This window comes from Heteronotia binoei, chromosome 15 (genome assembly GCF_032191835.1).
Source record: "Heteronotia binoei isolate CCM8104 ecotype False Entrance Well chromosome 15, APGP_CSIRO_Hbin_v1, whole genome shotgun sequence".
Taxonomy (NCBI): domain Eukaryota; kingdom Metazoa; phylum Chordata; class Lepidosauria; order Squamata; family Gekkonidae; genus Heteronotia; species Heteronotia binoei.
Genome location: NC_083237.1, coordinates 58,597,079 through 58,668,873, shown reverse-complemented (window position 1 = coordinate 58,668,873; position 71,795 = coordinate 58,597,079). Strand labels below are relative to the sequence as shown.

The 71,795-nt window shown below is 47.6% G+C and overlaps 1 protein-coding gene across 1 annotated transcript; it reads left to right on the top strand.

Moving 5' to 3' along the window:
- The first annotated feature begins 46,046 nt into the window (after positions 1-46,046).
- Positions 46,047-60,212, top strand: LOC132583849 (myelomonocytic growth factor-like). The gene is made up of 5 exons (XM_060255552.1): positions 46,047-46,216; positions 48,587-48,747; positions 53,680-53,787; positions 56,748-56,894; positions 58,460-60,212. The coding sequence occupies exons 1-5, from the start codon at positions 46,201-46,203 to the stop codon at positions 58,622-58,624; spliced, it is 597 nt and encodes a 198-aa protein (XP_060111535.1). The 5' UTR covers positions 46,047-46,200; the 3' UTR covers positions 58,625-60,212.
- The last annotated feature ends 11,583 nt before the right edge of the window (positions 60,213-71,795 follow it).

Below are 71,795 nucleotides of genomic sequence, written 5' to 3'. Positions count from 1 at the left end.
GTCACATAAGAACATAAGAGAAGCCATGTTGGATCAGGCATGGCCCATCCAGTCCAACACTCTGTGTCACATAAGAACATAAGAGAAGCCCTGTTGGATCAGGCCAGCGGCCCATCCAGTCCAACACTTTGTGTCACATAAGAACATAAGAGAAGCCATGTTGGATCAGGCCAGTGGCCCATCCAGTCCAACGCTCTGAGTCACATAAGAGAAGCCATGTTGGATCAGGCCAATGGCACATCCAGTCCAACACTCTGTGTCACATAAGAACATAAGAGAAGCCATGTTGGATCAGGCCAGTGGCCCATCCAGTCCAACACTCTGTGTCACTTAAAGAACATAAGAGAAGCCATGTTGGATCAGGCCAGTGGCCCATCCAGTCCAACATTCTGTGTCACTTAAGAACATAAGAGAAGCCCTGTTGGATCAGGCCAGTGGCCCCTCCAGTCCAACACTCTGTGTCACAGAAGAACATAAGAGAAGCCATGTTGGATCAGGCCAGTGGCCCATCCAGTCCAACACTCTGTGCCACATAAGAACATAAGAGAAGCCCTGTTGGATCAGGCCAGTGGCCCCTCCAGTCCAACACTCTGTGTCACAGAAGAACATAAGAGAAGCCATGTTGGATTAGGCCAATGGCCCATCCAGTCCAACACTCTGTGCCACATAAGAACATAAGAGAAGCCCTGTTGGATCAGGCCAGTGGCCCCTCCAGTCCAACACTCTGTGTCACAGAAGAACATAAGAGAAGCCATGTTGGATTAGGCCAATGGCCCATCCAGTCCAACACTCTGTGTCACATAAGAACATAAGAGAAGCCATGTTGGATCAGGCCAGTGGCCCCTCCAGTCCAACACTCTGTGTCACAGAAGAACATAAGAGAAGCCATGTTGGATTAGGCCAATGGCCCATCCAGTCCAACACTCTGTGCCACATAAGAACATAAGAGAAGCCCTGTTGGATCAGGCCAGTGGCCCCTCCAGTCCAACACTCTGTGTCACAGAAGAACATAAGAGAAGCCATGTTGGATTAGGCCAATGGCCCATCCAGTCCAACACTCTGTGTCACATAAGAACATAAGAGAAGCCATGTTGGATTAGGCCAATGGCCCATCCAGTCCAACACTCTGTGTCACAAAAGAACATAAGAGAAGCCATGTTGGATCAGGCCAATGGCCCATCCAGTCCAACACTCTGTGTCACAGAAGAACATAAGAGAAGCCATGTTGGATTAGGCCAATGGCCCATCCAGTCCAACACTCTGTGTCACTTAAGAACATAAGAGAAGCCATGTTGGATCAGGCCAATGGCCCATCCAGTCCAACACTCTGTGTCACAGAAGAACATAAGAGAAGCCATGTTGGATTAGGCCAATGGCCCATCCAGTCCAACACTCTGTGTCACATAAGAACATAAGAGAAGCCATGTTGGATTAGGCCAATGGCCCATCCAGTCCAACACTCTGTGTCACTTAAGAACATAAGAGAAGCCATGTTGGATCAGGCCAGTGGCCCATCCAGTCCAACACTCTGTGTCACATAAGAACATAAGAGAAGCCATGTTGGATCAGGCCAGTGGCCCATCCAGTCCAACACTCTGTGTCACTTAAGAACATAAGAGAAGCCCTGTTGGATCAGGCCAGTGGCCCATCCAGTCCAACACTCTGTGTCACTTAAGAACATAAGAGAAGCCATGTTGGATCAGGCCAGTGGCCCATCCAGTCCAACACTCTGTGTCACAGAAGAACATAAGAGAAGCCATGTTGGATTAGGCCAATGGCCCATCCAGTCCAACACTCTGTGTCACTTAAGAACATAAGAGAAGCCCTGTTGGATCAGGCCAGTGGCCCATCCAGTCCAACACTCTGTGTCACTTAAGAACATAAGAGAAGCCCTGTTGGATCAGGCCAGTGGCCCATCCAGTCCAACACTCTGTGTCACATAAGAACATAAGAGAAGCCATGTTGGATCAGGCCAGTGGCCCATCCAGTCCAACACTCTGTGTCACTTAAGAACATAAGAGAAGCCCTGTTGGATCAGGCCAGTGGCCCATCCAGTCCAACACTCTGTGTCACAGAAGAACATAAGAGAAGCCATGTTGGATCAGGCCAGTGGCCCATCCAGTCCAACACTCTGTGTCACATAAGAACATAAGAGAAGCCATGTTGGATCAGGCCAGTGGCCCATCCAGTCCAACACTCTGTGTCACATAAGAACATAAGAGAAGCCATGTTGGATCAGGCCAGTGGCCCCTCCAGTCCAACACTCTGAGTCACATAAGAACATAAGAGAAGCCATGTTGGATCAGGCCAGTGGCCCATCCAGTCCAACACTCTGTGTCACATAAGAACATAAGAGAAGCCCTGTTGGATCAGGCCAATGGCCCATCCAGTCCAACACTCTGTGTCACTTAAGAACATAAGAGAAGCCATGTTGGATCAGGCCAGTGGCCCATCCAGTCCAACACTCTGTGTCACTTAAGAACATAAGAGAAGCCATGTTGGATCAGGCCAGTGGCCCATCCAGTCCAACACTCTGTGTCACTTAAGAACATAAGAGAAGCCATGTTGGATCAGGCCAGTGGCCCATCCAGTCCAACACTCTGTGTCACTTAAGAACATAAGAGAAGCCATGTTGGATCAGGCCAGTGGCCCATCCAGTCCAACACTCTGTGTCACTTAAGAACATAAGAGAAGCCATGTTGGATCAGGCCAGTGGCCCCTCCAGTCCAACACTCTGTGTCACTTAAGAACATAAGAGAAGCCATGTTGGATCAGGCCAGTGGCCCATCCAGTCCAACACTCTGTGTCACTTAAGAACATAAGAGAAGCCATGTTGGATCAGGCCAGTGGCCCCTCCAGTCCAACACTCTGTGTCACTTAAGAACATAAGAGAAGCCATGTTGGATCAGGCCAGTGGCCCCTCCAGTCCAACACTCTGTGTCACTTAAGAACATAAGAGAAGCCATGTTGGATCAGGCCAGTGGCCCATCCAGTCCAACACTCTGTGTCACATAAGAACATAAGAGAAGCCATGTTGGATCAGGCCAATGGCCCATCCAGTCCAACATTCTGTGTCACATAAGAACATAAGAGAAGCCATGTTGGATCAGGCCAGTGGCCCATCCAGTCCAACACTCTGTGTCACATAAGAACATAAGAGAAGCCATGTTGGATCAGGCCAATGGCCCATCCAGTCCAACACTCTGTGTCACAAAAGAACATAAGAGAAGCCATGTTGGATCAGGCCAGTGGCCCATCCAGTCCAACACTCTGTGTCACATAAGAACATAAGAGAAGCCATGTTGGATCAGGCCAATGGCCCATCCAGTCCAACACTCTGTGTCACTTAAGAACATAAGAGAAGCCATGTTGGATTAGGCCAATGGCCCATCCAGTCCAACATTCTGTGTCACATAAGAACACAAGAGAAGCCATGTTGGATCAGGCCAGTGGCCCATCCAGTCCAACACTCTGTGTCACATAAGAACATAAGAGAAGCCATGTTGGATTAGGCCAATGGCCCATCCAGTCCAACATTCTGTGTCACATAAGAACATAAGAGAAGCCATGTTGGATCAGGCCAATGGCCCATCCAGTCCAACACTCTGTGTCACATAAGAACATAAGAGAAGCCATGTTGGATCAGGCCAATGGCCCCTCCAGTCCAACACTCTGTGTCACATAAGAACATAAGAGAAGCCATGTTGGATAAGGCCAATGGCCCCTCCAGTCCAACACTCTGTGTCACATAAGAACATAAGAGAAGCCATGTTGGATCAAGCCAATGGCCCATCCATTCCAACACTCTGTGTCACATAAGAACATAAGAGAAGCCATGTTGGATCAGGCCAGTGGCCCATCCAGTCCAACACTCTGTGTCACTTAAGAACATAAGAGAAGCCATGTTGGATTAGGCCAATGGCCCATCCAGTCCAACACTCTATGTCACACAGTGACCAAAAAAACCCCAAGTGCCATCAGGAGGTCCTCCAGTGGGACCAAGACACTAGAAGCCCTCCCACTGTGCTCCCCCAGCACCAAGAATACAGCTGCCCAGAGCCTGCTTCGGCCCTGAGCCGCCTGCTTCGCCCTGAGCCTGCTTCGGCGAGGAGAGCGGGATATAAATAAAATGATGATGATGATGAGAGCATCACTGCCCCAGACAGAGAGTTCCATCTATACCCTGTGGCTAATTGACACTGATGAACCTCTGTTCCAGATGTTGATCCAGTCCCAGAAATTGCCTCGGATCCACTTGAGGAATCGCAGATGTACTTTTCCTACAATGTAGCCCAGGGCTTTTTTCCCCTTGGGGAATGTGACAGAACAGACTTCCAGAACTTATCTGTGAAAACAAAATTCTCCCCCCCAAAATTATTTTTTTCTTCAAAAGGGGCACCAGGGGAGCATGACATCACTTGTGACCAGTGCTCCCTCTTAGTGTGAGCTGGCTCACAGTTTTTTAGCCTCCCGCTCACACCTTTTTGTCTTCGCTCAGCAAGGATGACCCCAGAGCACACTAATTCGTGCAGCAGCTCGCCACTTCCATGCCAGGAGCTCACAAAGCAGAATTTTTGCTCACAAGACTCTGCAGCTTAGAGGGAACATTGCTTGGGACATCCCAAAAATATTAAAATAAAACTTTAAAAATAATATTTAGATGTGGGGATGCCTGGTAGCAGCTGTGGGTGTGCAGAAAGCAGCCAGACACCAAAAGGGGATTTGTTGCTTTCGCCAATACAATAACTGTTTCCTCCAGGGAGCGTGAAAGAGGATTTTTTCCAGATTAACCTGATTGTCACGCCGGAAAGGTCCTCTTTGTCAGTCAAAACCAGGGGTCCTCAACCTACGGCCCGTGGGCCAGATGCGGCCTGCTGAGGGCGTTTATGCGGCCCGCCGGGTTATGACAAAATCAGACCGGAAGTGACGTTCGACCTAAACTCGCGTTAGCAATGCACACTTCCAGCACTGGGCTGAGGCGGCAGAGACAGAGTGTGAGGCGATACCGAGGTGAGGTGAGTTCCCAGGCTGGGGTGTGTGGTGTGGGGAAGGGAGAGAGATGCAGAAGATGGAGAACTGATGGCCCGCGGCCTTGTACAGTAATGGCAGCCACCACAACAGTCCGGCCCTCCAACAGTCTGAGGGACAGTGAACTGGCCCCCTATTTAAAAAGGTTGAGGACCCCTGGTCAAAACTGTAACATCTTTATTGTTTATAAACATTGTTGGACCTCCACTAACAAGCTGGAGCCCAGTAGCACCTTTAAGATCAACCAAGTTTTAGTCAGAATGGAATCTTTCATGTGCATGCACACTTCATCAGACGATGAAATGGGGTACATTGAGCAGCGCTACGTATAGCTGGTCGGCAGTAGTTAAGCACGCAAAGTTGGAATTCAACAGGAATAACGTTGAAATTAACACACTGAAAGAGCACTGTTTGCCTGGGACAACAACCAAGGCAGAAAACGAGTCAGAATTGGAGAACGATGGTGAGAGTGTCACAAGGCAATAAATGCAGAGTCTGTTCATTGCTCTATGGCTCCTCAAGCCTGGGTTAAACTGAGAACATGGTAGCTTCATGGTCGTCATTCAGTGTTAAGCACCAAAAGGAAGACCTGGAAAAGAACTGAGGAAGTTGGTGACCTGTCTAAAGTTTGGAAACTGCTTTAAAGTAAAGGTAAATCTGTAGTGCATCCGATTAATACTGTTTCAAAGAATCCTGTGTCTTTCTCCTTCATTTCCTCCTGAGAGTTTCAGCACTTCTTTGCCCAGAAAAAATGCAGCCTTTCTGTGTTGTGACTGCATGAGGAGGGGACCTGGCTTAGTGGTAGAGCATCTGCTTTGTACGCAGAAGGGTCCAAGTTCAATTCCCAGCATCTCCAGTAGAGAAGATGAGAGAGTAGGCAACATGAAAAAACCTCCGCCTGGCACCCGGACAGGTGACACTGCTCTCGAGTGGGCAACATTGACCTGGATGGGCCTGATTCAGGATAAGGCAGTTTCGTGTTTTTCACAGCTCTTCCTTTCTTAAATAAAAAGTGTAGGTTTCCAAGTGGGGAATCCTAGGGATTTCTTCGGAGCCCTACTGAATTCCCTCCAGTGGTTGCTTTCTCAGCTGGGCCAACGCACTGGATACCGTCAATCAGAGCGGAGCAGAAAAGGGGGATTCCACTAAGATCAAGAAGAAGAGAGTGGTATTTGCATCAAAACGGAAAGCGGAAACATGCTCAGAATTGATTGACTGGAAAACAATAAAACGAAGCAGGAGACCAGTAGGACCTTTAAGACCAACACAGTTTTATTTAGAATGTAAGCTTTCGTATGCAGGCACACTTCATCAGACAGTGGAATAATAATAAGACGATGACATTGGATTTATATTCTGCCCTCCACTCAGAGTCTCAGAGCAGCTCACAATCTCACAAGGAGAGCCAGTTTGGTGTAGTGGTTAAGTGCGTGGACTCTTATCTGGGAGAACCGGGTTTGATTCCCCACTCCTCCACTTGCAGCTGCTGGAATGGCCTTGGGTCAGCCATAGCTCTGGCAGAGGTTGTCCTTGAAAGGGCAGCTGTTGTGAGAGCCCTCTCCAGCCCCACCCACCTCACAGGGTGTTTGTTGTGGGGGAGGAAGGTAAAGGAGATTGTAAGCCACTTTGAGACTCTTCGGAGTGGAGGGCGGGATATAAATCCAATATCTTCTTCTTCATCTTCTTATCTGGGAGAACCGGGTTTGATTCCCCACTCCTCCACTTGCAGCTGCTGGAATGGCCTTGGGTCAGCCATAGGAGGGACAGTGGCTCAGTAGTAGAGCATCTGCTTGGTAAGCAGAAGGTTCCAGGTTCAATCCCTGGCATCTCCAACTAAAAAAAAAAAAGGTCCAGGCAAATAGGCATGAAAAACCTCAGCTTGAGACACTGGAGAGCTGCTGCCAGTCTGAGTAGACAATACTGACTTTGATGGACCAAGGGTCTGATTCAGTATAAGGTAGCTTCATATGTTCATATATATGTTCATAGCTCTGGCAGAGGTTGTCCTTGAAAGGGCAGCTGTTGTGAGAGCCCTCCCCAGCCCCACCCACCTCACAGGGTGTTTGTTGTGGGGGAGGAAGGTAAAGGAGATTGTGAGCCGCTCTGAGACTTTTCGGAGTGGAGGGCGGGATATAAATCCAATATCTTCTTATTCTTATTCTTCTTTATCTTCCTCCCCCACAACAGATACCCTGTGGGGTGACTGGGACTGAGAGGGCTCTCCCAGCAGCTGCCCTTTCAAGGACACCCTCTGCCAGAGTTAAGGCTGACCCAAGGCCATTCCAGCAGGTGCAAGTGGAGGAGGGGGGAATCAAACCCGGTTCTCCCAGATAAGAGTCCACACACTTCACCACTACACCAAACTGGCTCTGTAATGGGGGTACAGTGAGCAGAGCTACATATAGCTGGTGGGCAGTGGTTAAGAATTCAAAGTGGTACAAAGTTAGAACAGCTTTGTACCACTTTACATTCTTAACCACTGTCCTCCGGCTATATGTAGCTCTGCTCACTGTACGTCATTTCATTGTCTGGTAAAGTGTGCTTCTAGCATATGAAAGCTTACATTCTCAATAAAACTTTGTTGGTCTTAAAGGTATTACTGGACTTCGACTTTTTTCTGTTGCTTCAGACCAACACAGCTGCCCATCTGGATCTATCTACATGGAAAAAATAAACTGATAAGAAGAAGGAGGAGGAGGAGGAGAAGGAGAAGAAGAAGGAGAAGAAGACTGCAGATTTATACCCCGCCCTTCTCTCTGAATCAGAGACTCAGAGCGGCTTACAATCTCCTATATCTTCTCCCCCCACAACAGACACCCTGTGAGGTGGGTGGGGCTGGAGAGGGCTCTCACAGCAGCTGCCCTTTCAAGGACAACCTCTGCCAGAGCTATGGCTGACCCAAGGCCATTCCAGCAGGTGGAAGTGGAGGAGTGGGGAATCAAACCCGGTTCTCCCAGTCCACACACTTAACCACTACACCAAACTGGCACTACACCAAACTTGACCGTGGCAAAGCTAACATCCTACCTGCATAACGGGCCAGAATCTGAGTTTCAAGAAAAACTGAATGTCTTTTTTTGCATATATTGGGATTGCAAAGCTTTAAAGACTAAAATAAGAATAAAATTATAAGGATTGTGGAACTATGTTGTTCCCTGCTTCATGGGCAGTTTGAGGAGAATTACCTACGCAACAGGTTGCTCAAGAATGGGCACTTTCAACCACAAAGCATGAATTCATCGCAAAAATATGAACAGAAACAGGTCACTCACTCAGCGTGCAGGGTGATCAGGGGCAAACAGGGATGTCAAAACAGCCCAGGAAGAATTTGACCCAAGGGTCCTCTGTGTTGGCCACCTTGAGGAATCTGCCTGTCTTGGCCCCAGGTTGCCATCACAGCGACAGTGTGAACACTAGGGTTGCAAAAGTCTGACTCAAGAAATATCTGTGGACTTTGGGGGTGGAGCCAGGAGATACTGGGGGTGGAGCCAGGAGCAAGGGTGTGACAAGCACCAATCGAACTCCAAAGGGAGTTCTGGCCATCACAGTTAAAGGGACCGTGCTGCTTTTAAATGCTTCCCTTCGTTTGGAAATAATGGATAGGGGCACCTTTCTTTGGGGGCTCATAGAATTGGACCCCCTGGTCCAATCTTTTTGAAACTTGGCCGGGGGGGGGGGAGTTGTTTTGAAGAGAGGCACTGGATGCTATGCTGAAAATTTGGTGCCTTTCCTTCAAAAAACAGCCTCCAAGAGGCCCCAATACCCAAGGATTGATTCTCCATTATACCCTATGACAGTACCCATCGCTTTAAGGCTTCTTGGGCCTGTTAGCAGGATCACGTAACACTTGCTGTACAGGCGATAAAGTGAAAGCATGTGAGAAGCATGTGCAACTCATTAGCCAATAAGTAATGTGATTGGCTAATGGGGGTATAACAGCAGTAGCCACACTGCTACCTACTGTGGCGGAGAGAACGGACGGAGAGGAGTGGCATACTGCTGGATTGGTGGATGAACGGATATTGATGGCCTGTGTAACTGACTGTTCCTGTGGACTGTGATTGCTGTACCTTTGAACTGACTGGATTAACTGCAAGTGGACTGACTATTCGACTGTACTTGACTTTGCTATTGCCTAAACCCTAATACAACTGTTGAACTGGCTGTCTGTGAGTCTGTATTCATTAGAACTTTAGCTGAGTCTGGGCTGACCAGAGTGGCCCTGAGGGACGTCTTCCAGCACACTCTTGTCACCCTACGCCACGGGAACCAATCTCCATAGGGTATGAGCGCCCAGCAAACATTTCCCTCCCCCCACTTTCTGATAACCCTGAAGCTGAGAGGGGGCCTCCGAACCAGGGGATCCCCTGGCCCCACCTGGAGATTGGCAGCCCTAGTGAAGACATGAACCTGCCTTCTACTGAATCAGACCCTTGGTCCATCAAAGCATTGTCTTTCTCAGACTGGTGGTGGCTCTCAGGGTCTCAGGCTGAGGTCTTTCACATCACAGTGGGCATTAGGTTCGCTCGGTGCACCTTACAAGCCTCTACCCGTTGCCACAGTTCAAGTCCCAAGAAGAAGAAGAAGATGAAGAAGAAGATATTGGATTTATATCCCGCCCTCCACTCCGAAGAGTCTCAGAGCGGCTCACAATCTCCTTTCCCTTCCTCCCCCACAACAGACACCCTGTGAGGTAGATGAAGAGATTGGCTTTATATCCCGCCCTCCACTCCGAAGAGTCTCAGAGCGGCTCACAATCTCCTTTCCCTTCCTCCCCCACAACAGACACCCTGTGAGGTAGATGAAGAGATTGGCTTTATATCCCGCCCTCCACTCCGAAGAGTCTCAGAGCGACTCACAATCTCCTTTCCCTTCCTCCCCCACAACAGACACCCTGTGAGGTAGATGAAGATATTGGATTTATATCCCGCCCTCCACTCCGAAGAGTCTCAGAGCGGCTCACAATCTCCTTTACCTTCCTCCCCCACAACAGGCACCCTGTGAGGTAGATGAAGATAATTGGATTTCTATCCCGCCCTCCACTTCGAAGAGTCTCAGAGTGGCTTACAATCTCCTTTCCCTTCCTCCCCCACAACAGACACCCTGTGAGGTAGATGAAGATATTGGATTTATATCCCACCCTCCACTCCAAAGAGTCTCAGAGCGGCTCACAATCTCCTTTGCCTTCCTCCCCCACAACAGACACCCTGTGAGGTGGGTGGGGCTGGAGAGGGCTCTCGCAGCCCTCTTGTTTCCATGTGCTCCCTGACAGCTTAAAAGTGGGCATCGCCTCTTGGAAGTCTTACTCAACTGAGAAGTGGCCGCAGGATTTCCAGTAGGCGTAGCACCTGTGTCCATTCGAGCTCTTTGCTCCTCTCTGCAACTAACAGAACCACAATTAAATTTTGCAAAAGAATGCAAATAATGTAAAGCGTTACGCGTCATGTAGGAATGTTGCAGGATTCTGCCTTTCTTTGCGTCATGGTGTTGTGTCATCGTGGCGCAGAGTTCAAATGCTTTGTGGTGACTCCGGAGGAATAGGTGATGATGCCATGCCCCAACCAAAGTTCCCTCTAAGCCGCAGAATCTTGTGAGCGAAAATTCTACTTTGTGAGCTATCGGTATTAAAGTTGTGAGCTACTGCCTAAATTATTGGGCTCTGGGGCCGATTTTCCTGAGCTAAGACAAAAATGGGTGAGCTGGAGGCTAACTCATCTTAGAAGGAACAACTTAGACGGAACACTGGCCCCAACTCTTGGGGAATATCAAAAATTTCAGGTTTTCACGGCTGGTAACATCATTAGGGTTTGTAGAATCTTTCGGGCTCAAGTGCCGTGTTCTACTGGAGAAAGTTTTCCTTCCAGACGTTTCGTTCTCAGCTGCGGAGAACATCCTCAGTGGCGTTGCAGCCGGAGCAGGCGCTCTGACCTTGGCTGCTGTGCATTGAGTGGGGACAGTACTCAATGCACAGCACTCAATGCACAGCAGCCAAGAAGGTCTGAGCGCCTGCTCCGGCTGCAACGCCACTGAGGATGTTCTCCGCAGCTGAGAACGAAACGTCTGGAAGGAAAACTTTCTCCAGTAGAACACGGCACTTGAGCCCGAAAGATTCTACAAACCACGGCACTTGAGCCCGAAAGATTCTACAAACCCTAGTCTTGGGGAATACATCGGTTGCCAACTGATCAAGGAGGGTGGGCTATTCCTGGGCATTAACAGCCACTTGACCAGCAGAAAGCGGCAGATTGGGGGCGATTAGAGCGGAGAAATAAGCTGGATCAAATCCAGGGGTTTTGTAAAGTGCCAGAGGCGTTAGCTACCAAAAGGCTGAGAACCCTAAATGAGTGCAGGAAATCCTAATGCAATTGATGCCTCACCGTACAGAGGGGGAGGTAGGGTTGCCAAGTCCAATTCAAGAAGTATCTGGGGACTTTGGGGGTGGAGCCAGGAGACTTTGGGGGTGCAGCCAGGAGACATTGGAGGTGGAGCCAGGATCCGGGTTGTGATAAGCATTCTGGAACCCCAAAGGGAGTTCTGGTCATCACATTTAGAGGCACAGAGTGGTAAAGCTGCAGTACTGCAGTCGAAGCTGTGCTCATGACCTGAGTTCGAACTCGGTGGAAGCTGGTTTCAGGTAGCCGGCTCAAGGTTGACTCAGCCATCCATCCTTCCAAAATTGGTAAAATGAGTACCCAGCTTGCTGGGGGGAAAGGGTAGATGACTGGGAAAGGCAATGGCTAACTACTCCGGAAAAAGTCTGCCATGAAAATGTTGCATGCGATGTCAACCCAGAGTTGGAAACAACTGGGATTACCTTTACCTTGTCTCTTTTTTTACACCTTTTAAATGCTTTCCCTCCATTGGAAATAATGAAGGATAGGGGCACCTTCTTTGGGGTGAAAGACCTCTGCTTGAACCCCTGGAGAGCTGCTGCTGCCAGTCTGAGTTGACAATACTCACCTTGGTGGAGGTGGACTGAAGGTCTGATTCAATAGGAGGCAGCTCCGAGGATCCTAGGAAGGTTAGGCAAAAGCTGGCAATTGGCCCAAATCTACCTGAGAGCCAGTTTGGTGTAGTGGTTAAGTGTGCAGACTCTTATCTGGGAGAACCGGGTTTGATTCCCCACTCCTCCACTTGCACCTGCTGGAATGGCCTTGGGTCAGCCATAGCTCTCGCAGGAGTTGTCCTTGAAAGGGCAGCTGCTGTAAGAGCTCTCTCAGCCCCACCCACCTCACAGGGTGTCTGTTGGGGGAGGGAGAGATAAAAGGAGATTGTGACCGCTCTGAGATTCAGAGCATAGGGTGGAATATAAATCCAATATCATCTTCTTCTACATGCACAAAAGGTTCAACGACATCATGTGCCATTTCAAAGCTCAGAATGAATTAAGGGTTTTGTTCTAGATTCTACAACATACTCTTGGAGATTTTGGGCAGGCTGGAACTCATTTGTCCCGGAGGTCAAGTCCATTCTCTCTGGAACCCCACCATTTTTTTTTTGTCCTTATTAAAACTGGAGACGGATTTGCAGGGGTCAGCGTTACACAGGCAATGCGATGGCCTGAGGCCAGGATATTTCTAGAATTTCTCTGCAGAGCCGGCCAGCCCGCAGTACATCCAGCTGCACTTCGGTGCATCTTTTCGCTGCCTCAAGGCCTCTATTATGTCATCGGCGTTTCGCAGTCCTTGCGTGTCGCTTCTCCTATCCACATCATCAGCATCCTGAGAGGGGAGGGGAGAGAATACTGAGAATGCCCTCGATTTCTCAAGATGGTTTGATTGATCACAGGATATGGAGGGGCAAGCCGCTTCTCGGTAACCAGGAAGGCTTTTCCTGTCCGGTTTATGCATAGCTGTTAAGGATTTGTTGCAAAGGGCACCTGGACCTTTTCGTGCAAAGCTGCCCTGACGTCACAAGGAATGTGTTATATATGTGATCGGTGATGTGTGTATTATATGGAGTTTTTGCCTGGCTCATTGGAGCTTGTAGAAAAAGAAGAAGACTGCAGATTTATACCCCGCCCTTCCCTCTGAATCAGAGACTCAGAGCGGCTTACAATCTCCTATATCTTCTCCCCCCACAACAGACACCCTGTGAGGTGAGTGGGGCTGAGAGGGCTCTCCCAGCAGCTGCCCTTTCAAGGACAACTCCTGAGATAGCTATGGCTAACCCAAGGTCATTCCAGCAGCTGCAAGTGGAGGAGTGGCGAATCAAACCCGGTTCTCCCAGATAAGAGTCGGCACACTTAACCGCTGCACCAAACTGGAGAGCCAAACTGGACCGAGATTGGGGACTCGGGAACAACAGGCAATAGGATCCAAATCCCTGCGGCCCTGCTCCAATCACGGGCCCCCTGCTGATTTGAATGGCCCAATAGGACGCTAGCGAGGGAACCTGGAATGCACATATCATTGGCCCAGTAGTTAGCCTTTTGAGTGCAGCCCTATATGATGCTGTATTGAATAAAGAGCTATGTTCACTACCACCTCACCTCATCAAGATGTGGAACCCACTATATCGGCATTTCCCAAAGGCAGGGTCGCGACCCAGCACCGGGCTGCGGAGCCCTCAACGCCAGGCCGCAGGGCCTCCTGTCCCCTGGCTGCCCCTCCCCCCACCTTCCCCCACATCGTGCCTCTCTCCCCCGGGTTTTGCACCTCCTTCTCCCACCCTTCCCCACCGCAGGCAGGACAGTTTCATCCTGTGCAAAGCCCTTCCCCCACCCCTAATCACCCAATCGGTGGGAAATAGACACTGAGCTCATTCCACGCTGGGCCAAGCCAGCCGCAAGTTGAACCGATGGTGGCCAAAAAGGGCTCATGGCTCCCCCATCCTCGGCACTTCCTTCCCATCCAGGAAGTGCCGGAGAGGGAGGAGCCATGCGCCCTTTTCGGCCACGGTCTGTTCGACCTGCAGCCGGCTTGGCCCAGCACGGAATGAGCTCAGCGGCGATTTCCCACCGATCGGGTGATCGGGATGGAAGCAACTCACTTTTAGAAATGCTGACTCTTGCTGCGCAAGCGCCTCCTTCTCCCTCTTTTCCCCATCGCTGGTAAATTTCCGGCTTTGTAAAGCTTCCCCCCGCCACCATCTCCTCGGTGAGGAAAATGGAGCTGAGATAATTCCCCAGTGGGGAAGGAATCAGCCATGCTCCCTTTCCAGGCGCGTACCTTCGAAATGCCGGCAGCATGCCTCAGCGCTGAATTATCTCAGCTCCATTTTTCTTTTCCTTTCTTTTCTCTTTCTTTCTTCCTTTTGTCCCTTTCTTTCACTCCTTCCTTCCCCTTTCCTTCCTTCATATTTCCTTTCTCTTTCTCTCCCCCTCCCTTTCATTCATTCATTCTTTCTTTCTGTCAGTCTTTTCCCATCCTCTCTCTCTGTCCTTCCTTCCTTCCTTCCTTCCTTCCTTCCTTCCTTCCTTCCTTCCTTCCTTCCTTCCTTCCTTCCTTCCTTCCCATTGCCCTGGGAGATGCCCTGCCGTTTCATGTTTTCCCAGCACTGCCATTTCAGGTTGGTTCCTTCCTTCCTTTTCTCTGTCTCTCTTTCTATCAGACTTTACCTCTGTCTCTCCTTCCTTCCTTGCCATGTTAATCTGAGTAGACCTGGGGGTGGTGGGGGGTGAGAAGCTTGAAATGCCCTGCTATTTCATGTTTTCCCAGGCTGCCATTTCATGTTTTCCTAGGATGAGAGCATTTTATATTTTTAGTTTTCTGCTGTGTGATCCTTGTGCTTCTTGATTTTTTTATTGTTGAAATTGCATTGCAAAATCCCACCATCTCCTACTTTTCCTAAAAAATATATTGCAAGAGTTTTAGGCTTGTTTGTACATCATTTCCTGTCTCCCAGCTCCACCCCCAAAGTCTCCTGGCTCCACCCCCAAATTTTAGTGGGCCACGAAGGGGAAGTGTAAAAATAACGGGGGGGGGGGGGGAGTTTGGGAAACCCTGCACTATATTATAGAAGTATTTCATGTTTCCCACATGCATTATTTTCATTGCTGGGGAAAGATCTTCACCACCACCACCGCGGCTCCTGCTTTTTTTCCCCGTTTGGTGCATCACCACAAATTAATTCCTTATCATGATTAAGTCCATATCTCGGAGATGCACAGCCGTTTGTTGTGCACGCCTTAAAACTCAGAGATAATAAATGTGCACACGCAGGCATGACTGTCTGCCCGGTGGGGAGAAATCGTGGGTGTGCCATCACAGCAAAGGAATTCCTGGCTGCCAGGGAACAATTTCATTCTGCTGAGTTGCTGGCCAGAAGACGCTTGCAAAGGGACAAAGACACTATTATCAGTAAATCCAGGACCGTATTAACTATTAGGCCAAGTAAGAACATAAGAACCTAAGAGAAGCCATGTTGGATCAGGCCAATGGCCCATCCAGTCCAACACTCTGTGTCACACAGTGGCCAAAAAACCCAAGTGCCACCAGGAGGTCCACCAATGGGGCTAGAAGCCCTCCCACTGTGCCCCCCCCCCCGCAAGCACCAAGAATACAGAGCATCACTTGCCCCAGACAGAGAGTTCCAACAACATGACCTCTGCTCCATATGCTTCTCCAATCCCCTCTTGAAGCTGTCTATGCTTGTAGCCGCCACCATCTCCTGTGGCAGTGAATTCCACGTGTTAATCACCCTTTGGGTGAAGAAATACTTCCTTTTATCAGATCTAACCCGACTGCTCAGCAATTTAATTGAATGTCCGCGAGTTCTCATATTGTGAGAAATGGAGAAAAGTATTTCTTTTTCTATCTTCTCTGTCCCATTCATAATCTTTTACACCTCTATCATGTCACTGCGCGTTCAACGTTTCTCCAAGTTAAAGAGCCCCAAGAGTTTTAACTTTTCTTCAAAGGGAAAGTGTTCCAACCCTTTAATCATTCTAGTTGCCCTTTTCTGCACTTTTTCCGGTGCTATATTTTTTGAGGTGCGGTGACCAGAATTGTACACAGTACTTCAAATGAGACCGCACCATCGATTTATACAGGGGCATTATGATACTGGCTGATTTGTTTTCCTTTCCCTTCCAAATAATTCCCTGCATGGCGTTGGCCTTTTTTATTGCAGTTGCACACCGTCTCGACATTTTCAGTGAGTTATCGACCGCGACCCCAAGATCTCTCTTGGTCCGTCTCAGAAAGTTCACACCCCATCAACTTGTATTTGTAGCTAGGATTTTTGGCCCAATGTGCATTACTTTGCACTTGCCCACACTGAAGCTTATCTGTCACACTGACACCCACTCACCCAGCCTCGACAGAGGCGCTGACACTGGCCTATGGGGCTCCATGCCTTTAGGGGCCCCGGGCCAGCTCGTCCCGCAAATTTCCCCCCTGCCTGCAGCCTTCCCAGCCTGCCTGCGCAGCCAGCAACTGAGCCGCTCTTTGCCCGTCTTGCCTGGTAAGGCTGCTGCTGGCGTTGTCACCATGTTTGCCTCTCTCTGCCTCTTCCCTGCAGCTTTGTCAAAGGGGCTTTTGATGATGATATTGGATTTATATCCCACCCTCCACTCCGAAGAGTCTCAGAGCGGCTCACAATCTCCTTTACCTTCCTCCCCCACAACAGACACCCTGTGAGGTAGATGAAGATATTGGATTTATATCCCGCCCTCCACTCCGAAGAGTCTCAGAGCGGCTCACAATCTCCTTTACCTTCCTCCCCCACAACAAACACCCTGTGAGGTGGGTGGGGCTGGAGAGGGCTCTCACAGCAGCTGCCCTTTCAAGGACAACCTCTGCCAGAGCTATGGCTGACCCAAGGCCATTCCAGCAGCTGCAAGTGGAGGAGTGGGGAATCAAACCCGGTTCTCCCAGATAAGAGTCCGCACACTTAACCACTACACCAAACTGCCTGCAGGCTGCAGTGGGGGCCATAGGTGGTGGGGTGGGCACTCCAACTCTGAGATAATTTGTGAGGGGGGGGCCCTGAAATTTTGACCGCCTAAAGGCCTCCATAAGGTTTAATCCAGCACTGAGTGAATCCCACCTTTCTCCCATCATGAACCTCACAGTGACTTATAGGGGTTTCCCAGGATAGTAGGGTTTCCAGGTTTGACTCAAGAAATATCTGGGGACTCTGGGGGTGGATCCAGGAGACTTTGGGGGTCTAGCTGGGAGCGAGGGTGTGACAAGCACGAATGAATTCCAAAGGGAGTTCCGGCCATCGCATTTAAAGGGACCGTACGTCTTTTAAATGCCTTTCCTCCATTTGGAATCATGACGGAGAGGGGCACCTTCTTTGGGGGCTCATAGAATAGAATTGAACCCCCTGGTCCAATCTTTTTTGAAGATGGATAATGAATCCATTTTCCTGAATGGATAATGATGAAAATGATCCAGCTTCCAGATCTTCTAAATTGGAACAAGTTCGGACTTGACAATGATGTTATGAAAGGAAATTACAGTTTAAAAAAAAACCAACAGCCAAAAGGGTACAGGGGCATGCAAAGTCGAGGAGGAGGAAGAAGAAGAACATAAGAGAAGCCATGTTAGATCAGGCCAATGGCCCATCCAGTCTCAACACTCTGTGTCACACAGTGGGCAAAAAAATATATATATATGGCTTCTCTTATGTTTTTATGTGACACAGAGTGTTGGACTGGATGGACCATTGGCCTGATCCAACAGGGCTTCTCTTATGTTCTTATGTGACACAGAGTGTTGGACTGTATGGGCCATTGGCCTGATCCAACATGGCTTCTCTTATGTTCTTATGTGACACTGAGTGTTGGACTGGATGAGCCGTTGGCCTGATCCAACATGGCTTCTCTTATGTTCTTAAATATTATCTATTATAGTGACTGTGGGTTGGATTCCAGCTTCTATGATGGTGAAGAAGGAAGGAGGAGACCCCTTTGACCATCCAAAAAGGCTACACTGGAGATCATGGCTGTAGCAAGGAGGAGAAATTATATGAAATGTAACCTTTTCAAGTGAGTCGTAACAGCAACCATGGTGCTGATCAATTCAGCATTCATCTAAATAGGAAAGCTGAAGCCCAGCATGGTCATAGATGTGAAAAAAAAAATCTTTTTTTTACTCAAAAATTCTTTTGAGATTACTCAAAAGAAGACTGCAAGAGGTTAAATTGCTTCAAGGCGGCTTGAAGATTATTTCAGCCCACAATAAGCTCTGATAGCATTTATACTAAAGATTAGGAAAGACACCATCAGATTCAGATCCAAGAAGACAGAATTAATTCATGAGCAGAGTTGACAGAGAAGTCAAGAAGACCTGAAAAAGCTGAACGCTTGCTTGGGTAAGAAGGACATGGACATACACAATTGCTCTTTATAAAATTTTAACTGGCTTCACGATACAAGGATTGGTTCCAGTTCATCTGGGGGATGTACCATACGATGGTAGGATTGCCAGGTCTGCGTTGGAAAATAGCTGGAGACTTTGGGGGTGGAGTCAGAAGAGGGTGGGGTTTGGGGAAGGGAGGGGCCTCAGTATGGTCCAATGCCCTAGAGTCCACCCTTCCAAGCAGCCATTTTCTCCAGGGGAGCTGAGCTCTGCCAGCGGGAGATCAGTTGTAGAAGCGGGAGATCTCCAGGCCTCACCTGGAGGCTGGCAGCCCTATTAGAGGCTATACCGTATGATGAGGCATTCTGTGCAAGAAGGCATTTGCCTAGGATACTTGTCAGCATTGTTGGCACACTCTGCATTAAATGTTGAAGCGCTCCGGCACAGTTTACAATTAACGGAAGAAACTGGCACACTCTGCTTCAGATGAAAGCAATTTGGTGCACTCTGCCTCAGACGGAATTTAGGTAAAGGCAGGGACTTTTTGAGCAGGAACGCAGCTCCAGCTGGCTTGGCATCAGGAGTGTGGCCTAATATGCAAATGAGTACCTGCTGGGCCTTTTCTACAAAAAAAGCCCCATGTGAAACAATGGTGATGTCAGGGGGTGTGGCCTAATATGCAGATGAGTTTCTGTTGGGCTTTTTCTACAAAAAAAGAGCCCTGAGGAAAGGTACACCTGGTTCCAAACAGAAGTTATTGGACTTTGTGGATATATTCTATGCAACGTATACTAGATATAGGTTTGACATACAAATTGGACAATGTCTACATACCAGCTGGTTAAATCCTTGAATAATAACTTCAGGAGCTGGTTGGTTCTTGAAAACAGATGTTCTGCTGTTCATTTTTATAAGTATTGTTGAATGTGTATTGCGGCCAATAGTTTTCATAAATCGTCGGGTATTCAATAATTGTAGTGTCTTGTGGAACTGTATAAAGAATACACAAATTATAAGTCTAACAAATCTGAGCAAGTTTGATTTAATAAATGCGTTGCGCAATACATCACAGTATTACCACTGGTTTTGCTCTCCCAATAGGGTTGCCAGCTCCAGGTTGGGAAACTCCTGGAGATTTGGGGATGGAGCCCGGGGAGGACAGGGACCGCAGTGGGGCACAATGCCATAAAGTCCACCCTCCAAAGCTCTGCTACTTCCTGCAGGGGAAGTGATCTCAGTAGTCTGAAGATGAGCTGTCATTCTGGAAGATCCCCGGATCCCACCTGGAGGCTGCCATCTCTAGAGCTTGTTGGTGGGTTCAGGTTTATTTCATTCATTCATTCACTCACTCACTCACTCACTCACTCACTCACTCACTCACTCACTCACTCCTTCAATCATTCACTCAATCATTCACTCATTCATTCACTCATTCAATTTATATCCCACCCTTCCCAAATGGGCTCAGGGCAGGTAACATCAGAATATACAATATTAAAAACCAGTTGCTATATAATTATTAAAACAGATGAAACAGTTAGCAATAAAAATATGGTGAAATAGATATACCATAGTTGCAAATTCAGAATCCCAGCATTAACGAGACAGATGATAGGAGTCACTCCAACTCGTGTTACACGCCATATGGGCAGATGGTCAAGGCAGCTTCTGTGCAGGGAAGCCGGACGATCGGATATCCACTGTCTCAGTCTGGCGGGACAGCTCCGTTTTACAGGCCCTGCGGAACTGCAAGAAGCTCCACAAAGCTCTTATCTCAGGTGGGAGCATGTTCCATTTTGTGAATGGCATTGTAACCTTAAGAAAATTGTACTGTAACTTTAAGTGAACTGAGATGCTGGTATCTAAATGAGTATTTAGGTAAGCTTTTGGGATATGGTGTTAAGACGTCGGTGAGTAATAGTGGCTTGATTTCAGTGCTTATGAATGGTGTATAAGGTAATTAATTTCTGTAACCTTTTATTTTGTTCTTTACAATTATTAAATATTGTAATAATTGGTATATATTTTCACAAATAGAGTAAGGAGATTGGGAAGAACTTCTATGGAAAGTTCATGAATTGCTTAATTGCACATATCTATTTAATTTTTTTAAATGATTGTATGAGTGTAAAAATGATTGAATTAAATGTTATACAATTATTTTTATTTCACTATTGACAGAAAATGAGAAATTTGATTAATTTGTGTCCGGATTGACTTGACTTAAGGTCAGCCTATGAGAAATTATTAATATCAATTATTATTTTTGTGCGCAATGTATGTAATTAATACGTAACTATGTTATCATATTTTTGTTAGAGCCCACACCACTGTGGAAGATTGAAACAAATTGAAACAAATAAATACCCAGGGTTGGACTTGAGTTGAAATATTACAGCGTGGGACTCAATTATTAATTGCCTAGTGTCTGGTGTTTTTTCTATAATTCACCAGGTAGGGGCCAGGACAGAGAAAGCGCTGGCCCTGGCTGAGGCTACGTGGACATCCTTGGGGCTAAGAATGATCAGCAGAACACAAGGCTCTCTGGGAGGGGGGGGGGGTGTATGGGTTCAAAGCACTTCCCCACAGACTACGTAAGTAATGCAAACGTAATGCAGTTGGAGACTAATTGCTTCATTTATTTTCCCAGGAAAACAAAGACTTGCGGAAATCAGAGGCCTGCACCCATCTCCAAGCAATTTTCATGCATGCAAATTCTTCCCAGTAACGTGTTCCTCTCCCTCTTTTCCCCTTTTTATCTCTTAGTCACCCACTCAACAAATGTCACCACTTTTCTTCAGAAACTTGCTTTTCAATGGCGAAGGACTTCTTCTTTGCCTCTGTACATAATCAGCAGTTTTCTAGTTTCCTCTCTCAAGACTGCTGAGCAGGTATTTAAAAAATTAGACTGTTTTCATGCAAAAGAAAAAAAAATCTTATGCATGTTTCTTAGGTATGTTCTGTATTAGGAAAGGACATTGTCCAGAATGCTCAATTGCTCAAAACTTGCTTCTCCATTCTGCATGGATATTTCTGACATCTTCCTACACACTCTCTCTCTCTCTCTCGGCTTGACTTCGCGAACGAAGGGTGCAGTAGTCCACGTCTGCTGCAGGCTCGCTGGTGGCTGACAAGACCAATGCGGGACAGGCAGATCCGGCCACAGTGGCTGCAGGGAAAAGTCTGATTTGGGGTTGGTGCTGTAGCAGTGCGATTCTTCCTCAATCTCCTTTTGTCCTCAAGACCAGAAAACCCTACACAGCACAAAGAATAAATAGCGCAAAATGTTATTTATAGTTATAATATTTTATTTAGTATTCCACTAGCAGTTAAATATTTACTAAGGATAAGACTTAGAATCTGACAAACAATTAAGGTAATTTCCAGGTTTTAAGAACAGTTTAAACGGTTAAAGATGTAACTTTTTATTGTTAATAGATTAGACAGTTGTCTATTCTTTTAAAAAGAGAATAGTATCTGCTTCTATATGTATTTTTACTGAAGAGTTGATTTTACTTGTCTGTAACTAGGGCCTTTTTAAAACGCGGGAACGCAGTTCTGGCTGGCTTGGCATCAAGGGGTGTGGCCTAATATGCAAATGAGTTCTCATTGGGCTTTTTTTTTTAAAAAAAGCCCTGTGCGAAATGGTGATATCAGGGGTGTGTGGCCTAATATGCAAATGAGTTCATGTTGGGCTTTTTCTACAAAAAAGCCCTGTGCTGAACAAAGGTGACATCAGGGGGTGTGGCCTAATATACAAATGAGTTCCCACTGGGCTTTTTCTACAAAAATGCCCTGTGCAGAACAATGGTGATGTCAGGGCTGTGTGGCCTAATGCAAATAAGTTCCTGCTGGGCCTTTCCAACAAAAAGGAGCCCTGTCTGTAACTATTCATAATATTTAATAATTCCCTTCTGTAACTTCCCTTTCCCTTCTGTATCCCACTTTTTCCTGAGAAAATTTTAACTAATCATGGGGGGGGGGGAGTAATTATCTAATATAGGTCTCAGGAGAGGCTTAAATACGATGCATGAATTAAAAGCCCTCAATGTAACTGTAGCAAACTAGTGCATTTAAATAAATACAGGGGTTTTTTGTGTAGAAAAGGTCCAGTAGGGACTCATTTGCATATTAGGCCACACCCCTGACACCAAGCCAGCCAGAATGGAGTTCCTGTGCTTTCCTGCTCAAAAAAAGCCCTGGGTTACTACAATGCACTCTATATAGGGCTGCCTTTGAGGACTGTTCAGAAACTTCAATTCATAAGAAGTGGAGAAAGGGCAGCACGAGCTTCTCCAGAAGCTAATGAGGGCTGCTGGGGCATGGCAAAGCCCCTGGTGGCTGGCTGGCTGCCCGCTCTCCGAATCCAGGGACTGTTATGCAGCTGCACCTCCTATTCAATGGACAAGGTAGGTGGGGAGGAGGAGGGGGAACCCTCAGAAAGGTTCAGGAGCTGCACTCCTGTGAGCACCTGCTGAATCTGAGGCCTGGTGAGAAGACAGAGGCCCCTGAACAATCTCTGCCCAAGGCTTCCCAAAACCTAGAACCGGCCCATTCCAGGGAGACACAGGAGGTCCACTATAGCGAAGGACGTAAGTCACACCATCCTCTTCCCTGTTGGAGCAAAAGGATCTGCACCTTTTGCATGCCTAGTATACAACTCAAGATCAAACCAGAGGCATTCTGCGAAGAGCCTGAGCTGCTAATAAGCCAGCCGCTGCTTGTCTAGCAGAACTTGTTGCTATTTGGATGTTTCAACATTTTGCATCCCCCATCATTGTCAGGGCTTGGGAAAACCCAGAATGCTGCAACACCCCAGAGCACAGCTGAGTTTTGCCCAATGTTTTGGAAGGGGGGGAAGGAGCTTAGTGTACACTTTCCACAATGCGATCCCACTAGGGTTGCCAAGTCCACCCCTGGCCACCAATGGAGGATTGGGAGGGGGAAGTATTGCCAGAGCCAGGCTGGGATTTGGAGCTGGAGTCTGGGGAGGGCAGGGACCTCAGTGGGGCACAAGCTTTTGGGCACTAGGGACCCGTTTGGTGGAAGGCAATTTTTCCAGGGGCCGGGGGAGCGGAAGGGGTGATAGTTTCAGGATGATCCAATTGTGCACTTTATTTTGGTGTGGTGGGGAAGTGCATGGACTCTTATATGGGAGAACCGGGTTTGATTCCCCACTCCTCCACTTGCAGCTGCTGGAATGGCCTTGGGTCAGCCAGAGCTCTCTTATCTGGGAGAACCGGGTTTGATTCCCCACTCCTCCACTTGCACCTGCTGGAATGGCCTTGGGTCAGCCAGAGCTCTCTTCTCTGGGAGAACCGGGTTTGATTCCCCTCTCCTCCACCTGCAGCTGCTGGAATGGCCCTGGGTCAGCCATAGCTCTCTTATCTGGGAGAACCGGGTTTGATTCCCCACTCCTCCACTTGCACCTGCTGCAATGGCCTTGGGTCAGCCATAGCTCTCTTATCTGGGAGAACCGGGTTTGATTCCCCACGCCTCCACTTGCAGCTGCTGGAATGGCCTTGGGTCAGCCAGAGCTCTCTTCTCTGGGAGAACCGGGTTTGATTCCCCACTCCTCCACTTGCAGCTGCTGGAATGGCCTTGGGTCAGCCAGAGCTCTCTTCTCTGGGAGAACCGGGTTTGATTCCCCACTCCTCCACTTGCAGCTGCTGGAATGGCCTTGGGTCAGCCAGAGCTCTCTTCTCTGGGAGAACCGGGTTTGATTCCCCACTCCTCCACTTGCAGCTGCTGGAATTGCCTTGGGTCAGCCAGAGCTCTCTTCTCTGGGAGAACCGGGTTTGATTCCCCACTCCTCCACTTGCAGCTGCTGGAATGGCCTTCAGTCAGCCAGAGCTCTCTTATCTGGGAGAACCGGGCTTGATTCCCCACTCCTCCACTTGCAGCTGCTGGAATGGCCTTCAGTCAGCCAGAGCTCTCTTATCTGGGAGAACCGGGCTTGATTCCCCACTCCTCCACTTGCAGCTGCTGGAATGGCCTTCAGTCAGCCAGAGCTCTCTTCTCTGGGAGAACTGGGTTTGATTCCCCACTCCTCCACTTGCAGCTGCTTGAATGGCCTTGGATCAGCCAGAGCTCTCTTATCTGGGAGAACCGGGTTTGATTCCCCACTCCTCCACTTGCAGCTGCTTGAATGGCCTTGGATCAGCCAGAGCTCTCTTATCTGGGAGAACCGGGTTTGATTCCCCATTCCTCCACTTGCACCTGCTGGAATGGCCTTGGGTCAGCCATAGCTCTGGCAGAGGTTGTCTTTGAAAGGGCAGCTTCTGGGAGAGATCTCTCAGCCCCATCCACCTCACAGGGTGCCTGTTGGGGGGGGGGGGGAGATAAAGGAGATTGTGAGCTGTTCTGAGATTTGGAGTGCAGGGCAGGATATAAATCCAATGTCTTACTACTACTACACTGTAATATTTATTTATTCATTTATTTATTTCTGTGAATTTATATTCCACCCTTTCCCATATGGGCTCAGGACGGATTCCAGCATGACAAACAGTTAAAAACCAACTATACATCAATATATAATGAAATAATTATACAACTCATGGCCCGGTTGCTAACAGGCCACGGACTAGGGCTGGTCCACGGCTCAGGGGTTGGGGATCCCTGCCATAGAGTCCTCCCTCCAAAACATCCATTTCCCCAGGGGAGCTGATCTCTGTCGTCTGGAGGTGAGCTGCAATTCCAGGGGAACCCCAGGTCCCACCTGGAGCCTGGCATCCGTACGTCAGAACAGCCTTGTGAAGTAGTTTAGGCTGAGAGATTGATTTGCCCAACACCGCTGTAGGATGCAGATTTCAGATTTGCATTAGAGCATGGACAGAGTGCCAAACAGAATTGCACTAATCCAGATCACAGAACTCATTTGCTCTAACCTACCTTGCACTACTGTTGCATTTGAACTGTTACTTTCAGAGTATTACGGTATATTTGCAGGGCTTGCTTTAAAAGTACATTATCTCTCTCTATCCCAGGCCTGAAGTGGCCTGGAATAATGGACTATAGGCCTCTATTAAGAGTCCTTGCTAATATATATATATATATATATATATATATATATATATATATATATATATATATATATATATATATATATATAATGTGTGTGTGTGTGTGAAAGGAATAGGGTTGCCAATCCCCAGGTGGGGGCAGGGGATCCCCTGGTTTGAAGACCCTCCCCCCGCTTCAGGGTCGTCAGAAAGCTGGGGGAGGGGAGTGAAATGTCTGCTAGGAACTCTATTATTCCCTATGGAGATTTATTCCCATAGAAAATCATAGAGAATTGATCTGTGGCTCGGGGGGGGGGGGCTGTTTTTTGGGGTAGAGGCACCAAATTTTCAGTATAGTATCTAGTGCCTCTCCCCAAAATAGCCCCCCCCAAGTTTCAAAAAGATTGGACCAGGGGGTCCAATTCTATGAGCCCCAAAAGAAGGTGCCCCTATCCTTCATTATTTCCTATGGAAGGAAGGAATTGAAAAGGTGTGCCGTCCCTTTAAATGTGATGGCCAGAACTCCCTTGGAGTTCATTTATGCTTGCCACACCCTTGCTCCTGGCTCCACCCCTAATGTCTCCTGGCTCCACCCCTAAAGTCCCAGATATTTCTTGAATTGGACTTGGCAACCCATTTCCCTAGCAAGAGAACATTATCAGAGGTCTGTTATCACCCTTTGATAAGGGAAGCCTTCCTCCCTGCCTCAAGGAAGGACCTCCTAGTCTGAAAGGGGCCATCTCGCCCACACAGTAGAGATTGTACTTACTGACTCGTTCTCTGGCACAAACCAGAAACCGGGAGGATCCCGGATGCCAGGAAGACGGGAGATTGGGAGTAGGGAACAAAGAACTCCCTAAGGCCTTACCTCATCCCGTTAGAGATGGGTTGCTTTAAGTCGATGAGACACCACAAAAGGCTAAGAGCCAGGATTGGTAACCAATCAACAAAATCTGCTTTGTTATCAAAAATGGCATAAATATGCTATGTTTTGTAAAGATGGGTTTGAGGAAAAACGCAGGAGGAATGGTGGCATAGAGAGATACGGGTTTTCCTCCTGCCACTAGTGGTAATAAAGGAATCTCTGGACCGACTCACTTGGAACGCTGGCTGTTAAGTCTCTTAATTTGGGCGGGAGGGACTCAAATCTCGGCACAGGTGGTGTGTGCAATACCACCCACCAATTATGCCCATCCAAAGTCAATGCTGAAAATATCTTCAGGTGGGTTTTCATCTGGCCAGCTTAGAGCTAAACTAGATGTTTGCTTTTTTAATGAGTTGGGTCCGGGTTCCTGGATCCAGCTTTGGTTGCCCACAGGCCCGTAACAGCTGCGAGGAATGGCTACTAAAAAAAATAAAGCAGAGCCTCTTTGGGGTCCAAATGCCATGACAAGGGGAGGGGGAGACGGACTCCTCCCCCCAGTGCCGGATTAAACCCTGCGGAGGCCCCTAGGCAGTCGAAATCTCAGGGGGCCCCCTTGCAAGTGATCTCAGAGTGCCTGCCCCACCACTCATGGATCCCTAGGGTTGCCAATCCCCAGATGGGGACAGGGGATCCCCCGGTTTGGAGGCCCTCCCCCCGCCTCAGGGTCGTCAGAAAGCAGGGGGAGGGGAGGGAAATGTCTGCTGGGAACTCTGTTATTCCCTAAGGAGATTTATTCCCATAGAAAATCATGGAGAATTGATCTGCGGGTATCTGGGGCTCTGGGGGGGGGCTGTTTTTTGGGGTAGAGGCACCAAATTTTCAGTACAGCATCTAGTGCCTCTCCCCAAAATACCCCCCAAGTTTCAAAAAGATTGGACCAGGGGGTCCAATTCTATGAACCCCAAAAGAAGGTGCCCCTATCCTTCATTATTTCCTATGGAAGGAAGGCATTGAAAAGGTGTGCCGTCCCTTTAAATGCGATGGCCAGAACTCCCTTCGAGTTCAATTATGCTTGTCACAGCCTTGATCTTGACTCCGCCCCTAATGTCTCCTGGCTCCACCCCCAAAGTCCCCAGATATTTCTTGAATTGGACTTGGCAACCCTATGGATCCCGCTTCTCAAAAGCCCCTTTGACAAAGCTGTGGGGGAGAGGCAGAGAGGGCCAAACTTGACGATGACACCAGGAAAGCAAGGGCAAAGAGCGGCTCCGTCGCTGGCTGCATACCGAGCAATATTTTGTATCAATCGCTGACTTACTTTTAAGATGCATTCATTTTTATAGAAACACGGAATTTAATTTGCTTTCTATATATTTATCATTGCTTATACGAAAAGCATAATTATCAACCTCTCTTGTTTCTCAATTTTGCCTATAACAGAAGTTTCCGACCACGAAAGTTTTGTATTATGATGTTTTGCCTATTAATGACTGTTTTACCACTGTGAAGGGAAAGCTCAATAAAAATTATAAAATAAAATAAAAATAGTTGCTGGCTGCATGTGCTGGTTGGGAGGGCTGCAAACAGGGGGGGAAATGGGAGGGAAGCTGGCCCAGGGCCCCTTCTTTGCCTAATTGTTAATCCGGCCCTGCCTTCTCCGCCATTTTCTGTGCCCAAACAGTACTGGGGAAAAAGTTACTTCTCCAATGCTGCTGTTCCATGTACACAGACTACTCCGTGGGGGAATTCAGACTCAACTTTTTAAAAACACCTCATTTGGCCTTTTTAGGGTGGCATTGTAACAAAAGGGGGGAAAACTGTATAAAAGTAACAACTATTGATACAAGTCTTGGCTTGCTGCTCTATATTTTGAAACGGACAATTTACTATCAATATTATTGACAGAAAAACACTGCACACTCGATGCCAGATTTGAACAACGTTGGGCAAAATTACGATAGAGGGCTGATGTTACAGCAACAGCGATGGGTTGCCTAGGATCCATTTCATTTGCCTTCTTCAGGCTGCAGTACACCAGGTAAAGCCTTGAATTCAGTAATGGAATGCCCAGTGTTTCCTTCAAATGTATATTTAGACACTCTCCAGCTTTTACAATTGTCGTATAGCCAGTTGCAGTTGGAGCCGCAGAGATCAACAGTTTTCCATTAGAGGTTACCCTTTGTCAGATTCAAAACGTCTCTGTGCTAAACTGGAGAGTTACTTTTATACAGTTGTCACTTTTATAGTTTTTTTTTCCCTTTTGTTACAATATCACTTTTCTGAACAGCCACTTCTTTCTGTATAACCTCCACGCGGTGGCTGGAAATCTCCTGGGATTACAACAGATCTCCAGGCAACACAGATCCATTTACCTGAAGATGGTCACTTTGGACAGAGGTCTCTATGGCATTACTGCTGGAGTAACTAATTGGGGGGGGGGGTGCTCTACATCACTCGAAGTATGTATAGGTGTAATCGCCTTGAATAGGATACCCCTCTTTGTCTTAACCCGGGAGGTGCCCTAACACCTCTTCTCGCTTTGTCCTTTCACTCGCTTCACATGGCCTTCCATGGAGACACAGGTCTCTGAAGGTAAGAACATAAGAGAAGCCATGTTGGATCAGGCCAATGGCCCATCCAGTCCAACATTCTGTGTCACAGAAGAACATAAGAGAAGCCATGTTGGATCAGGCCAATGGCCCATCCAGTCCAACACTCTGTGTCACATAAGAACATAAGAGAAGCCATGTTGGATCAGGCCAATGGCCCATCCAGTCCAACACTCTGTGTCACACAGTGGCAAAAAAATTTATACATACACACACACTGTGGCTAATAGCCACTGATGGACCTCTCCTCCATATTTTTATCTAAACCCCTCTTGAAGGTGGCCATGCTTGTGGCCGCCACCACCTCCTGTGGCAGTGAATTCCACATGTTAATCACCCTTTGGGTGAAGAAGTACTCCCTTTTATCCGTTTTAACCTGGCTGCTCAGCAATTTCATCGAATGTCCATGAGTTCTTGTATTGTGAGAAAGGGAGAAAAGTACTTCTTTCTCTACTTTCTCCATCCCATGCATTATCTTGTAAACCTCTATCACGTCACCCCGCAGTCGACGTTTCTCTAAGCTAAAGAGTCCCAAGCGTTTCAACCTTTCTTCATAGGGAAAGTGCTCCAGCCCTTTAATCATTCTAGTTGCCCTTCTCTGGACTTTCTCCAATGCTATAATATCCTTTTTGAGGTGCGGCGACCAGAACTGCACACAGTACTCCAAATGAGACCGCACCATCGATTTATACAGGGGCATTATGATGCTGGCTGATTTGTTTTCAATTCCCTTCCTTTTCAATTCCCTTCCTTCCCTTCCTACAGGTCTCCCCTGTAGAGACAATGCCCTCATACTCCCACACACATGATGCTGGACAAGCTGGCATTTGTGAAAGGGAAAGAATTCTTTGGATTGGGTCTCTTTCCCTCCTTTCGACTGCAACCTGGATATGAACTGGGTCTACTTAAATAAATGTAAGTTTACCTTTTTTGCACTACACTTCTCATGAGATTTATTTGCTGCACTCTGTATCACGCTTCTGTGACTGAGCAAAACTTTGCTATATTAATGAAATATCCCAATAATTATACCCCACTGAAGTCTGCTCTCCAAACCCCACCCTTCTGAAGCTCCACCCAGATCTCCAGGTATTTTCCAACCTGCAGCTAGTAACCCTACATTTACTTCAGCCGGCCCAGCAACAGCTGACAGACCTTTCCACCTTCCTGACAACTTCTGGCCAGCTTGCTCTAAACGTGGACTTGCTTCTCTTTCATCATGTTTCCTGCAGCCCCAACACAAGGAGGTAAAAATTCCAACCCTTAGAGCAGGGGCGTCAAACATGCAGTTTGGGGGGCTGAATCAGGCCCCCAAAGGGCTCCTATCAGGCCCCCAAGCGACTGCTTCCTTCTCCCTATCTCTTGCTTCCTTCTGCATAACAGCTTGCTTTGCAAGGCTTGCTCATCTGCACAGGAGATCCAGAGCACAACCTCTGTTTTCTCCATTGGCTGAGGCTCCGCCCTTGGGAAGAAAGGGGGGGCGAAATAGCTTGCTTTGCCGGGCTCTCTCAATTGCACAGTGGAGCTACTGAGCCAAGCCTCTCTTCCTTCTATTGGCTGAGGCTCTCTCCCCAATCCCCTGGGGAAGGAAGGAAAGAGCTAGCGCTTCCTTTGCCCGGTGCCCTGGATCCCATGGGAGGAATACAAGGAAAGCATCTTTAAGACCAATGAGTGCTAACTTTTAAAGCATGTTTTAAGTTTTTTAAGATATATATATTTGTAAAATTATAAAATTTATCTCTCTGCTACCTGATCTTAAATAGGTGCACACACGGCCTGGCCAGATATGGCCCGGCCCAGCAAGGTCTCATTTATGTCAGATCCCGCCCTCATAACAAATGAGTTTGACAACCCTGCCTTAGAGTATCCCTCAAGAATCAGCCCCTGTTCCTCAATTGTTCATCTGCTATCAACCTAAAACAAAAGCCCAGATCTTTCCTTGGCTTTGCTAGAGACGGCAGTGCACCCCGGGAATAAGTCAGCGACACCTACCTCCCAGAATTACCCCTTATTACACAGGTGGAGGAACTCACCTTCACTGGGGAAGTTGTCAACTCCAATTAATCCGTCTTCCAGGCAGCTTGTTGTCTGGTCTTCCAGCTTGTTCGCTTTTGCATATTTTGTCTGATGGGATCTGCTGCTTCCTCTTTCCTCTAAGGAAGAGCCTGGCTCCAGACAAGTGAAGGAATTTCCCAGCCATGCCTCAGGCTACCTGTGGCCTTCTTCTGAACCCTTCGGCGGCGTACAGGTCCCCGTCTTTTGCTGGCGGCCAGGGGGAACCTGCCAGCCCTCACAGGAGGGGTCAACAGCCTTTTACAATTAAAAAAACCAAATGGTATTGTCATTCAGTGAAGAGTCTCACGGTGCGGAGTGGTAAAGCTGCAGTACTGCAGTCCGACCTCTCTGCTCACAACCTCAGTTCGATCCCGCTGGAAGCTAGGCTCAGATAGCTGGCTCAAGGTTGGCTCAGCTTTCCGTCCTTCTTAGGTCGGTAAAATGAGTACCCAGCTTGCTGGGGGGAAAGTGTAGATGACTGGGGAAAGCAATGGCAAACCACTCTGTTAAAAAGTCTGCTGTGAAAACGTTGTGATGCAACGTCATCCCAGAGTCGGAAACGACTGGTGCTTGCACAGGGGACTACCTTACCTTAATGTAATTCAGAGCAAGGGGACTACCTTACCTTAATGTAATTCAGAGCAAGAGATCCACAAGTATAAGAAAAGCCCAGTTTCAGAACTAAAAATATACAACTTGACATTACTAGAGAACTGGAGAGATCGGTTCCACTTTCACACACACTAAACAAAACACTTCCAATGCACTTCGCAACGGGATATTACTGTGTGGAATGGCAAGATCCTCTTGGAAACAGTTGATAAAGTGGCATGTGTGAAAGATGAAGAAGAAGATGATATTGGATTTATATTCCGCTCTCCATTCCGAAGAGTCTCAGAGAGGCTCACAATCTCCTTTACCTTCCTCCCCCACAACGGACACCCTGTGAGGTAGATGAAGATATTGGATTTATATCCCGCCCTCCACTCCGAAGAGTCTCAGAGCGGCTCACAATCTCCTTTACCTTCCTCCCCCACAACAGACACCCTGTGAGGTGAGTGGGGCTGGAGAGGGCTCTCACAGCAGCTGCCCTTTCAAGGACAACCTCTGCCAGAGCTATGGCTGACCCAAGGCCATGTCAGCAGGTGCAAGTGGAGGAGTGGGGAATCAAACCCGGTTCTCCCAGATACGAGTCCGTACACTTAACCACTACACCAAACTGGCTCTCCTATATATCCATAAATTATTTGCGGCCCAAACACAGGTTGTCCATACCATAGACCTTTATGGGCATTGCTATAAGAGTACAGTATACTTAAAACCAACAGTGACACTATAGAATATAATAAAACCTTATAAAAAAGCAGCAAAAGTTAAATGACATAAAATAGCTATGGGCTATGGATGAGTAAAAGCCTCTCTGATTTGGATCGCAACCTGCAGAAAGCAAGCAACGTGAGTAGTGACAAAGTTATGTTTCCCGTGGAGTAAAAAGCGAACCTTGGCATTGGCAGAGAGGCCTTGTCCCGAATCCTTTCTTAGGAAGCGGCATACATAAAGTCTCACAGGAAATAACAGATATACATGGAAGCGCACTGTGTGCTTGTTTGAGTTCACTGGCATATATATATATATATATACCCGTGGTTTGTATTTAGATTTCTGGCGAAGGATCGCCTCTATCATTTCCCTTTCTGTAAAGCATCTCCGAGAAGCTCCTGAGTCCGATCGGAATATTTTCCTGCTGTTCCCTTCACATCCTGGTTAATCAAGCATTCCTCCGAACCCCTCCAATTCACCTCAGTTTACCGGCTTGATGTTATTCTTATAAGAGCCAAATTGGTTTCTACGCATTTGGCTCTAGAGGGGTAGGACGCAGAACCCAATCGGAAGAATTCCATGGAATTCTCCACTCTGCTCACAGAAAGGGTTTGCCTTTAGTACGAAGAAGGCTATATAATTTTAATAATAGCGCTGAGGTCATTTTGTGAAATACCTGGAGTTAAATACCCGAGGAGGGGAAGCCAGGGGACGGCTGGGTTTGAGGGGGGAAGGAACCTCAGCAGGGCATAATGCCTTAGAGTCCACCCTCCAAAGCAGCCATTTTCTCCAGAGGAACTGATCTCGGTTGCCGGGAGACCAGCTGTAACAGGGGGAAATCTCCGGATGCCACCTGTAGGTTGGCAACCTTACCAGAACTCAGGGGACTTGGCAACCCTAAACAAAAGGTAGATCTAAGCAGAGCTATTTTTGGAGCAGGGATCTTTCCACCAATAATACAATGGTCCAGTATCAGAAGAAAGACTCCAGAATTAAAATATTTTAGTTTACTTAGCAAAATACGTAGGAATACAATCACACATAAGCAACCACGATACACACAATCAAGACGCTAAGGAAATCAGGGGCGAGGAACAGAGATTTTCAGGAATTACAGAGGTAATATTTACCTAATCCAGATGTGCAGAAGTCCATGTAGAAATTAATGATGGAGATGTGCACAGCCATCGTGCCAAGTCTAAGAGGTCCATTACTTAGAGTAATGGTGGAAGAACCTGTCTATGCGCCCACAGACTGAACACTAAGGTGTGGTTTGCTCTCAGTTTATATAGGGTTTGGAGGGGTGAAGATCCTTCAAGACGACTCTTAATGGTCGTTGATGGGTCTTTCCTGGATACCTGAATGGATTCCCAATTCAAGACAAAAGACAAGAATGACTCTTAATGTTTGTCAGGAAGGGCCACGACGGACTTAATGTCTGATCATTGATTTGGTTTCCGATACTCTGAGGAGTCAGAAGAGAAACAAAGGATTTGGGCAACGCAGCCTGCATTAGCACAGAGGTAAACAAAAGGTGCTGAGTCGGAACAGGAAGGTAGGAAGATCGGCCAGTAGTTGCTAACCAGAGATTAAGACATAGAACTTAGAACCCAATTGTCTTTACATATTCCATTGCTGAGTGTGTGTGGGGGGGGGGGGGATGCAGACGTTTGCCTGTGTTGTAATCCTTACGCAGTCAGAACAAGCTCAGACAAGTCCTGTGGCTTTTGCAGACAGTGTGTTCCCACTTGGCCTGTTTTCTGACATGCAGCTTCCATTTTAGGTCAGGAAAAAGGGGGCCCCACTGCATGTAGGGGTGCTTCCTATAGGGCGGGCAGCTCCTCTTGGCTACACAAGAGCTACACTTATATTGAATTCATTACTCTCACCGCCTTCTCTGTCTCCCTCCCAGCTCACGCCTGCCTTGGCTTGGTTCTGCTCCTTCCTTTTATCTCAAGCCAGTACTGACTGAATCGGGGGGGGGGGGGGGCGGTTAGGATTCTCAAAGCCTCAGGGAGCCTGTGGGGGCACAGCCCCCTGACTTCTGGGGTGCAGCCTGCTTTTTTTCTTTTTTGTCAGAAGGAAGCTTATGAGAAGCAGCAAGCCCCACAGTAGATGGGAAAGGGTGCCCCCCAACTTTTAAAAAAGTCCCCAGGGGATAATATTTGACCCAGGAGAGCGTTCAGCTACTTGAAGGACATATGAACATATGAAGCTGCCTTCTACTGAATCAGACCCTTGGTCCATCAAAGACAGTATTGTCTACTCAGACTGGCAGCGGCTCTCCAGGGTCTCAAGCTGAGGTTTTTCACACCTATTTGCCTGGACCCTTTTTTGGAGATGCCAGGGATTGAATCTGGGACCTTCTGCTTCCCAAGCAGATGCTCTACCACTGAGCCGCCGTCCCATCCCCGAGGACATTTCAAGCCAGATTGTAACTAACAAAGATCATCTATAAAATAAACATAGAGTCCAGTGGCAAAAGATCTCCTGTACGGTCACAGATCCTGAAAAAGAAGGGTTGCCACCAGTCTTCCCTCTAAGCAGAGTTAACGTGAGCTAGCTCACAGATTTTTGGCCTCCAGCTCACACATTTTTGTCTTAGCTCAGGAAGGATGACCCCAGAGTACACTAATTTATGCATTAGCTCACAACTTTAATGCCAGTAGTTCACAAAGTAGAATTTTTTGCTCACAAAACTGCAGTTTAGAGAGAGCATTGGTTGCCATTACCAGCTCTGGGTTGGGAAATACCTGGAGATTGAGGGAGGGGTGGAGCCTGGGAAGGGGGGGTTGGGGGGAGGGACCTTGGCCAGGTATAATGCTGTAGAGTCCACCTACGGCCATTTTCTCCAAGTGGCCATTTTCTCCAGGAGAACTGATCTCATCCACCAGGAGATCAGCTGAAATCCCAGAAGATCTACTGGAGTTTAGCAACTCTACGTCAAAAGAAAGTTACACACATCAGCATCAAAATTTTCATCACTGAACGTAACTTTTACCGCAAAGTGGCTCAGCTGTTTATTTTTGTAAACCCTCCAAAGTTGGAAATTCCAGTTTCCCCGAGCAATGCGCTCTGTTGCACAATAATCCTTATGAAGGCCCTCAGATAAAGACTCAGCCGGCTTAGCTGTAATCTCATTGTCTTCCTTTTTGGCTTTCTTCCTCGAAAACATCAGTTCTCCTCTCACAGATGGTGTGGTATAGTGCAAGATCAAAATAGTGTGGTATGGTGGTTTAAGTTACTGAGCTAGGAGACCTGGGTCAAACATACTTATGGGCCAACGAGAGTGGTCTAGTGGTTAAGAACAGCAGACTCTAATATGTAGAACCCGGTTTAATTCCCCACTCCTCCACGTGCAGCCTGCTGAGCCAGTCACAGTTCTCTCAGAACATAAACACCTAACATCACAAGAGCCCTGCTGGATCAGATCAGGGGTCCATCTAGTCCCGCATCCTGTCTTACACAGTGGCCAACCAGTTCCTCTGGACAGCCAACAACAGAGCATAGAGTCTGAGGCCATCCCGATGTTGCCTCCTTACACTGGGATTCAGAGGTTTAGTACCTCTGAATGTGGATGTTAAGAACGTAAGAAGAGCCCTGCTGGATCAGACCAGGAGTTCATCTAATCCAGTATCCTGTCTCACACAGTGGCCAACTGATTTCTCTGGACAGCCAACAGCAGGGCGGAGAGGCTGACGCCTTCATAAGAATATAAGGAGAGTCCTGCCAGTTCCTCTGGAGGGCCAACAAAAAGGCATAGAGGCCAAGGCCTACATAAGAAGAGCCCTGCTGGATCCAACTGGTAGTCCACCTAGTCCAGCATCCTGCCTTACACAGTGGCCAGCCAGTTCCTCTGGAGGGCCAACAACAGGGCAAAGAGGCTGAGGTAGGATTACCAGGTCCTCCCTGGCCAACGGCAGGGGATGTTGGTTAGGGTTGCCAAATTCAAGCTGGGAAACTTCAAGAGATTTGGAGTTGGAGCCTGGAGGGGACAGGAACCTCAGTGAGATACAATGCCAGGCCAGCCAGCCCATCCTCCAAAGCATGTGTTTTCTCCAGGGGAACCGATCTCTGTAATCTGGAGATGTAATTCCGGGGGATCCCCAGGTCCCACCTAGAGGCCGGCATCCCTAGGCCGAAGCCTTCCCCTGAAGTTGCGTCCTGGCTCTGGGATTCAGAGGATTAGTGCCTCTGAATGTAGATGTTCTCCTCAGCTACCATGGCTAGCAGCCATTAATACACTTCGCCTCCATGAATCTCTCTGACCCTCTTTGAAAACTGTTTGTTCCTGTGGTCATCACTATATCCTCTGGCAGCAAATTCCACATTTTAATCACTCTCTGTATAAAGTAGCATTCCTTTTTGTCCATCCTGAGCCTACTGCTTGCCATTTTCATTGGCAGCCCTCAAGTCCTAGGCTTTTGGGAGAGGCAGAAAAACTTCTCTTTGTCAGCTTTCTTCACTCCATGCATAGTTTTATAAACCTCTATCATGCCCTCCTTAGTCATCTCATTTCTCAACTGAAAAGTCAGAGACCCTTTCCTCACAGGGAAGGGGCTCCAACCCCCTAACTCTCTCAGCCACACCTAACTTTATAGGGTGCCCTGTTGTGGGGAGAGGAAGGGAAGGAGATTGTAGGCTGCTCTGAGAGTCCTTAAGGTAGAGAGAAGCAGGGTATAAAAACCTACTCTTCTTCTTCTTCTCCTTGCTGGGTGACATTGATCCAGTCATTCTCCAACAGGCCTACCTCTTTATTCATTTATTTAGCTATTTCCACCCTACTTTTCTCTCACTTCTCTGATTTCAATGGGGCACACATGCTCAAGAAGATGATAATGGATTTATATCCCACCCTATACTCTGAATCTCAGAGTCTCAAAGCAGCTTACAATTTCCTTTACCTTCCCCCCTCCCCACACACACACACACCAGACACCCTGTGAGGGAGGCGGGACTGAGAGAACTCTCACAGAAGCTGCCCTTTCAAGGACAGCTCTGCGAGAGCCATGGCTGACCCAAGGCCATTCCAGCAGCTGCAAGTGGAGGAGCGGGGAATCAAACCCGGTTCTTCCAGATAAGAGTCTGCACATTTAACCCCTACACCAAACTGGCTCTCAAGTACTGCTGTTTACTTTGAAACCAGCCAAATATTTTCTGCTGTTGTTCATTATTTTTGCTGTTATAATTGTAGAGTAGAGCGTTTGAAAATTAACACTGGTATGTTTCTAATGGCACTGTCTGAATGTCAAGTTTAAAATAGCACTTAATTCCTCCCCCCACACCACCACCACCCACCGCCAATAATTTACAGTTGATTCATGAAGGCCTGAGAGAACCAGTAGAAAAGAGCAAGAGTCCATTACCAACTTAACTAACGAAGTTTGTGCCAGGGTGTGAGCTTTCATGAGTCACTACTCAGCACTTCAGCTAACCAGTCAGCCATGGGAAATAACAGGCCTTAATTGCTCAAACATGAAAGAGAAGGAAGAAATTAAACTTTAAAGTGATAGTAGTCCTGGAAATTGTTTCAGAATGGTTAGTCTGCAGTGGAAGAGTTTGATTTGAGTCCCACAGCACCTCAGAGACAAGAGTTGGGCTTTAAAGTGCTGAGTCCCACAGCACCTCAGGGACAAGAGTTGGGCTTTAAAGTGCTGAGTCCCACAGCACCTCAGAGACAAGAGTTGGGCTTTAAAGTGCTGAGTCCCACAGCACCTCAGAGACAAGAGTTGGGCTTTAAAGTGCTGAGTCCCACAGCACCTCAGAGACAAGAGTTGGGCTTTAAAGTGCTGAGTCCCACCGCACCTCAGGGACAAGAGTTGGGCTTTAAAGTGCTGAGTCCCACAGCACCTCAGAGACAAGAGTTGGGCTTTAAAGTGCTGAGTCCCACAGCACCTCAGAGACAAGAGTTGGGCTTTAAAGTGCTGAGTCCCACCGCACCTCAGGGACAAGAGTTGGGCTTTAAAGTGCTGAGTCCCACAGCACCTCAGAGACAAGAGTTGGGCTTTAAAGTGCTGAGTCCCACAGCACCTCAGAGACAAGAGTTGGGCTTTAAAGTGCTGAGTCCCACAGCACCTCAGAGACAAGAGCTGGTCTTTAAAGTGCTGAGTCCCACAGCACCTCAGAGACAAGAGTTGGGCTTTAAAGTGCTGAGTCCCACAGCACCTCAGAGACAAGAGTTGGGCTTTAAAGTGCTGAGTCCCACAGCACCTCAGAGACAAGAGCTGGTCTTTAAAGTGCTGAGTCCCACAGCACCTCAGAGACAAGAGTTGGGCTTTAAAGTGCTGAGTCCCACAGCACCTCAGAGACAAGAGCTGGTCTTTAAAGTGCTGAGTCCCACAGCACCTCAGAGACAAGAGTTGGGCTTTAAAGTGCTGAGTCCCACAGCACCTCAGAGACAAGAGCTGGGCTTTAAAGTGCTGAGTCCCACAGCACCTCAGGGACAAGAGTTGGGCTTTAAAGTGCTGCGGGACTCAAATCTAACTGTAGCCCTGGAAGACTCACTAGCGCTTTCGCTGTCCACACATGATTGATGGGCTAGGCGAGTAGGTATAAAACTTCTTAAAATCATAACACACTGGGGACAAGATGGGGAAATAACACAGATGGTACTGGAATGAAACACAGTGACTGGGTTCTTTGTAACAACTGAACAACAGAGTCACCACAATTCCAGACTAAATGACTGGTGTGGAATGAACTCAGCTCTAGTACATTTTTTTATCCCCCCCCCCCCCTTCAGACCAGCAAGGCATACGGGAGTATCCCTAATTTTATCCTCACAACAATCTTAGGAGGTAAGTGAGGCTGAGGGAGTGTGAATAGCCTAAGGTTACCCAGGGAGCTTCAAAGCAGAGCGGGATTTCAAACCTAGTTCCCCTCATATCCTAGGCTGCTGCTCTGACTACTATACCACACTGTCTTTGGGCCAATAACCATCTGAAGCCTAGAATTCCTACCGCTTTCCAACTATGAGGGGTGGAATTCTAACAGGAGCTCCTTTGCATATTAGGCCACCCCACCCCCCACCCCGATGTAGACAATCCTCCAAGAGCTTACAAGGCTCTTTTTTTGTGAGCTCTTGGAGGACTGGCTACATCAGGGGTGTGTGGCCTAACAGGCAAAAGAGCTCCTGCTAGAATTCCACCCCTGCCAACTATCATCCACGTTTGGGGTCTTTGCCCTTCCCAGCAGGCCTGTAGCTACAGTGGGGCCCAGGGGGGAAGGCTCATCTTTTCAACCTCCCCTTCCTACTGTATGGCCCCTCCACTGGAGGGCCCCCAATCTGTCCCTTTTGCTCACTGCCACTCTGAACAAGTCGTAGCATCGCTGCTGGTCTTTTCACTTTTTTCTCTCCCCTTCCCTAACACAGCATGCAGAGCGATGGGTTGGGGTTAGCCTGTGGAACGCAAGGCAGGTTACAACGCTGAGAGCCCAGGACCACCCCCCTCAAATAAATCCTATTGTGGGCTCCACCAAACAAGAAATCCTGGTTACAGCCCTGCTTCCCAGACCCAGCAAGTCTGTGGACCCTAGAAAGTAAGACTGGGATCCCCAGAACTACAGTGGGGAAAGGAGGCATATTCCACTTAGGAACAGAGATGAGTTTAGTTACCTGGATGGCCCAGGCTAGCCTGATCTTGTTAGATCTCAGAAGCTAAGCAGGATCAGCCGTTGTCAGTATTTAGATGGAAGACGGACCACCAACGTTCCCTCTAAGCTGAAGAGGCCTTTGAGCCCAAATTCTACTTTGTTAGCTAGCAGCACGAAAGTTGTGAGCTACAGCATAAATTAGTGGGGTCATCCTTCCTGAGCTAAGACAAAAAAGGTGCAAGCTGGAGGCTAAAAATCTGTGAGCTAGCTCACGCTAACTCAGCTTAGAGGGAACACTGGAGACCACCGAAGAAGTCCAGGGTCAGTATGCAGAGGCAGGCAACGGCAAACCACCTCCGACAGTCTCTTGACTTGAAAACCCTACTGGGTTGCCGTAACCTGACTACAACTTCATGGCGCTTTGCATACACACATAGAGTTAACCTGCCATTTTCATTACTGGGAGCACTGATTCAAGGGGCGTTTTAGGACCCAAAAGGCAAGGCAGGAGATGCACCCGCAGAGTCTTAGGAATCCCACTGTTGCATGCCTTTTGGAACCTCAGTTTGTGATGTCAAAGCTCAGACTTAAGATTTAATCTTAACAAAAATTAATAGCAGTAATCTCGTTCTCAGAGCTCCCACCACCATAGCAATGCGAATAAAGGAAAGTGCCAGAGAGTGCCGTCAAGTTGCAGCCGAATTAGGGCGACCCCCGACAGATTTTCAAGGCAAAAGATGTTCATAGCCACAGAGTATTGTTGGAACTGTCTGGGGCAAGTGATGCTCTGTATTCTTGGTGCTTGAGGAGGAGGAAACAGTGGGAGGGCTTCTAGTGTCCTGGCCCCACTGATGGACCTCCTGATAGCACCTGGGTTTTTTTGGCCACTGTGTGACACAGAGTGTTGGACTGGATGGGCCATTGGCTGACCCAGCATGGCTTCTCTTATGTTCTTATGTGACATGGACTGGAGAGGCCATTGGCCTGATCCAACATGGCTTCTCTTATGTGACTCAGAGGGTTGGACTGAATGGGCCATTGGCTGATCCAACATGGCTTCTCTTATGTTCTTATGTGACTCAGAGGGTTGGACTGGACAGGCCATTGGCCTGACCCAACATGCCTTCTTTTATGTTCTTATGTGACACAAACTGGAGAGGCCATTGGCCTGACCCAACATGGCTTCTCTTATGTGACACGGACTGGAGAGGCCATTGGCCTGATCCAACATGGCTTCTCTTATGTGACTCAGAGGGTTGGACTGGATGGGCCATTGGCTGACCCAACATGGCTTCTTTTATGTTCTTATGTGACACAAACTGGAGAGGCCATTGGCCTGACCCAACATGGCTTCTCTTATGTGACACGGACTGGAGAGGTCATTGGCCTGATCCAACATGGCTTCTCTTATGTTCTTATGTGACACAGAGTGTTGGACTGGAGGGGCCATTGGCCTGATCCAACATGGCTTCTTATGTTCTTATGTGACACAGAGTGTTGTTCTGGATGGGCCATTGGCCTGACCCAACATGGCTTCACTTATGTTCTTATGTGACACGGACTGGAGAGGCCATTGGCCTGATCCAACATGGCTTCTCTTATGTTCTTATGTGACACAGAGTGTTGGACTGGACGGGCCATTGGCCTGATCCAACATAGCTTCTCTTATGTTCTTATGTGACACAGAGTGTTGGACTGGATGGGCCATTGGCTTGATCCAACATAGCTTCTCTTATGTTCTTATGTGACACAGAGTGTTGGACTGGAGGGGCCATTGGCCTGACCCAACATGGCTTCTCTTATGTTCTTATGTTCAGAGGTGGTTTGCCATTGCCTACCTTTGTGCACTGACCCTGGACTTCCTTGGTTGTTTCTCACCCAAATAACAACCAAGCATGATCCTGCTTAGGTTCCGAGATCTGATGAGACCAGGCTAGCCATTATTAAGGCAATGCATTATTACTATTATGAAAGTTACCCCCTGCTAGATGACACCTGGAAGAACAGAGCCGTCCCAACCAGAGTGAGACCTTTCAAGATAAGAACATAAGAGAAGCCATGTTGGATCAGGCCAATGGCCCATCCAGTTCAACGCTCTGTGTCATACAGTGGCCAAAAAACCCAAGCACCATTAAGAGATCCACCAGTGGGGCTAGAAGCCCTTCCACTGTGCCCCACCAAGCACCAAGAATACAGAGCATCACTGCCCCAGACAGAGTTCCAACAATAAGCTGTGGCTAATAGCCACTGATGAACCTCTGCTCCATATGTTTATCCAATCCCCTCTTGAGGCTGTCTATGCTTGCAGCCGTCGCCACTTCTTGTGGCAGTGAATTCCATGTGTTAATCACCCTTTGGGTGAAGAAGGACTTCCTTCTATCAAGTCTAACCCGACTGCTCAGCAATTTCATTGCATGCCCACGAGGTATTGTGAGAAAGGGAGAAAAGTACTTCTTTCCCTAGCTTCTTTATCCATTGAACCAGCTGATGTGTGGGTGTGTCATCATTTTTAGCAGGGCACTTGGAGGGCTTGATGTTTTAAGGATGGCTGCATTGGGCCAGAGATTATCTTCTGAAATATCAAACTTCCCAACCCGCCTACAAATCCACTTTTGATTTCGGGTGCTGCTGGTGTTCTCATGATCAAGAGAACAGAGCAATTGAGGAAAGTTCTTTCCAGCATCCTCTTCTCCTCCACACTGGCACCGGTTTAAACCCATAATGGAAATTTCAAAGAACAGAAGGAGAGGGTCACATCAGAGGGCTCACTTCCCTGTCCCACACACACAAGTGTTCAGACCTCAACACCCAGCAGAACATCAGAAGAGCCCTGCTGGATCAGACCAGGGGTCCATCTAGCCCAGCATCCTGTCTCACACAGTGGCCAACCAGTTCCTCTGGAAGGCCAACAATAGGGCATGGAGGCCAAGGCCTTAAGAACATCAGAAGAGCCCTGCTGGATCAGACCAGTGGTCCATCCAGTCCAGCATTCTGTCTCACACAGTGGCCAACCAGTTCCTCTGGAAGGCCAACAATAGGGCATGGAGGCCAAGGCCTTAAGAACATCAGAAGAGCCCTGCTGGATCAGACCAGTGGTCCATCTAGTCCAGCATTCTGTCTCACACAGTGGCCAACAAGACGGCCAGCAACAGGGCACAGAGGCTGAAGCCTTCCCCGATGTTGCCTCCTGGCTCTGGGATTCAGAGGCTCAGTGCTTCTGAACATGGAGATCCCCCTCAGTCACCACAGCTAGTAGCCACTGATAGACCAATTTCACACTCACCCTACACCACTCTGACGTTCCTCTTTTCAGCGTGGCATCCTTCCGATTTCCCACTATCTGCCCTGTGGCTTCAGCTTGCGTCGCCGTTTTTGCGAGGCAAAGAGAAACCGCTAAAAACCAGTTTCTCTTTGTCGTGCTAAAACAGTGATGCAAGCTGATGCCCTGGGGCAGATTGTGGGAAATCGGAAGGGCGCCGCGCTGCAAAGAGGAATGTCAGAGCGGCATAGGGCGAGTGCGAAATCGGTCCTACTCTCCAAGAAGCTATCTAATCCCGTTTTAAAGCTGTCTGTTCCTGTGGCCATAACTACATCAACAAATTCCATATTTTAAGTACTCTTTCCTGCCCTTTACCTCCCTGGGGTTAACCTGCCCATCGCACAGGTCATAATTAAACCTTACTCGCATCAAACGTTTAAAAGTAATTTCTCCTATGTGGCCACAGCGGCATGATGAAGATTTCCATCTATCTGCTTTATGTGTTTCGGTAATTTTCCCTTTTGTGTGTGTGTGTGTGTAAAAATATTAGAAAGTCTGTCCAATCTTAGAGTTCAGCAAAATTCTCACAAGGGGTTTGATCAATGGAGCCCCTAAGCAAGTATTTGTGGGAGTGGAGAGGTTAAAAAAGAAAGAGCACAATAAAATTTAGAGGTTCCGGAGCTCGGCTCCTGTGAGCTCCTGCCCAAAAAGAGGCCTGGAAAAGAATAAAATTCCAGTAGCACCTTAAAGACTAACAAAATTTGTGGCAGGGCGGGTACCCATCTAAAGAAGTGAGCGGTGACTCCCAAAAGCTCCCGCCCTGTCACAAGTTTTGTTCAAACGAATTTTGAGTCCAACAAAAGCTTGTTCAAGGCATGAGTTTTCATGTGCCGGCACACTCTCAGATCCAAGTTTTGTTGTCTTTAAGGTGTTGCTGGGCTCTGACGCTTTTCTCCCTCTACAGACAACCAGGGCTACCCATGTAGATGGATCCAAGTGGGACTGACGCAACAGAACAAACCAGGGGCGTTTTCCCACATAGCTTACCTCAGAGCGACGTCCCTCTTCACCGCGCAGCGTCTGCGCGGATTTCGCACCAACTGCTCCGCATAACCAGGATAAGCCGCGGCTTTTGCGTCGCAGATGTAAACTGGTTTTTAGCGGGTTACATCTGCGATGCAAAAGCCGCGGCTTTTCCTGGTTATGGGGAGCAGTTGGTGCGAAATCCGCGCAGACGCTGCGCGGTGAAGAGGGACGTCGCTCCGAGGTAAGCTATGTGGGAAAACGCTCCAGGAGTCCAGTGGCATCTTAGGACCAACCAAGTTTTATTCAGAACGTAAGCTTTCGTGCACTCCAAGCACACTTAATCAGACGAGGAATCAGGTACAGTGAGCAGAGCTACATATAGCTGGTAGGCAGTGGTTTAGAACGCAAAATAGTACAAATGTAAGATTCAGTGACAGAATAGTAAGGTTAACAAATTGAGCAAACCTTTGATCTGGGTAGCGTGAGTATGAGAAAGCAATAAAACAGTAACACGTCAAAATGTGAGAATGTCTGTTAATCACTCTACTGTACAAGCCTGGGCCAAAGAGAGGGCATTTCTTTCTCATAAGTTTTCCCCGTCCAACTAATTTACCTTTGAAGATGTAACACACACATCGTTTGATCCAAGTGGGCAGCCGTGTTGGTCTGAAGTAGTAGAACAAAATAGGAGTCAATCGCACCTTTAAGACCAACTTCGTTTTATTCAGAACGTTCTGAATAAAACTTGGTTGGTCTTAGAAGATGATGAAGAAGAAGATATTGGATTTATATCCCGCCCTCCACTCCGAAGAGTCTCAGAGCGGCTCACAATCTCCTTTCCCTTCCTCCCCCACAACAGACACCCTGTGAGGTAGATGAAGAGATTGGATTTATATCCCGCCCTCCACTCCGAAGAGTCTCAGAGCAGCTCACAATCTCCTTCACCTTCCTCCCCCACAACAGACACCCTGTGAGGTAGATGAAGATATTGGATTTATACCCCGCCCTCCATTCCGAAGAGTCTCAGAGCGGCTCACAATCTCCTTTCCCTTCCTCCCCCACAACACACACCCTGTGAGGTAGATGAAGATATTGGATTTATATCCCGCCCTCCACTCCGAAGAGTCTCAGAGCAGCTCACAATCTCCTTTACCTTCCTCCCCCTCAACACACACCCTGTGAGGTAGATGAAGATATTGGATTTATATCCCGCCCTCCATTCCGAAGAGTCTCAGAGTGCCACACAATCTCCTTTACCACCCTCCCCCACAACAGACACCCTGTGAGGTAGATGAAGATATTGGATTTATATCCCGCCCTCCATTCCGAAGAGTCTCAGAGCGGCTCACAATCTCCTTTCCCTTCCTCCCCCACAACAGACACCCTGTGAGGTAGATGAAGATATTGGATTTATATCCCGCCCTCCACTCCGAAGAGTCTCAGAGCGGCTCACAATCTCCTTTCCCTTCCTCCCCCACAACAGACACCCTGTGAGGTGGGTGGGGCTGGAGAGGGCTCTCACAGCAGCTGCCCTTTCAAGGACAACCTCTGCCAGAGCTATGGCTGACCCAAGGCCATTCCAGCAGGTGCAAGTGGAGGAGTGGGGAATCAAACCCGGTTCTCCCAGATAAGGGTCCGCACACTTAACCACTACACCAAACTGGCTCTCTTAAAGATGCAACTGACTCCTATTTTGTTCTACACATATAGTTTTGCCATGAGACGAAAAACACATTAAAATGTATTTTGAAATGTATTTTAAAACGTACCCACGTGGGGGGGTGTCTATGTTTCGCCCGGAAAGGAGCAAGCAAAAGGAAAATGCATTTGGGAAAACGGCATGCGGGGTCATAGGTCCCCTCTCCCAAAACGCTGACCCATCGGAATCTCCCCAAAGAAACCCTCTGGGAAGGCCCAGGTAGATTTCAAAAGCCGGCTTTCCTTCCTCCCCTCCCCTTTGGGCATGTGAATCACAGCAGTGGGGTTTCCTGTAGATCTCCCTATAAATACTTCTAATGGTGGGGCAAGCGCTTCACAGTCGTCACTTGGAGGCCACCCGGTGCCTTGCCTACCTCGCCTGCCTGCTTGCCCGCCCTTCCCGGTCTCTGCAGCCAGCCGCCGCGCCAAGTCCAGCCCAGCCCAGCAAGAGGGGAGGAGCGACGCGCATCCAAAGGAGGCTCCCGGCGGCGCTATGAGCTCAGTAGCAAGTAAGTCGGGGCTTCGCCTGCTCGCTTCTTTCCCTTCCAGCTGCAAAGCCGCCGCCTGGTCGGAGCGAGGCGCGCCGGTGCCAGTAAGTTTCTGCGGCAAACTTTCTTTTTTGCTCACTCGGGGCTTCTTTCTGGAATGGCTTTTTCCCCTTCTACCGCGCGTAACTTTTAAAAGAGAGGCGTTCACTCTCCACTCCTGATGGAAAGAGCGTTTTGTACAACTAGTTTCTGTATTGGGTTTTTTTGGGGGAGAGTTTAGAGTTGCAGGAGGGAGAGCGTGGATTTTTGCCGCCTTACGCACGGAAACGTCTACCTCGAATGAATGAAACGTCGTCGGCCTTAAAGGTGCCGCTGGGGCGCAAAACGAATGATGTCGTTAGCAGGTTTTGTAGTCCGCCCTACCCCTCAAGCGGGCTCAGGGCGGACTGCAACGCAATCCAACCATTTAAAATCGATAAAAACGTAACGTTAAAATAGTGAAGCGGCAGAGCCGAGTGGGCGGCAGGGTTGGACCGAACCAGTAGAACAAAGTAGGAGTCAAGTGGCACCATTAAGACCAGCAAAGTTTTATTCGGAGTGTAAGTTTTCGTGTGCTCTAAGCACACTTCATCAGACGAGTCGGTGAAGCGACCTAATTGCAGAGCAGGGAACAGTAGATAATGTACATAGATAATGTAGGTAGTATAATTGAAACCTCTCCATAGTTAATTATGGATATATGTTAACCAAGGTTCCCTCTAAGCTGCAGAGTCTTGTGAGCGAAAATTCCGCTTTGTGAGCTAATGGCGTTAAAATTATGAGTTACTGGCCTTAAAGTTGTGAGCGACTGCATAAATTAGTGTGCTCTGGGGTCATCCTTCCAGAGGTAAGACAAAAATATGTGAGCTAGAGGCTAAAAATCTGTGAACTGGCTCACGCTAACTCTTCTTCGAGGGAACAGTGATATTAACTGCATATCTGCTATCTGTGTACACAACTATGGAGAGCTTTCAGTTATACTCGAATGAAGTCAGAGCATAGTTCGAGTCCAGTGGTGTGCGGGCGCATAAAAGCTTATACTATGAATAAAACTTTGTCTTAAAAGCACCAATGGACTCCGACTTCGTTCTCTTGCTTCAGACCGACACGGCTGCCCACCTGGATCTATTTTGATGCAATTCAGTTGAAAATAATAAATAAATGCTCTTTTTTGTCTAACCCCCTTGGTTTTAAACTTTGGGGTAACTTCTCTAATTATATTTACCAGTCTACTAATATAATGGTATGGGAATGGAAAACTGGGTTCCACCCCCCCCCCCCCCAAAAAAAAGCTTATAGAAAAAAAATAAAGATTCAGATGGGCTGCTGTTTGAGTCCAGCGGTACCTTGGAAGACCACCAGATTTCAATTCTGGGCTGGTTATAAGCTTTTATGTGTGTGCATGCACACTTCTTCACACGAAAGCTTATACCCAGAATTAAACGTTGTCCGAATAAAGAGAGGCTTGTAAAACATTTCAGTGTTAAAGCTGCCTCTTTCCTTCTCCTAAAGGAGGTCAGACTTGCAACTATAAATCTACAACTAGCCTTTGAGGTTGGCGAGGTTCAGAGAGAAGCTTGCGCAAGCACCAGTCATTTCCGACTCTGGGGTGACATCGCATCGTGACGTTTTCATGGCAGACTTTTTACGGGGTGGTTTGCCGTTGCCTTCCCCAGTCGTCTACACTTTCCCCCCAGCAAGCTGGGTCCTCATTTTACCGACCTCGGAAGGATGGAAGGCTGAGTCAACCTTGCGCCAGCTACCTGAACCCAGCTCCCGCTGGGATTGAATTCAGGTTGTGAGCAGAGCTAGGACTGTAGCTTACCACTTTGCGCGACAGGGCTTTCTAAAAGGTAAAGGAAACCCCCTGTGCAAGCACCAGTCATTTCCGACTCTGGGGTGACTTTTAGAAAGTAGGTGGGGTTAGGTAGGAATTGGCTGTGCCAATTATAAAAGGCATCCCGTTGATCCTGCCTGAAAAGTTGAAGTACTGTTAGAGTTATCGGCTTTTTTTGTAGCAGGAACTCCTTTGCATATTAGGGCACACACCTCCTGATGTAGCCTATCCTCCTGGAGTTTACAGTAGGCCCTGTACTGAGAACCCTGTAAACTCTTGGAGGATTGGCTACATCAGGGGTGTGTGGCCTAATATACAAAGGAGTTCCTGCTACAAAAAAAGCCCTGAGAGTTATATAAAACCTTGCCGCCTGATACTTAGCGGCTGGTGCTACCTCCTGTGGCAGCCATTTTGTGGGTTGCCCATCACACCGTGTTCCAAGTTCCAAAGGTGCCCACAAGCTCCAAAAGGTTGGGCTCTGGTGGACTGATGTCTGTGCCTCCCTTTCCCTCCAGGTGTCCTTTCTCTATTCGCTGTTGTATTGTCGTGGGCAATGAGCGCTTCCGTCCCCCTGCCAGAGTCTTCTGGAGATCCAGAACTGCTCCAGTTTGTCCAGAAAAACCGGGAATTTGTCTTGAGGATAAAGGAGGATGTTGTACGGACCAGAAAGCTCATGGTGAGTTGGCAAGAATAAATATTGCAGAAGGGAGCACAAGAAATCTGGGTGTGATTTGTCCAGGACTTTTCTTTTTAGCAGGAACTCCTTTGCATATTAGGCCACACCCCTGATATAGCCACTCCTCCGAGAGCTTACAGGGGTCTTCTTACAGGGCCTAGTGTAAGCTCTTGGAGGATTGGCTACGCCAGGGGTGTGTGGTGTAATATGCAAAGGAACCCCTGCTAGAATTCTATCTCTGGACCCTCTACTAAGAGCCCTGTAAGCTCTTGGAGGATTGGCTACACCAGGGGTGTGTGGTCTAATATGCAAAGGAGCTCCTGCTACAAAAAAAGCCCTGGATTTGTCCAAGGAGCAACTGAGTCTGCTGCTGTAGGTGTACTGGGAATAAGCTCACTGGGATGGACAAATCACAGTACAAAGCAGGGATGGTCAAACTTGCTTAATGTAATAGCCACATAGAATAAATGGCAGATGTTTGAGAGAGGAAGGAAGGGGAGATGGAAAGAAAGCAACTTTAAATGCCTTCTCCAAGCCAGCCAACAGGGCAGTGGGGCTTCGAGAGCCACACAATATGTGCAAAAGAGCCACATGTGGCTCCTGAGCCACAGTTTGGCCACCCCTGGTATAAAGGATTAGGCTGTATACTGGGTTGGATCCAATTGCAAAGTCCTTGGTGTAGAGAGCCAGTTTAGTGTAGTGGTTAAGTGTGCGGACTCTTATCTGGGAGAACCAGGGTTTGATTCCCCACTCCTCCACTTGCACCTGCTGGAATGGCCTTGGGTCAGCCATAGCCCTGGCAGAGGTTGTCCTTGAAAGGGCAGCTGCTGTGAGAGCCCTCTCCAGCCCCACCCACCTCACAGGGTGTCTGTTGTGGGGGAGGAAGGGAAAGGAGATTGTGAGCCGCTCTGAGACTCTTCGGAGTGGAGGGCGGGATATAAATCCAATATCTTCATCTACCTCACAGGGTGTCTGTTGTGGGGGAGGAAGGGAAAGGAGATTGTGAGCCGCTCTGAGACTCTTCGGAGTGGAGGGCGGAATATAAATCCAATATCTTCATCATTTAAAGCACCACTGGACTTCTGTATTGTCTGCCGCAGACTAACCCGGCTCTGCCCCTGGACTGAAATGCCTTAGAACAATTGCCATCGATCCCAAAGGATAGATAAAGGCGTCTCCTCGAGATTTCTAGTCTTGGTTCGAGCTTGTGACATCCTGCCGGGATCCGTAGCTGCCAGATTTAGGCTGCAACTGCAATTAAGCCTGCAGTAAAGTAATTGCACCTTATCAAGTGCAATGGAAACAATTAAATCTGCGGCCTTAGTTTATGTGCCTTGGCAAACTCAGAATTACCCGCAGGGTAATTTATTCCCAACAGGCTGAGTTCTTGGATAAACAAAATAGTTGGCAAGATGTTTTTAATGGGATTTTTTTTTTTTACTGTTTCCTGTAAAATTACAGGCTGTTCCTCCAGGGACTTTAACCCCATGCAGAGGAGCGCTCCCTCGCCTGTTCTGAGCATGGTGAACTTGGTCCAGTTTGTGTCACTCACAGGCACCCAGTTCTCACTTCCCAGCCAATCCAGGAAGGTCACCCAGTGGCGAGAGGGGAGGGGAGGGACCAGATTGGTGTCGTGGTTAAGTGTGCAGACTCTTATCTGGGAGAACCGGGTTTGATTCCCCACTCCTCCACTTGCACCTGCTGGAATGGCCTTGGGTCAGCCATAGCTCTCTTATCTGGGAGAACCGGGTTTGATTCCCCACTCCTCCACTTGCAGCTGCTGGAATGGCCTTGGGTCAGCCATAGCTCTCTTATCTGGGAGAACCGGGTTTGATTCCCCCACTCCTCCACTTGCAGCTGCTGGCATGGCCTTGGGTCAGCCATAGAGAGTCAGTTTGGTGTAGTGGTTAAGTGTGCAGACTCTTATCTGGGAGAACCGGGTTTGATTCCCCACTCCTCCACTTGCACCTGCTGGAATGGCCTTGGGTCAGCCATAGCTCTGGCAGAGGTTGTCCTTGAAAGGGCAGCTGCTGTGAGAGCCCTCTCAGCTCCACCCACCTCACAGGTTGTCTGTTGTGGAGGAAGAAGATATAGGAGATTGTAAGCCACTCTGAGTCTCTGATTCAGAGAGAAGGGTGGGGTATCAATCTGCAGTCTTCTTCTTCCCCCTCAGTTGCTTCTTGGAGACCAGTTGGAGTCAACCTGCCAAAGGGAGACGAGTGTTTACTCCAGTTTCAGTGAAATTTGGATAGGAACACCGGATTGACGCTGGATTTCAGGGGAAGCCAAGTCTCATTTCCACCCTGTAATAAGAACCAGATTTGCTGGCTGAGATCATGTGCATTGATCGATGTGTGACGATGGGGGACGCAGATGTTCTAGCTCACCTAGAAATGAGGAGGGATGAATTCCACACTCAAAATGATCTCTGTGCCTGGGCTATCCAAATTCTGCGCCAGGGATGGCCAAACTGTGACTCGGGATGGCCAAACTGTGTCTGTGGCTTTTTTATACATATCGTGTGGCTCTCAGAGCCCACACTGCCCTGCTGGCCAGCTTGTAGAAGGCATTTCTCTCTTTAAATCACTTTTTCCAAGCCAGCTAGCAGCTTGGGAAATTAATTTAAAGTTAAAGTTGCTTTCTTTCCACCTCTCCTTTCCCCCAAATATATTTGCCTTCTTTCCTTCCTGTCCTGTCTTGTGGCTTTCAGACATCTGATGTCCATGTCATGTGGCTTCTAAACATCTGACATTTATTCCATGTGGCTTTGACATTAAGCGCGTTTGGCCACCCCTGTTCTGCACTAACAGAAGATTTGTTGGCCGTGAAGTTGGATAAAGAGGTAGAGATGGCTGTAAAGATTGTCCCTCCCTACGCTATAAATCGCAGCCTATGCCCCCCTCTTGGCTTCTGTGTGCACAGGCATTGCAGTGTCTTAAAAGGTTAACTTCCAGTCATAAGGACTAGAACCTTTTGATGGAAGATGAGATTTTCATATCTGAACTCTGCTCCCATGGCTGTTTTATGTTTCTGCTTGTGCCTCTAACAAAACAACAATTCCATATATCCTGTGTTCACTGTTCCCCCTAAGCTGAGTTAGCATGAGCTAGCACACAGATTTTTAGCCTGCAGCTCACACAATAATTTATGCAGGAGCTCACAACTTTAATGCCAGTAAAAAGGCAAAGGTAGTCCCCTGTGCAAGCACCAGTCGTTTCCGACTCTGAGGCGACATTGCTTTCACAATGTTTTCACGGCAGACTATTTGCGGGGTAGTTTGCCATTGCCTTCCCCAGTCATCTACGCTTCCCACCAACAAGCTGGGTACTCCTTTGACCGACCTCAGAAGGATGGCAGGCTGAGTCAACCTGAGCCGGCTACCTGATCCCAGCTTCCACCAGGATCAAACTCAGGTCGTGAGCAGAGTTCAGACTGCAGTACTGCGCCACGGGGCTCTTTTTTTAATGCCAGGAGCTCACAACTTTAATGCCAGTAGGTCACAAAATAAAATTTTTGCTCGCAAGACATTGCAGCTTAGAGGGAACATAGCCTATGTCTCTAGAAATCCAACACTGGTACATGCCCAACATTCCACAGTAGGAAATCAATCACTTGTCCGGCTGTAGCTTGTTTCTCTAGGTGAGGTGGCTGTAACAACTCTATTGTCAACAGTAGGACAAGTCTGCAATGTTGTGGGTGGGAACTTTCTGGACTAGAAAGCCCTTGTTCCAATGAGGACAGACTTGTTCCTCAGCAGGGGGCAAGTTCAGGTAACTGAAAATGCTGGTGTGTTGCTTGATCAGCGGGGCGGGTGGGGAGGGGAATGGAGGCACAGCACATAAAAAAAGAGCCATTGCAAATCCTTCCTCTGCAACACCAGACTGTGTTTGAGTCTCGTAAAACACATCAGGTGATCAGGAAGCTAATGTGCTGCTGGATCTTCTAGGATATGATCCACGAGGCAATGGCAAGGGGTGTTGGCTGAGTGATTAATGCAACATAGGTGTGTTAGTTTGTGAAATCCGTTTGTGATCGTTGCATTAATCACTCGGCCGGCAGGGTTATAGGCCCAGCACGCTTCTGCTGCACAACCGGGAGGTGTACAATGGACTAGGGAGTGAAAAAGGCCCTGGAACAAACCCTACTGAGCAGGCCCTGCAGTGTTACAACATAGCACTGAACTCAGTAACACCAACAATAGACATTGACTCCACCCCACCCCCAAATCCCCAGGAATTGCCAATCTGGAGCTGGTGGCCCTAGTTGGAGCCCCATGGCCCCGCAGGTACTGGCAGAGTTGCCAGGGCTTGTCTCTACTTGCTGTTGGGCCCTCGTGTTCCTCGAGGCTAATGGCCAATCAAGAAATTTCCCTCTTAAAAGGCCAGGCTGCCTAGGTGTAATATTCAAATGCATTGCACATCCCTGCCGACAGGGCTTTTTTTGGAAGCAATTTTTGGAGAGCCAGTTTGGTAGAGCAGTTAAGTGTGCAGACTCTTATCTGGGAGAACTGGGTTTTATTCCCCACTCCTCCACTTGCAGCTGCTTGAATGGCCTTGGGTCAGCCATAGCTCTCACAGAGTTGTCCTTGAAAGGGCAGCTGCTGGGAAGCTCTCTCAGCCCCACCCACCTCACAGGGTGTCTGTTGGGAGGGGGAGGTAAAGGAGATTGTGACCGCTCTGAGACTGAGATTCAGAGTATAGGGTGGGATATAAATCCAATATCATTGTCTTCTTCTTCCTTTGTATATTAGACCACACACCCCTGATGTAGCCAATCCTTCAAGAGCTTACAGTAGGCCCTGTAAGCTCTTGGAGGATTGGCTACATCAAGGCGGCGTGACCTAATATGCAAAGGAGTTCCTGCTTTAAAAAAAAATGCCTGCCAAAAAACAACTCTCTCCTAATCTTGTCTTCTCCACTTGTGAATCCTCAGCGTAAAGAGTTTAAACTCGGCAGTGACAATGAGCTGATGTTAATGCAGGAATTGTTGGACATCCCGCAAGCGGATCTCTCCCTCTGCCGCACCGAGCCCTGTGACATGGTGAGTGACAGTCCTCTGTTGCTAACGCCAAGCTGTATTTTTGCAGAACTGTTGAGTGAGTGCAGCCAGGGGTGGAATTCTGGTAGGAGCCCCTTTGCATATTAGGCCACACACCCCTGATGTAGCCAATCCTTCAAAAGCTTACAAAAAAGAGCTTTGTGAGCTCTTGGAGGATTGGCTACATCAGGGGGTGTGGCCTAATAGGCAAAGAAGCTCCTGCTAGAATTCCACCCCTGGATGCAGCATCCATGCCTATCCAGAGGGATATTGTGAGCAATGCAGATAGCTCTTTTCTGGCTTCAGGGGAGTGATCCGAGTCAGGCAATGCGAAGAATGTGCATTTCTCATCAGCTCCATTGCCGTAAGACTTGCAAAACGAAGGGTGTCGTTGCTTTTTGTTTTGGCAAGCCTTGCTCCTCGCTCAAACCCAATATCTTGAGAAATATCAATGGGTTTCCCCCACCTCCCCAAGAGCTAGTTGCCAAAAATAGATAGGCGGAAGAAAGTGAGATGATTTTAGTAACCTGAACCGCAGGGAAGTCTTCGTTCGGGCTTCACAATCCTGACTCGACACTTCTGGGGATTAGGCAAGACAAGACAAGGGTGTGGAGAATCCTCCAAGGTTCCATACTAGAAGGGGCTTGGTTGAGAGCAGGCCTCGTTTGGGGCAAGAGAACACAGGAGTGGAGCGCCGGAACCTCTAAACTTTATTGTGCTCTTTCTCCCCGCTTCAAAATACCTGCTTGTTCAAACCCCCGTGAGAATTTTGCTGAACTCTTAAGATCTGACAAACTTTCTGATATTTTCCCCCAGAAAAAAAAAGGGGGAAATATTTAAATATGGTGGGAGCAAGGTTTTATTAAGACAATTATAATTCAAGAAGCATTTGAAGGTAGAGGCTGAGCTGATATAATTCACTACACCTTCCGGTGATGTCAAGGCTGTGAGGCATATGCAAATGAGTTGTGCCCATGAGCTTCAGCGCTACTATGAAACGGCCCCTAGTTGAGAGTAAGGATCCCCTTCTGCCTTAAGTGTGTGTGCTGAGGCGTTGTTAATAGCCTTGTGAAACTCCTGAGGCCACATTGAACTGTTATTCCACTAGAGGAACAAAGCTTTGAGGCCAGTGGCACCTTTAAGACTAACAAAGTTTAATAAAGCTTTTGCGTCCATGCACACTTCAAAGAGTGCCTGTGTATGAAAGCTTGCACTCAGAATTAAACTTCGTTGCTCTTCAAGGTGTCACTGGACTCCATCTTTTGCTTCAGACCAACACGGTTGCCCACCTGGATCTATCCACCAGGGACAGCGTAACTGGCCATCTGGTTATTTAATGAAATATTTTGCTAAAGCGGTAGATGATATCTCAGGAGCAGTCTTTCTACCACTCCCACCCCGAAAGATTAAAAAACAAAATGTTTTGCTTGTTTAAGAAGAATCTTCAACTGAAATCTTGAGGTTTCTTTGGAGTGGCAAGCTTTAAAAATTAAAGATTCGTTTGGATGCTGGCACTGGGAAGCCCGAAGTTCACAGGTGGTGAAAGGAAAGAACTACACATTTCCCTGGGCCAAAAAATCTGAACAGTCAAAACATGTGGTCTGGAGTTGATCTTGGCTTAAACTAGGCTTGGGAGGTAGGCTGTATTCCCAGCAGATGTTTGGCTGGATCTTCTCAAGAGCCAAGTATCTTAAGATCACCAAATTAAGAACAGGGGGATTATTTAATAGGGCAACATTTAGGCATTATTGGTTGCCTGTCTTAGGTCATTTGCCAAAATAACTCAGGGGGAAAAATTGCTGTGCGTGTTCTGCCCCAACAAGTATTAACAGACTAAGTAGCTAGAAGCTGGGTGGGGGTATCAAGCGTAAAAGTGTCTGTTGTTTTGTATCTTTGTACGAAAAACCTTAAACTTCAGGAATACACACACAGCACTTATTCTTGCTTATGATTCTAATGTAGAAAATCAGTTTGGGGACAGGGCAGAACTGGCCACTAAAAAAAGCCAAATAAAAGCCTGGCCAAGCTGCGATTCCTTTCCAGAGCCACCATTCCCCTCTCTGAAGGAAACAGTATTTTCTTCACCCTTTTAAAGCAGAGGGCTCAGCCCCTCCCATCCTGCGGAGCTCCGTGCACTCTGATTGGCTGACCATCACTTGGCATGAGGCCTAAATCACAAGGGTTGGTTCAGAGCCCTGGACAAGAGGCGGGACTTAGGGACAGTTGCCACAGGATCCATGTCTTCTCTCCTGTCCCTCAACCCTCTTTTTCTCTAAACTGAGCCGGACTTTCATCCTGTGAAGTAAATGAGGCCGAGCAACCCAGTGTTATGTGTCTCCTAAACTTGTCCTGGAGATGCATAGTCTGAGATATTGCTTTTCATAGCATGTAGGAGTGTATGCCCCGCCCCCTCATCAGAGCTCTGACTGATGGGCTTCAAAACAATCCCAAAAATCTCGCCAATCAGATTCTGAGTCCTCTCACTTCAGTGTCCTGTAGTGCCCAGGGGTGGAATTCTAGCAGGAGCTCCATTGCATATTAGGCCACACCCCTCTGATGAAGCCAATCCTCTAAGAGCTTCCAAGGCTCTTTTTTGTAAGCTCTTGGAGGATTGGGTACATCAGGGGGTGTGGCCTAATATGCAAAGGAGTTCCTGCTAGAATGCCACCCTTGGTAGTGTCCTATAGGATTGCCAGCTCTGGAGATTTTGGAGGTGGAGCCTGGGGTTGGGGAAGGGATCTCAGTGTGGTACAAAGCCATAGAGTCTACTCTCCAAAGCAGCCATTTTCTCCAGAAGAACTGATCTTGGTCATCTGGATTCTGGACATCAACTGTAATAACGGGAGATCTCCAGGTACCACCTGGAGGCTGACAACCGGAGAGCATATACCACTCCCCACTCTTGCTGTTCTTTGTCAGTATCTCCAAGCCTTTAATGCCATCTCCTTTTCCCCGTCTTTCAGGCTGGTTGTTTCAACCAGATAAGGACAGGCCTTCACACCTACCATGGCTACTTTTCCCACATAAAGGAGATCCTGCCAAGTTTCGCCAGCCACATGAATGGTCTCCAGGCGGATGTGACAAATCTATCCGCCAACCTCCAACAGCAGGTAAGAAGAAGCTGGTTGCTCAGACCTTCCTAGGCCACTTCATGCTTGTACCTGGGGTGGAATTCTAGCAGGAGCTCCTTTCCGTATTAGGCCACACCCCCTGATGTAGCCAATCCTCCAAGGCTCTTTTTCGTAAGCTCTTGGAGGATTGGCTGCATCAGGGATGTGTGGCCTAATATGCAAAGGAGCTCATATATGAACATATGAAGCTGCCTTATACTGAATCAGACCCTCAATCCATCAAAGTCAGTATTGTCTACTCAGACTGGCAGCGGCTCTCCAGGGTCTCAAGCTGAGGTTTTTCATGCCTACTTGCCTGGACCCTTTTTAGTTGGAGATGCCAGGGATTGAACCTGGGACCTTCTGCTTACCAAGCAGATGCTCTACCACTGAGCCACCGTCCCTCCCCAAATTCTAGCTCCTGCTAGAATTCCACCCCTGCTTGTACCAAGTTATGCAAGAGCCCTCAGGCTTCCGTGTCACGGATGTATGTAAAGGGATACTACAATTCATCCTTCTTATGTTGAACACTCGCAACCTATTTTCTTTCCCAAGTTGGGAAACAATCAGCCCTTTACTCATGGCAGCAGCTTTGGGATATGTGGAGAGACAAGTGTGATGTAGCGGTTAGCAGGGGAGTCAGAACTCATTTGTTATAAACTTTATAAAGGACACAGACAAACACACACACTCAGTCTAATCCACCTCACTGGCTTGCTGAGCCTCAGCCAATGGAAGAAAGAGAGGCTTGGCTCAGTAGCTCTGCTGTGCAATTGAGAGAGCCTGGCAAAGCTAGCTTTCCTTCGCCCACTTCCTCCCCAAGGGAGGAGCTTTGCTCTGTAGCTCCTGTGTGATTGAGCAAGCCTGGCAAAGCAAGTTGTGATGCAGAAGGAAGCAAGAGAGGGAGAAGGAAGCAGACAGCAGTGAGTTGCTCGGGGGGCCTGATAGGAGCCCTCTGGGGACCTGATTCGGCCCCCAGGGTGCATGTTTGACATCCCTGGGTTAGGGTGTCTAGTTTACTTGGTACTCGGAAACCTGTGTTCAGATTTCCACTCTGAAATGGAAACTGTTTTAGTAGCCTCAGTCTAACCTGCTGGAATGGCCTTGGGTCAGCCATAGCTTTCACAGGAGTTGTCCTTGAAAGGGCAGCTGCTGTAAAAACACTCTCGGCCCCACCTACCTCACAAGGTGTCTGTTGTGGGGAGGGGGGAAGTTAGAGGAGACTGACTGCTCTGAATCTCTGAGATTTAGCGTATAGGGTGGGATATAAATCCAATATCATCTTCTTGCTTTGCAAGAGGGCTAGGAAAACGTGGAATGGAGAGAATGATGATGTAAGAAGCCACTGTGAGTGGATGATGTTAGCCGCTCTGAGGAGAAAAGTGGAGTATATTGAGGGTTTCTTCAAAGGTCCTGATGCTGAGAGAGCTAAACAGTCAGGTTGAGAGAGATTAAGTTTAAAAAAATGATTTTCAACCTTCAGGAAAGGTCATTGGCTTGATCTGTTTTAGCGCTTCCAACTCTTCAGGCCTCAGTCCTAACGGCTTTCACTTATCTTCCTTCAGATGCAAGAAAGCGGGCTGACCATAGTCGCTTACCCCCAGACGGAAGGCCAGGCCCACCCTTCCTTCCTACAATCTGAAAAGCAAATTGGAAGCTATCTCCTGCTCAGAAACTTCGAGAGGTTCCTCGAGATGACCTTCCGAGCCCTGCGGCACTGCAGTTCATAAATGCGGGAAGTATGGAGGTCTTGGGAAGAAGACCGAAAATCTTTTTGCAGGATGTGTGGAGTGCTTCTTCTATGAAGATGGACATTGAATTGCTTTTATGACGTACAGACTTTTTAGGGGTTTAAAAAAAATTTTTTTTGCCATTTTTCATCAACAGAACAAGTCCTTTCTCCTACCCAGCTAACACAACTTTTTACAGTACTTAACCAAAAGTCATAACAAGTGAAGCTCCAAGCACTTCATTATCAAATATTTTTAGCGCACATAATTAAGTTTCCCTTTTTTGAAATCCTTCGACTGCTTTTCCCAAGTAGCTAATGCTCGAGGGTCTTGGGCGGACTGGTTTGATTGTGGAATGCTGACAGAGAAGTCCTGGGCAACTAGCTTGGTAACCAAGACTTAACCAATGGAGATTGGCTTATCTCCACCTTCATAGCTTCTACATAGCTAAGAGGTCAAGAACTTGGGTAGAGACGTCTCTGAAGCGTGCCCTTCCCGCAACAAACTCAAGGGCTTGCGTGGAATTTTTCTTAATGTTTTGTTCTTAATTTTATTTATTGGATTTTTTTTTAATTTATTAATATTTAAAATATTTGTTGCAACTTAATTTTGTTGCCCCTTTTTTAAAATTAACAAACTATTTAGGGTATTTATCACGTATTTAAGATTTTTGCAACTTAATTTCGTTGCCCTTTTAAACAAACTATTTAGGGTATTTATCACGTATTTAATATTTATATGCACCTGACGAAGGCTACATGGTCGTCGAATCTCAAGTGTGCAGGCTTGCAGCGCTCTTGGCCTCGTTGCGGCGCATGTTGAGACAAACAATGTTTATCTGCTGTTTAATATTTAAACATTACCAGCTATTAGTGGCTGGATCAAACTGAGAGAACTTCTAGTTCTTCCGCTAGTGGTGATCTTTCATCAAATATTTTTCAACTGTAAAGAATAACGTGGTCCATAAGTAAAGCAGCTTTTTAAAATGCATGTCGTAAAAAGACTCGAGGAAGAATTAATGACTGCTGTCGTCGCCCCTTACTGGCAATTGTTAATTGATAGGCACTACCGGCAGTAGAAGAATCTTGGTACATATATCTCAAATGTTGAAGTGCTTACGAAGCATCCACTAATTCCGACATGCAATGTGATTGTTCAGTTCTGCAAAGCAATTGTTCTGGAGCGCTGTTTCTTTGCAGGTGGTAGTTGTGGCATAATTGTGAATTTTTGTATTTATTTAAATATGACTTACATTCACAGCTAACTGTTCTTAAGTTTGCATGATATTTTGTTAGTCGCTGATTTCTCTCCCACCCCGGCAAATGCAAGAGAACCACCGGCTGTACTGCTTTAGCTTGCGTTATTACCATGTCTGTACTGCGAGACTTCTGAAATATCTGGAATCTTGCTCCAAGAACATCTGCTGAGCTAAAGAATTTCACAATCATTTGCAACTGTTAATGTTTATTTGTGTTTTTTAATGGAACGCCGCGATTCCTGAGTGAACATGCTTCCAACTTTTATGGATTTCTATGAACTTTTATTAAAATCTTTATGGAAGACGAAATAAAATTTTTCATGAATGGAATCTTAATATGTTTGTGACTCTTTGCGAGATGGGCTGATTTAATTTAATCTAATTTAAATTTAATTTTTAAATGTATACCCTGCCGTATCCCGCAAGTGGGCTCAGGGCGGCTCACAACAACAAAACAGAGTTAAAAACTACCATAAAAACAGATAATACAAAACAGGAGCAGCACAGCAAACAGTCTTACAGACGTAGGCAGTAAACAGCATGCAGCTGATGGCCGGTAGCATAACGTAACACCATAATGGTGAAATGCTGGGGGAAGTAATGACTTTCAAAGGATGTCCGCTGGATTAATTAAAAGTCTGGTGGAAAAGCTCCATCTTACAGGCCCTGCGAAACCTTGATAAGTCTCGCAGGACCCGGATCTCCAGAGGGAGCTCATTTCACCAGGTAGGGGCCTGGACCAAAAAGGCCCTGGTCCTTGTTGAAGCCAGCCAGGCATCCTTAGGACCAGGGACTATGAGAAGAGGTTGAGCAGCAGACCTCAGAACCCAGCGACGGTCCCGAAGATATGCATAAAACTAGAAGCAGGAAAACCAAACAGCAGTATAGTTACAGGTGCCATAACAGGAGCTAGGAAGACCTGTGTCCATGGCCACGTATTTAAATAAGCCTGTATTCTACCCCCCATGAGAATGGGCTGGAACAATAAAATGGTCCTGCAGGAAGTTGAACCTCATAGTCCTTGTAGGGCTGGCAGCGACCACTTGGCTCAGACCTGGGATGTGGCAAACCTCCACCCATTACTCCAGGGGTCCCCAACCTTTCTAAGGCCGTGGGCACCTTCGGAACTCTGACACAGGGTTGCTGTCAAGTCTGTCTGTAACTCTGGCTCAGTCAAGGAGCATTCTGAGTAGAACCAAAGTATAACCAAATGCTGCTAGCTCACGCTCTCCCTACCCCCCTTTTCCCGTAGAGGGTAGTTTTGCTTTGAAATGGAAATATGTGAAAGTCTTATCTGTGCCTTCTCAGGCCTGGCTCACAGAAGGGAGTCAGGAGCCCACTACGATCAAGGCCATGCAAGCCTGAGAACGAATTGGTAACATCAATGTGTGAATGTTCCCTGCATAGTCCCCCCCTCAGGAATCCCTTTGAAGTATCCCTTATATGCAATGTATCTACAGTATGCTCTTTAGTCTTTTCAATGCTTGGCTCAGACCTCAAGTAACAGTATCAATAAACTAGTTTCTTTGTATCAACAATGACTCGTTATTGAATCTGCCGACTTGACAGTTGCCAGGTCTGTGTTGGAAAATACCTGGAGACTTTGGGAATGGATCTGGGGAGGAGCCTCAGAAGGGTACAATGTCCTACAGCCTGCCCTTCAAAGCAGTCGTTTTCTCCAGGGGAACCGATCTCTGCCAGCTGGAGATCAGTTGAAAAGCAGGAGATCTCCAGACCCCACCTGGAGGCTGGCAGAGTGGATGGGGGGGGGCATGGCAACAAAATGGCTGCCACAGGAGGCGGGACCAACCAGAAAATCACTGCCACAGCTGACCTTCAGTCACACAATGAAGATCCTTATGCCGTGGTAGTGGCTGTTGTTAAACCAACTTAAAAAAAAAAAATCTGAACAGCCAATCAGAAGCCTTGCTGGAGAAAAGCCCTACCCAATCCTGCCCACTTCCTAAAAACATTGGGGAGGGGAGAGCAAGGGCATGATTTTGGCGACCCCCTGTGCGACTTTATTCTCTGCAGTCGCTAGCACTGTAAGAGTTTGGCTCAGCCTGTTCTGGGGCTGTTTTAATGTCCTAGTCCCTGATGCATGAAAAGCATCCCCACCAAGTTAAAGAGCCAGTCTGGTGTTGTGGTTAAGTGTGCAGACTCTTATCTGGGAGAACCGGGTTTGATTCCCCACTCCTCCACTTGCACCTGCTAGCATGGCCTTGGGTCAGCCATAGCTCTGGTAGAGGTTGTCCTTGAAAGGGCAGCTGCTGTGAGAGCCCTCTCAGCCCCACCTACCTCACAGGGTGTCTGTTGTGGGGGGAGAAGATACAGGAGATTGTAAGCCGCTCTGAGTCTCTGATTCAGAGAGAAGGGCGGGATATAAATCTGCAGTCTTCTTCTTACTGCTCCCACCTAAAGTTGGCAACTCTGCATTGTGAAATTCCTCAAAGTTAGAGAGGGACCTCAGCGGGGTCTAATGCCGTAGGATGCACCTTCCAGACCAGAGGGGTTTTTTCCAGGGGAGAAAACGAAGTCTGGAGACCAGTTGTAATTCTGGGAGGTCTCCAGTGTGCAACTGGAGGCTGGCAGACTAGGGCTGACAATCCCCAGGTGGGGCAGAAGAAAGGTCAAAACCTCCGCAAAAAAAACAGCCTCAAGTAAGTACAAATTTATAAGCGTTTTATAAATGAAGCACAATGTATCAATATAAAGTGAACCTAATCACGAAACAAAGAACATGAGGCACACCAAAGTCTCAAAAGACGAACCAAGGTCGGTGCATACAATTAGGGTTTCCAATCCCCAGGTGGGGGCAGGGGATCCCCCGGTTTGGAGGCCCTCCCCCTGCTTCAGGGTCGTCAGAAAGTGGGGGGAGGGGAGGGAAATGTCTGCTGGGAACTCTGTTATTCCCTATGGAGATTTATTCCCATAGAAAATCATGGAGAATTGATCCGTGGATATCTGGGGCTCTGGGGGGGCTGTTGTTTGGGGTAGAGGCACCAAATTTTCAGTATAGCAGCTAGTGCCTCTCCCCAAAATGCCTCCCAAGTTTCAAAAAGATTGGACCAGGGGGTCCAATTCTATGAGCCCTAAAAGAAGGTGCCCCTATCCTTCATTATATCCTATGGAAGGAAGGCATTGAAAAGGTGCTGTCCCTTTCAATGTGATGGCCAGAACTCCCTTTGGAGTTCAATGATGCTTGTCACAGCCTTGATCTTGGCTCCACCCCTAATGCCTCCTGGCTCCACCCCCAAAGTCCCCAGATATTTATTTAACTGGACTTGGCAACCCTTCATCCAATAATGAAGTCCAGGTTACGGCAGAGGTAAGTTCTTCAAAGGAGCCCAAAGCTCCAAAGTGTCTTCACAGCTACAACTGCAACAGGGTTGTACTAAATTCCCTGTTTCACATTCGAGTTTCTACGAGCTTCAAACTACCATGATACATTTTTCAAGAGAGCAAAGCTTCAGAATTCTTAACAAAGGGATAATGGTATTTTGAAGCTCATACCTGTTGGATTTCAGACTGCTACCCAAGCGAGAAGTAGCACCTTTATTGGTACTGCACACGTCTATCAACGAAAGGATACAGACAGTGGACTTTGGTACCATTACAGCAATCGGAAATTAATTTGTATTTTGAGTTGGGCTGTATTCATGGACATTTACAAGAATTTTGGTGAAGAATACATGAATAGGATATAAGAAATATCTGTGGAGCAATTATTTGCAACATATGGTAAGTATCGCAGTGGTTATTTCAGTTGTTACTAATCAGGACACTGTGGCTTCCGGTTTTGCCCAACTGGATAGGCAAAACCGGATAGATGATTGATAGATAGACAGACAGACAGATAATGATAGATAGATTCGCAACCCTATTCCATTTTGTTCTAGCTTTAGGATCACTGCTTCCTATCAAAGATAGCTTCACACCGACACGGCTCCCCACCTGGATCTATCCTATCAAAGATGTCCCAGCTCAGTATTAGACTAAAGCAGGGGTGGCCAAACTGGCTCTTTCACACTTATTGTGTGGCTCTCAAAGCCCCCACCACCCTGTTGGTCAGCTTGGAGATGGCCTTTGTCTCTTTAACTCACTTCTCCGAGCCAATGGACGTGATAAACAGATATTCTCAAGACGCTACAAAAACCTGGCACACACACATTCATGATTCCCTTGTGAACAGTCGGGCTCAGTAAGGGAAAAAGTCGGCGTTTCTTAGCATGATGTTCCGTTTATTTTATTTCTGAAAACATTCCTAAGCTCCCTTCCCACCCAAATAGGGTTCCAGAGGTGGTGAAACTTAAAAATGTTAAACTCTTCAGCATTAGAACAGCATTGAACTGAAGTACGGATGAAATAATTAAATAAAAACTTACGTCAGGCTACGGCGTGCACGCATCCTGCTGATCCTGGGACCCCACACGTGGGTTGCAGCGGCTGAGGAACATTGCCTGCGAGAGATCTCAGCACGGTGCAGTGGCTGAAGTGTCCGGCTAGGATCTGGGAAATCCAGGTTCGAATCCCCACTCATGCCGTGGAAGCATGCTGGGTGACCCTAGGCTAGTCACACTTTCTCAGTCACAGGTGTCTGAAGAAGGAAGCAGTGACTCATGAAGGCTCACGCCCGGCCACAAATTTTGTTAGCCTTTCAGGTGCTACTGGACCCTGGCTTTTTTCTACTGCTACAGACAAGTTCGGCTACCTATCGATCTACCTCACAAGGTTGTTGTGAGGATAAAAACAGAGGAAAGGACAATAATGTAAGCTGTGTTGGGTCCCTCTTGGGGTGAAAGGCAGGATATTACAGGGGAAGGCCTGACTGTAGGCCTCTGTATGCCAGGGCCAGATCGGGAGGGAGGCAGAGGGGGCAGTAGCCCCAGGTGCTGTGGGCCCCCCCCCCCAGGCAAGCAGGAGGGGGGGGAGAAAGATCCGCTACTTTTGCCGCTTCTGCACCTTGATATAGGTAGGTAGATAGATGATTGATAGATAGATAGACAGACAGACAGACAGACGATGATAGATAGACAGACAGACAGACGATGATAGATAGATAGACAGACAGACAGACAGACGATGATAGACAGACGGACGACGATAGATAGATAGATAGATAGATAGATAGATAGATAGATAGATAGATAGATAGATAGATAGATAGATAGATAGATAGATAGACAGACAGACAGACAGACAGACAGACAGATGATGATAGATAGATGATAGACAGACAGACAGATGATGATAGATAGATGATAGATAGATAGATAGATAGATAGATAGATAGATAGATAGATAGATAGATAGATAGATAGATAGATAGATAGATAGATAGATAGATAGATAGATAGATAGATAGATAGATGATAGACAGACAGACAGATGATGATAGATAGATAGATGATAGATAGACAGACAGACAGACATTGATGATAGACAGACAGACACTACATCCGGGGCAGTGATGTTCTGTATTTTTGGTGCTTGGGTTGGGGGGCAACAGTTGGTGGTCTTCTGCAGTTCTGGCCGTGCTGGTGAACCGCCTGATGGCACCTGGGCTTTGGGCTGAATGGGCCATTGGCCTGATCCAGCATGGCTTCTCTTATATTCTAAACTCCAGATGTGGAACTCTTTCCTTTCCTTGGAGTGCAGAGAGTTAGAAACTATGGTAGAATTTCTCCAGAGACAAGTTTCAGCATTTTGAAAGCAATCCTAAACAGATCTAGTCTGAATTCTACTACAATCTATTCAATGGGGCTTACACCCAAGAAAGTCTCCTAGGATCATACCGTTTGCACAAGGAATACAGAAACACCTGTTTCAGCACTTCAGAGCAAGATCTATGGAAACAGCACAGCAAAAATAATAACTTTAAGCAATTGGTAATCTGGGATAGGGTAGGGAGATAAATTCCAGTTTTGCAATCCTTGGGTGAGAACAGGAATGTAATAAAACCTCACAAGCATTTCACTTCTGCTTGTTAAATGGGAGCGTCGCAAAGTTCTGCCAGAGGCTTTAAAGCATGGTAGGTTTCCCAATGGTATGTGTGTACTATGCATCATTTCATAAGTGTATTAATTTACTTTATCTTTGTTATGACATATGTTCAGATTCTTTATTAATTTCCACTGCTTTTGGTGGGAAATAATGTTCCAGCTGTAGTTTCCCCCACACACGCACACACACTCCTAACTGGAACTAAATCCCTAGGGTCTGAAACTCCCACCTATGGTGTCTGGCTTGCCAACTGCACATATGGTTGCCAATTTACAGGTGGTGGCTGGAAATCTCCTAGGATTACAAGCAGTGCCAGCCCTAAGGTGCATGGTGCCCCAGGCAGGCTCCCTGTCCCCCCACCCCCACTGCCCCCCACCTCCGCCCTCCCTCTGCAGCCACGTTTCGTTGCCCCCCCCCCAGTTTTGTCGTGGTGAGCTCCTCTGATGGGGGGCGGGGAGGGCAGAGTGTGGCATGGCAGAAGGGAAGGGAAGGGAGGGGCTAGCGGTGGGGGGGAGAGAGGCAAATTTAGGCCTGTCTTGGGCACCGGGAGGGAGGAAGCCCAATTTGGTACCCCCCTCCCGGCGCCCTAGGCAACCGCCTAGTTTGCCTAGTGGGCAAACCAGCCCTGATTACAACTGATCTCCAGGCAACAGAGGTCACTTCCCCTGCAGAAAATGGCCAATTGGGAAGCCAGACTGCATGACATCATCCCCCGGTGAAGTCCCTCGTCTCCCCAAACCCCGGCCTCCTCAGGCTCCACCCCCAGAATCTCCAGGTATTTTTCAACCTGGAGCTGGCAACTCTAACTTCCAGTCAGATAATATAAGAAAATATCCTTGTCTTAGATCTGTTTCTGTCCTTAAAGGAGGGGATGGCTGAAGAAGGCCTTTGAGAATAACCTGGACAGACTCCACAGTAGGGTTGCCAATTCCCAATTCAAGAACTACCTGGGGACTTTGGGGGTGGAGCCAGGAGACATTGGGGGTGTATCTGAAGAAGGCAGCAGTGACTCATGAAGGCTCATGCCCTGCCACAAATTTTGTTAGCTTTTCAGCTGCTCCTGGACTAGAGTTGCTAGGTCTAATTCTGTGGACTTTGGGGGTGGAGCCAGGAGACTTTGGGGGTGGAGCCAGGAACAAGGTTGTGACAAGCGTAATTTAACGCCAGAGGGAGTTCTTGCCATCACATTTAAAAGAACTGCACACCTTTGAAATGCCTCCCCTCCGTTGGAAATAATGAAGGATAGGGGCACCTTCTTTGGGGGCTCATAGAATTGGACCCCCTGTTCCTATCCTTTTGAAACTTGGAGGGTGTTTTGAGGAGAGGCACTGGAAATGTGGTGCCTATACCTCAAAAAACAGCCTCCCCCCCAGAGCCCCAGATACCCACAGATCAATTCTCCGTTATACCCCATGGGAATTGGTCTCATAAGAACATAAAAACATAAGAGAAGCCATGCTGGATCAGGCCAACAGCCCATCCAGTCCAACACTCTGTATCACACAGTGGCCAATAATTTATATCTATCTATATCTATATCTATATCTCTATCTCTATCTCTATCTCTATCTCTATCTCTCTATCTCTCTAATCTATCTCTCTATCTCTCTAATCTATCTATCTCTCTATCTCTCTATCTATCTCTCTATCTATCTCTCTATCTATCTCTCTATCTATCTATCTATCTATCTATCTATCTATCTATCTATCTATCTACACACACACACTGTGGCTAATAGCCACTGATGGACCTCTGCTCCATATTTTTATCTAACCCCCTTTGAAGCTGGCTATGCCTGTAGCCGCCACCATCTCCTGTGGCAGCGAATTCCACATGTTAATCACCCTTTGGGTGAAGAAGTACCTCCTTTTATCCGTTCTAGCCCGACTGCTCAGCGATTTCATCGAATGCCCACGAGTTCTTGTATTGTGAGGAAGGGAGAAAAGGACTTCTTTCTCTACCTTCTCCATCCCATGCATAATCTTATAAACCTCTATCATGTCACCCCGCAGTCGACGTTTCTCCAAACTAAAGAGCCCTAAGCCTTTTAACCTTTCTTCATAGGGAAAGCGTTCCAACCCTTGAATCATTCTAGTTGCACTTTTCTGCACTTTTCCAAATGCTATTATATCTTTTTTGAGGTGCGGTCTCCATAGGGAATAATGGGGTGCCCAGCAGACATTTCCCTCCCCCCACTTTCTGATGACCCTGAAGTGGGGGGAGGGTCTGCAAGCCGGGAGATCCCCTGCCCCCACCTGGGGATTGGCAACCTTATTCCAGAGAGTTTCATTATACACTTTGTAGGGCCTGTCATGTAATTGAGTGTGCCATTGGTGAGCTTAAGACTCACTGAAGATGCCTTTCAGCGTGGCTGTGAGGAAAACGTAACCACCCTTGGCACAGCATGTATTATACACGGCATGTTGTTGTTCAGTCACACAGTTGAGTCCAACTCTTTGCGACCCCTTGGACAAAGTCACTCCAGGCCCTCCTGTCTTCCACCATCCTCCGAAGTCTGCTCAAATTCGTGTTTGTTACATCAGTAATGCTGTCCAGCCATCTCATCTTTTGCTGTCCCCTTCTTCTTTTGCCTTCTGCCTTTCCCAGCATCAGGGGCTTCTCCAGGGAGTGCTCCCTTCTCATTGGGTGGCCAAAATATTTGAGTTTCAGCTTCAGCATCTGACCTTCCAGGGAACAGTCTGGGTTGATTTCCCTTATGACTGACTGATTTGATCTTCTTGCAGTCCAAGGGACTCTCAAGATTCTTCTCCAGCACCACATCTGAAAAGCATCTATTCTTCTGCGCTCGGCCTTCCTTATGGTCCAGCTCTCACAGCCATACATTACTACTGGGAATACCATCGCTTTGACTATACGGACTTTTGTTGGCAGGCTGATGTCTCTGCTTTTTATTATACTGCCCAAGTTTGCCTTAGCTGCCTTCCCAAGGAGCAAACATCTTTTAATTTCATGGCTACAGTCACCATCTGCAGTGATCTTGGATCCCAGAAATGAGAAGTCTGTCACTACTTCCATATCTTCCCCTTCTATTTGCCAAGGTGTGATGGGGCCAGATGCCATGATCTTAGTTTTTCTGATGTTGAGTTTCAAGCCTACTTTTGCGCTCTCCTCTTTCACCCTCAACAAGAAGTTCTTTAGGTCCTCCTCACTTTCTGCCATTAGAGTGGTGTCATCTGCATATCTGAGGTTGTTGATGTTTTTCCCGGCAATCTTAATTCCGGCTTGTGCTTCATCCAGGCCAGCATTCTGCATGATGTACTCTGCATATAAATTAAATAAGCAGGGTGACAATATACATCCTTGTCGAACTCCTTTTCCTATTCTAAACTAATCAGTTGTTCCATATCCCATTCTGACAGTTGCTTTTTGACCCTTATACAGGTTTCTCAGGAGACATGTGAGGTGGTCTGATATCCCATCTCTTTAAGGACTTGCCACAGTTTGTTGTGATCCACACAATCAAAGGCTTTAGCGTAGTCAATGAAACAGAAATAGACTCCCGTGCTTTCTCCATAATCCAGCGAATGTTGGCAATTTGATCTCTAGTTCCTCTACCTCTCCAAAACCCAGCTTGAACTTCTGGTAGTTCCCGATCGACATAGTGCTGAAGCCTAGCTTGTAGGATCTTTAACATGACCTTGCTGGCATGTGAAATGAGTGCAGTGGTGCGATAGTTTGAACATTCCTTGGCATTACCCTTCTTTGGGATTGGAATGTAAACTGATCTTTTCCAATCCCGTGGCCACTGTTGCATTTTCCAGATTTGTTGACATAATGTGTGCATCACTTTAACAGCATCATCTTTTAGGACTCTGAATAGCTCAACTGGGATACCGTCATCTCCGCTCGCTTTGTTGTTAGTAATATTTTCTAAGGCCCATTTGACTTCACACTCCAGAATGTCTGGCTCAAGGTCAGCGATTTCACTGTCATGGTTGTCAAGTACATTGAGATCCTTCTTGTATAATTCTTCTGTGTATTCTTGCCACCTCTTCCTGATCTCTTCTGCCTCTGTTAAGTCCCTACCATTTTTGTCCTTTATCATGGCCATCTTTGCATGAAACGTTCCCTTGATTTCTCCACTTTTCTTGAAGAGATCTCTTGTCCTTGCCATTCTATTATTTTCCTCTATTGCTTTGCATTGTTCCTTCAGGAAGGCCTCCTTATCTCTCCTTGCTGTTCTCTGGAAATCTGCATTCAGTTGGGTGAATCTTTCCTTTTCACCTTTGCCTTTCACTTCATGCCAGAAACGCAAGTCTCTGCAGATTATACTTTCTGCATACTCACGGAAGAAAGTGTGTTTTGAGCCCTCATTGCTCTTACCCTATGGAGAAGGTGTAGCCAATGCTCCAGCATGATATTTCTCTCTTCCCTTCAGTGCCCTGTGTTCTCTTTTCGTTTTCACAGAGCCGTGGGCTGGTGGGAGGAATTCTTCCAGGAAATCAGAATGACATTGGGTGAATGAGGCATTCCAGTGTTAACAGGGCAATATTATTCATTAACATTATGTAACGGGAATAACCCGGGGATAATATGCAATTATCAATGGTTAGTATCAAATCAAAATGGAAACCATCAACCCGCGCATCTGTTTTTTGTTTTGAGGGAAATGTTTGGGATCAAAGTCTGTTGGGGCTTAGAAGCGCTTCTTGGAAAACTGGTTTCTTTCCAGTTGCTTTGCCATCCTCCCAACTGCTGCTGGCTGTAAACATATGTAAATGTTCAGCAATTCCCCAATGAGGAAACCAGTTATCATGTAAATCGGCCACCTATCATAGACCAAAGAGAAAGAGGCTGAAACAGGGGAGGCAGTGGGCGGCACTTAAATATTCCCAGAAACAATTGTACTTTAAATAGTGGTATTGATTTCAAAACAGAGTGGAATAATGGTTTGCACCAAAAGCACTTTGGGGAGGTGTGGGACAACAGCGTGCTGGAAGCAGTCTGAGTGCTGCTCCCCTAAAATAAATGCAGAACTAAGAAGGAGACCTGACACAGAATGGCAGTGACAGTACGAGGGAATGCAGAAGGGAAGACTGAGATGCAAAAAACAGGTGCAGAAAGGGTCATGGATGTGAAGAAGATGATGAAGAAGATGATATTGGATTTATATCCCGCCCTCCACTCCGAAGAGTCGCAGAGCAGCTCACAATCTCCTTTGTCTTTCTCCCCCACAACAGACACCCTGTGAGGTAGATGAAGATATTGGATTTATATCCCGCCCTCCACACCGAAGAGTCTCAGAGTGCCACACAATCTCCTTTACCATCCTCCCCCACAACAGACACCCTGTGAGGTTAGTGGGGCTGAGAGGGCTCTCCCAGAAGCTGCCCTTTCAAGGACAACCTCTGCATGAGCTATGGCTGACCAAGGCCATTCCAGCAGCTGCAAGCGGAGGAGTGGGGAATCAAACCCGGTTCTCCCAGATAAGAGTCTGTACACATAACCATTACACCAAACTATACTCCCCTTGAAAAGCCAACAAGGTATAACGCCATAGAGTCCATTCTCCAGCATCAGTTGCACTTGGTTCAAAGTTGGGGTTGCCAAGTCCCCTGCGGGCTCCGGTGGGGGATTTCTTCCCCCAACGTTGCCAGCACAATGACATCACCCAGTTGTGACATCATTGTGCCAAAGACATTGCGAGCCGGCTGCTCTGGGCGTTTCCAGGGAAACTCTATGGTTTTCCTGGATGCTCTAGCAATTTGGGAGGGGAAAACTTTATGGCACCTATTGTACCATAGAGTTTTCCCTCCCAAATCGCTAGAGCATCTGGGAAAACCATAGAGTTTTCACGGAAACACCTAGAGCAGCTGGCACACGATGTAGCCGGCGCGACGACATTACGTGCGGGTGACATCATCACACCAGCTGTCTCTTTGGCACTT

Bases quoted from the DNA above. Each gene is read 5' to 3' on its own strand.
- LOC132583849 (XM_060255552.1), top strand. The intron at 48,748-53,679 runs GTGAGTTGGCAA...GTGAATCCTCAG, and splicing joins TACGGACCAGAAAGCTCATG to CGTAAAGAGTTTAAACTCGG. The intron at 53,788-56,747 runs GTGAGTGACAGT...CCCGTCTTTCAG, and splicing joins GCACCGAGCCCTGTGACATG to GCTGGTTGTTTCAACCAGAT.